The following is a 60,948-nucleotide window of genomic DNA, read 5'->3' on the forward strand; positions in this document are numbered from 1 at the left end:
TGTCTCACCACACCTGGTACAGCGCCTTAACAACTAACCCAATTTATTCAGCCCTGGACTTTTTTAAAAAAATGTTTTCTAAAAATTATTTTGAGAGAGAGAAAGAAAGAGGCATATAGAGAGACAGGGCTAGAGAGATGGCTTAGTGGTTAAGTGCTTGCCTGTGAAGCCTAAGGACCCCGGTTCAAGGTTCAATTCCCCAGGACCCATGTTAGCCAGATGCACAAGAGGGCACACGCATCTGGAATTCGTTTGCAGTGACTGGAGGGCCTCGTGCGCCCATTCTCTCTCTCTCTTTATCCGTTACTCTCAAATAAATAAATAAAAATAAACAAAAAAAATTTTAAAAAGAGAGAGAGAGAATGGGCACACAAGGGCCTTCAGCTGCTGCAAATGAATTCCAGATGCATGCACCATCATGTTTATGTGGGTCCTGGGGAAGTGAACCTGGGTCTTTTGGCTTTGCAGGCAAGTGCCTAAACCAGTAAGCCATCCCTCCAGCCCTTTTATTTTATTTCTGAGAGAGAGAATGGGCATGCCAGATTCTTTCAGCCACTGTGGATGAACTCCAGACACATGCACCTCCTTGTGTGCATGTGTGACATTGCACGCTTATGCCACTTTTGTGTCTGGCTATGCGTGAACCTAGAGATTTGAACCAGTGTTCTTAGGCTTCACAGGCAAGCACCTTAACCTCTAAGCCATCTCTCCAGCCCCCATTTTGTTTTTAAAGTGAATTTAAGAAAGGTGTGTTTTGGCTGGGTGTGGTGATGCACACCTTTCATCCCAGCACTTGGGAGGCCATATTAAGACTACATAGTAAATTCCTGGTCAACCTGAGCCAGAGTGAGACCCTACCTTGAACCCCCCCCCCAAAGGTATCTTTTAATTTTTTTCAAATATTTGGCTTTGCAGGCAAGCGCCTTAAGCAGTAAGCCATCTCTCCAGCCCATCAAATCCATTTTTTAAAATTTTTACTTATTAGAGACACAGAGAGTCAGATAGTACACCTGCACCAGAGCTTCCTGCCACTGTAAACAAACTCCAGATGCATGTGCCACACTGTGCATCTCGCTTTATGTAAGTAGTGGGTAATTAAACCCAAGCCATCAGGCTTTGCAAGCAAGCACCTATAACCACTTAGACATCTCTCCAACCCCTTCTTTTAACTATTTTATTGTTATGTTTGCAAAAGTAATTTTTGGTTCATGCCATTTATGTTCACCTATCAGACAGGCCATTGGAAACAAGCTCCTTTAACCTCTGACCCATCTCTCCAGTCCTAGAGAGGATTTTGATATGAGGTTGAAGCCATTGGGAGAAGCTAAGAAAGGTTTAGCCCCATTCAACATTGCCTACTGCTATTTCCACAGAAGCTCTTTTTGAATTTTAGTGGGAAAGAATGACTTAGTGATTAGCAATTCTTTTGTTTGTTTGCTTTTCGAGGTAGGGTCTCACTCTGGCTCAGGCTGACCTGGAATTCACTATGTAGTCTCAGTGTGGCCTCCAACTCACTTCAATCCTCCTCCTATCTCTGCATCCTGAGTGCTGGAATTAAAGGCTTGCGCCACCACGCCCAGCTTGTTTAAGCAATTCTTCATTGACCTCTCTGTCAAAGTTCTGTGGAGAACACCCCTCTCTCTGCTCAAGGGAACATGACACCTTGCTCACTTCCTTATACAGTACTGCATTCTATCCTTTATTTTCCTAGTAATACAAACAAGGGATCTCACATTCCTGCGGGGGGCTCCAAGTGGATTAAAGAGCCAGAGGCAGGGAAAATTTCCTGCCCTTTGCCTGACCCAGAGCATTAACGGACACGAGGTCACTTAATGAGGCATGATAGCCTGGTTGTTAGCCCAAAGTCCAGTCATCTAAGCATGGGTGGGGAGGTGGTTGGTGTGTGTGTGTGTGTGTGTGTGTGTGTGTGTGTGTGTGTGTAGCGGTGGGGAGCAGGACCAGAAGGTCCGCGAGTTCGAGGGCAGCCAGGGCATTAACGGACACGAGGTCACTTAGTGAGGCATGATAGCCTGGTTGTTACCCAAAGTCCAGTCATGTAAGCATGGGTGGGGAGGTGGTTGGTGTGTGTGTGTGTGTGTGTGTGTGTGTGTGTGTGTGTGTGTGTTACCCAAAGTCCAGTCATGTAAGCATGGGTGGGGAGGTGGTTGGTGTGTGTGTGTGTGTGTGTGTGTGTGTGTGTGTGTGTGTGTGTGTGTGTGTGTGTAGCGGTGGGGAGCAGGACCAGAAGGTCCGCGAGTAAACAAAGCCAAAGAACCCAGCTGGGTTCGATTCCCCACGGTCCACGCAAGCCAGCTGCACAAGATGGCGCATGCGTCTGGAGTTCGTTTGCAATGGCTGGAAGTAAAACTTACGCCGGGGGTGGTGACGCACGACTTTAATCCTAGCACTCCGGAGGCAGAGGTAGGAGGATCACCGTGAGCTCAAGGCCAGCCTAAGACTACACAGAGAATTCCAGTCAGCCCGAGCTAGCGTGAAACCCTACCTCAAAAAAAAAAAAATAATAATAACAAAACTCTTAGATTGCAAGGAAACTCGGGGCCTGATCAGTCGCCCCACAGACAAGATGAAAGCAGGTGACCTGATCAACCCCACTTCATTATGGTTCCTCTGCAAGTAGCCTCCCAACCCGGTGACCTGGTGGCACCTGCCCCGCCCATGGGCAGCGAGCGAGGCCGGTAGCGAGCCGAGCCCCAGGTGCTCTGACCGCTGGGTGAAGCTGGGGCAAGACTGAGCTCTGCCGGAACCCTCGGACACGAGGAGCCGCAGTCCGCTTTGGACTGAACTGGGGCGTGTCTTCCCGCTCGCCGGGGACACCGGCCCCTACCAGAAGCCGCTCGGTGCTCGATTGCTCCAGCCTGGCGACGGCCGACGACCCACGGCGGCTCTGCGCTCGAGGCGTCGAGCCTGGCCCACCGGCGTACGCAAGAAGAAGGAGGCCGCGGCGGTCAGCGCGGGGATGTCGAGGACCTCCCGGGCGGTGCTGGGCCTCTCGGTGCTGCTGACGGCGGCCACGGTGGCTGGCGTGCATCTGAAGCAGCGACAGGACCAGCAGGTCGGTGTCACGTGACCGTGTCTGCCGGGCGCCCGGGGCCCGAGGCCCGAGGCCGCGGCGGTCCCTGCCCGCGTGGTCCGCCCGCTCCTCCTCCCGGCTGCCCGTGCCCTGCGGCTGACCCGCCCCTGGCCGGGGCCCGCGCCTCGGGGGCGGGTCTGTCCTCTGCTCACCGCCGGGCGGCCGTGACCTGGAACGTTGAGATTTCTGCAGGCCGCTGCAGAGTGGAGGACGGGAAGGGGGGCTTCTGGGGGCGCATGCAACTAGTAGCGGACTCCCCCCACCCTTGAGGCCGAACCTTGAGGGTTCAGTGCAAAGCATTCGGAGGGCTGGGTGTAGCTTTGCGCCTGCGTGGTGTGTGTGACGTTGAGTACAATTCCAGGACCTTAATACCGGTCTTTATTTTATCCCATGGTTAAGCCCTTCTCCCATCCTCAACACACTTTTGGTGCCTTTGGCAAGATGATTTGTTGAGATTTTTTGCTTCAGTGAACTGTTTATATGGAAACCGTAGGTTCTCAAAACATCACAGCCTTGTAGATTTTGTTTTTAAATTTTAATTATTTTGGAAGGAGAGAGAGAAGACCAAGTATGGGAACGGCTGGGCCTCTCATCACTGCAAATGAACTCCAGACGCTTGTGCCACTCTGCATCTGGCTTTACTTGTGCATTAGGGAATTGAACCCTGAATGGCAGGCTTTGGTAGGAAGTGCTTCTAACCACTCTGATCCATCTCCTCAGTCCTGTTTTGTTTTTTGGAGATAGGGTCTCACTCTAGCCCAGGCTGATCTGGAACAAACTCTGTAGTCTCAGTCTGGTCTTGAGCTCACACCGTGATCCTCCTACCTAGGGCACTCCCCCTCACTTTTTTTTTTAACCCATTTATTTCTGGAACTATCTGTGGTTGACTGACAGTTTTATCTCAGTTCGTAGTTTCTCATTCAGGTTGGGCACAGTTAAGTGACCTTGATCATTGTGTGCGGGCCAGGGCACTAGGCACTGTGAGAACATAAAGTAGAGGAAACAAACACTCCAGTGTCTGTATATAATTTGCAGTGGTGTTAAATATTGCACGCAGATCCTTGTTGACCTTCCAGGTAGTTAACACTTGGATGGATGTTTGGGTTGGACCTAATTTGTCAAGGGTGGAAATAATGAACTGAATGTGTCCAGAGTAAACAGTCCTCATAATTCACTTGTCCAGGACTTCAGGTTGTGCTGGTTTTGGTATTACAGATGCAGCAGAGTAGGTGTTTGACAGTGGTGTTGACAATCTGTGATAGTTTATGGCATAAGTTTTTTTCTTTTGTTTCTTTGTTTTTGAGATAGGGTATCTCTGTAGCCCAGGCTGACCTGGAATTCACTATGTAGTCTCAGAATGGCCTCAAACTCACAGCAATCCTCCTGAGTGATTAAAGGCATGTGCCACCACCCCCAGAAGGCATAAGAGTTTTGAGGAGGGAGGTGGGATGGCTACTGATGGAGAGATTTGGGATTAAGATATAGTTTCGGGGGGGGGGGTAACTTTTGTAATAGAAATAGGAAAGAGACTTCTTCCTTGGAAGGAAAGGGAAAGATGATGATTCCAGTTAAATGAGAGAGGACAAGGATGTTCCTGTCCTGAGTGAACGGAGCCAGGGATTTGTGAAGACAGTAAGATGAGATTAGAATTTTGTCTCTTGATTCCTAGCTGTATATATGTTTCTGAGAAGTTTTTACAGTGTGACCAAGGGTTGCACCTCCATCCCAGACCAATCATACCACTTGAGTCTGGGGGCTCGGTTTATGTTGCAGTCAGTTCACATTGCTGGTAGAAATCACCCAACTAAGAGCAGCTTGTGGGAAAAAGAGGTTTATTTTGGCTTAAGGCTTGAGGGAAAGCTCCACAATGGCAGGGGGAAACAATGGTATGAGCAGAGGGTGGGCAACACCCTGTGGCCACATAAGGTGGACAACAGGAACAGGAGAGTGTGCCAAACAATGGCAAGAGGACACTGGCTATAATACCCATAAGCACGCTCCCAACAATACACTACTTCCAGGAGGCTTTAATTTCCAATTGCCATCAGCTAGGGAACCTAGCATCCAGAACACCTGAGTTTCTTGGGGGGACACCTAACTTAAACCACCACAGTTTAGCTATGTTCCCAAAGCTACACAGAAGACAATGTACAGCCAAGGTTGAGAATCACTGTTAGAGGGTGGAAAAGTGCAAGGACAGGAAGATGGGGTTATTTGGAAATTACTGGTTGACCAGAGTAACCTGTCCTACAGATCAGTATTAGGGACATGCCAGCAATGGGAGACAGAATGGCGTGGTGGATTTGTCAAGTTCAAGGAAGCAAGACATGAAAGAATGACTTATTTCGTGTCTATTCCATATGAGGCACTGTTTAGTATTTTACATATGTCATCTTTAATCCTCACAGCAACTCAGCAAAAAACAAGTACAGATGGTCCCCAACTTATAATGTTTCAACTTGAATTTTTTTAATTTTCATGATAGTAGAAAAGCAATATGGTTTGCATTCAGTAGAAACTACTTTGAATATTGAGTTTTGATATTTTCCCAGGCTGGTACAAGGGGTTCAATATTCTTGAGATGCTGACCAGAGGCCCTGACCACAGCTCCCACCCAGCCACACAATGGTGATGCTCTATTAGTAAGCTTTGTTGCTGAGCTCTTGAGCTAGGTTCGGTGTACCCAGTGCAATTTGTGACTTTGGTATTTTCAACTTACATGAGTTTGTCAGAGCATATCCCTGTGTTGAGGAACATCTGTAGTGTTTGGCAAAACAGAACTCTAGTTGGGATAGTAAGGCCTGTGGAGGTTAGTAAGGTAGTAAAAGTCACCAGAGAGGGAGGCAGGTCACTTGGAGAAAGGTAGCAAATGAGGGGATGGAGAGCAACATGAACACAGGCTCTTGTGCAAAAGGACGTGTGGGAGCAGGTGTGGAAGAAATGATCCTAGGCTATGGTCCTGGGGTAAGCAGCACAGTGACCAGAAGACCTGGGGTCAGTAGGGAATCTTGCCCCAGACCCAGGGGTTAAGAAACTTGAGGTAGGTGTGGCGACACTCTTTAAAAACCCCAGGAAGGCTGAGGCAGGAGGATCTTGAATTCAAGGCCAGCCTGAGCTATATAGTGAGACTCTGCCTCAAAAGAACCCAAAAGTTTCAGTAGGTTTGCCAGTCCAGCACTCTGAAATTTCCCAACTCCCTCCTAGTGACCTAGTGAATGCAGCAATAGGCACAGGGGAGACCCAGCACAGAGGTATTAGACAAGTCTTTAAATAGATATAATCATCTCATAAAGCTGCTGTTAAAAAGAAAAACAACCATTTGTGAGATATAAATTCTAAAATGTTCTTTATGAGCAATGGTTGAATGTTTTAAAAGTCTCTGGACAGTTACCAGGTTCACATTCTGGAATTCTGTGATTTGAGAGCTTATCAGGGTAATTACTACTGATGAAACTTTTCCCATTATTAGTAGTAGTCTTTCTTCTCTCTGTAATATAATCGATTAGAAAATAATTTCTACCTTTTCACTTGACATAATAGAAATTCTGAGTAGTTTGTTTTCTCCTTTTTTTTTTTTTTTTTTAAGCTAGGGTCCCACTCTTGGTCAGACTGACCTGGAATTCACTATGGAATCTCAGGCTGGCCCTGAACTCAGTGATCCTCCCAACTCTGCCTCCCAAGTGCTGGCTTTAAAGGCATGCACCACCATGCCCGGCTTCCCACAAAATGTGGAACGCTTCACAAATTTGGGCGTCATCCTTGCGCAGGGGCCACGCTAGTCTTCTTTGTATCATTCAAATTTTAGTATATGTGCTGCCGAAGCGAGCACTCCTAATGTTTATTACACATTTCCGATAAGAGTTCAGTTCTACTGTACTAACTCGTCAGGGTTTTAAAGTATCATTTCTTGATTAAACTTTTAAAATTTAGCAAGGGTTGTAGTGCAGTGGGTACCTGAATAGCATGCATAAAGTTCTGGGTTCAGTTCCCAGCACTGCATAAACTAGGTGTGGTGGCACATTCTTATAATCTCAGAACTCAGGAGGTAGAAACAGGATGATCAGAAATTCAAGGTTAGGGCTGGGCATGGTGGTGCATGCCTTTAATCCCAGCACTTGAGGGGCAGAGGTAGGAGGATCACCATAAGATCAAGGCCATCCTGAGACTACATAGTGAATTCTAGATCAGCCTGGACTAGAGACACTACCTCAGGAAAAAAAAAGAAGGAGAAGTTCAAGGTTAGGGCTGAGGGGAGATGGTTTAGCAGCTAAAGGCACTTGCTTGCAAAGCCTTCTAGCCACAGTTCAATTCCCCAGTACCCATGTAAAGCCACAGGTACAAGATGGTGCATGTGACTGAAGTTTGTTTCCAGAAGCATGAGGCCCTGGCACACCATACTCACACAAACCTTCTCCCCCACTCCCTATCTCTCTTTATTCCTCCCTCCTTTCCTGGCAAATAAATAAATGAATAAAATTATTAAAAAAATAAGTTCAAGGTTAACTTCAACTACATAGTTCCAGACCAGGCAAGCCTGGAATATGTGAGACCTTGTCTCAAAAAAGAAAAGAAAAGAAAACCTACATATAAACTTTTAAAATTCAACATAGTGGGGATGGAGAGATGGCTTAGCAGTTAAGGCATTTGCCTGTGAAGCCAAAGGATCCAGGTTTGATTCCCCAGGTCCCACATAAGCCAGATGCACAAGGGGCACATGCGTATGGAGTTCATTTGCGGTGGCTAGAGGCCCTGGTGTGTCCATTCTCTCTCTGTTTGTCTCTCTTCTTTCTGTCTCTCTCACTCCCTGCTTGCAAATAAATAAATAAAATATATTTAAAATTCAATATAGTGCCAGTTTCTTTTCTTTTCTTTTCTTTTTTCCTTTCATTTTTGGTTTTTCGAAGTAGGGTTTCACTCTAGTCCAGGTTGACCTGGAATTCACTATGTAGTCTCAGGGTGGCCTTGAACTCATGGTGATCCTCTTACCTGTGCCTCCCAAGTGCTGGGGTTAAAGGCATGTGCCACCACACTAGGCCTTTTTTGTTGTTGTTGTTGCTATTTCTCATTAAGTTTTCTGTTTTGAAGAATTTTTTAAAATGTAGTAAGTGGTGATTTCCATAATAACATTATTACTACCAAATTTATTTGATGGTTTCTTTTTTTTTTTTTTTTCAAGGTAGAGTCTTGCTCTAGCCCAGGCTGACCTGACCTAGAATTCACTGTGTAGCTTAGCTGGCCTTGAACTCACAGTGATCCTCCTGCCTCAGCCTCGTGAGTGCTAGAATTAAAAGTGTGCACCACTATGCCCAGCTGATGGTTTCTTTTTAAAATATTTTTACTTATTTGCAAGGAAAGAGAGAAGAGAGACAGACAAGAGAAAATAGGCGTGGCAGGACCTCCAGCCACTGCAAACAAACTGCAGGTGCTTGTGCCACTTTGTGCATCTGGTTTTACACACTGGGGAAACGAATCCAAGTTGTTAGGCTTTGCAGGCAAGGGCCTTCACCACTTCTTTTCTTTTAAATATTGTATTTATTTGCAAGCAGGAGTAGGGGAAAGCCAGGGCCTCTAGCCACTGCAAAAACAAACAAACAAACAAACAAACCTCCAGTTACATGTACTACTTTGTGTATCTGGCTTTACGTGGGTACTGGGAAATCAACCTGGGTTGTTAGGCGTTGCAGGCAAGCACCTTACCCACTGAGCTGTCTCTCCAGCCCACTGGTGGTTTCTCTTTCTCGCTTGCTCGCTCGCGCGCTCACTCGCTCGCTCTCTTTCTCTCTCGTAGGGTCTCACTAGTGTAGGCTGCCCTGGAATTCACTCTGTAGTCTCAGGCTAGCCTTGGACTCACAGTGATCCTCATAACTCGGCCTCCTGAATGCTGGGATTAAAGGCACCTAGCCAATGGTTGTTTTCTTTCTTTCTTTTTATTATTTTATTTTATTTATTTATTTATTTATTTGGTTTTTTGAAGTAGGGTCTCACTCTAGCCCAGGCTGACTTGGAATTCACTATTATTCTCAGGGTGGCCTTGAACTCATGGCAGTCCTCCTACCTCTGCCTCCCGAGTGCTGGGATTAAAGGCATGAGCCACCACGCCTGGCTTACTTTTTTTTTTTTTAATGAGAGAGAGAGAGAGGCGGGATTGGTACGCCAGGACCTCCACCTACTGCAGTCAAACTCCAGATGCTTGCACCACTTGTACACATGCACATCCTTTGGGCATACATCACTTTGTGTGTCTAGCTTATGTGGGACCTAGAGATTCTAACATGGGTTCTTAGGCTTTGCAGGCAAGCACCTTAACAGTTAAGTCAGCTCTCCAGCCTTTTTTTTTTTTTGGTTTCTTTTTTTTTTTTTAATTTTTATTTATTTATTTATTTGAGAGCGACAGACATAGGGAGAAAGGCAGATGGAGGGAGAGAGAGAGAATGGGCGTGCCAGGGCTTCCAGCCTCTGCAAACGAACTCCAGACGCGTGCGCCCCCTTGTGCATCTGGCTAACATGGGACCTGGGGAACTGAGCCTCGAACCGGGGTCCTTAGGCTTCACAGGCAAGCGCTTAACCGCTAAGCCATCTCTCCAGCCCTTTTTTGGTTTCTTTTAAAACTTGTTTGCAAGCAGAGTGAATAGATGTGATAGGGACTCTAGCCTTTGCAAATGAATTCCAGATGCATGTGCTACTTTGTGCATCTGGCTTTACATAGGTACTGGGGAACCCTGGTCATTAGGCTTTGCTAGCAAGTGCCTTAACTGCTGAGCCATCTTCCAGCCCTAAAAAAAGAAATTGTTGCCAGGCATGGTGGCGCATGCCTTTAATCCCAGCACTCAGAGGTAGGAGGAGGATTGCTGTGAGTTTAAGGCCAGTTTGGGACTATAGAGAGATTGCCAGCCAGGTCAGCCTGCACTAGAATGAGATCCTACAACAAAACACACACACACACACACACACACACACACACACACACACATACTCCCTCTCTCTCTCAACATATATATATGGATGTTTTTCCATTTATGAGAGGGGAAGAAAGGAGTGAGAATAGGCCTTTTGCCATTTTGGACAAACACCAGACTCATGAGCCACTTTGTGCATCTGACTTTACGTGAGTACTGGGTAATTGAACCTGGACCAACCCAGGCCTGCAAGCTTTGCAAGCAATTGCCTTTAACTACTGAGCAATCTCCCCAGTCCCTTGGTAGTTTTATTGTTTACATTGTACAGAAATTGGGTATTTGGAATTGCAACATTTTAATTATATTTTGGTGATGCTGTTATTTGGATTTGAGTGGCACAGGATGGGAGCCACCTGTTCAGGGTGTAACTCAAATCTGCTTATATTTTTAGAGGCTTCGAGAAGGAGTGATCAGAGACATTGAGAGGCAAAATCGGAAAAAAGAAAACATTCGTCTTTTGGGAGAACAGATTATTTTGACTGAGCAACTTGAAGCAGAAAGACAGAAGATGTTGGAAAAAGGATCTCAGAAAACATGACTTGAAATGGGTGTGAAATAGCAGTGGGGCAGTGCTGAGTGAGTGAGTTTGTGTGTATATGTATGCATGTGTGTGTTGATGGAGTGTAGCTTAGTGATCTGGAGCCCTGTTTTTTGGTCACTGTCCATTTCAACCTGATGATATAAGGACAGTGACTCTTCTATATTACTTTTGGAATCTCTTGTGACTGAATAAAGACGTGGTGAGCAGATGCTCCTCTGACGAATTCCTGTGTGATTCTGGTCTGCTCACTTGCCTGGGCTTACAGTGTTAGTGATAGGGAGCCATGGATGGTAACATCCACCTTGGCAGCCTCATCAGCCGGCATGATGATGAAGCCACCAGAACATCTACCTCGGAAGGCCTGGAGGAGGGTGAGGTGGAGGGAGAGACTCTTCTGATTGTTGAGTCAGAAGACCAGGCCTCAGTGGACTTGTCTCATGACCAAAGTGGAGATTCCCTCAACAGCGATGAAGGAGATGTGTCATGGATGGAGGAGCAGCTATCCTACTTCTGTGACAAGTGCCAGAAATGGATCCCAGCCAGTAAGGATCTTCTCAATATCTTTGATTTGTCACTTCCTGTGTGACAGTTTGTCCATCCTGTGAAGAAAAATGAATGTAAAATAGACCTAAATAAAAGGATAATTTATTATTTACTATTTAGTTGATCAAATACAAATTTATACAAAGCCCTAACCCATTTGTACTAATAAAAAGTATTGTCAACCTCCATTCCATTGTTAAGTTAGCATTCTTGATGGTAATCCAATAAAAATTAGAAGATTGGAAATCTCGTGTTACTTAAGGAATTAGCCACATTTTTCTAACAAAATTATGTTATGGATTGTGGGCCAAATTCTGTTGCCAGTGTAGGACTTAAGCTCCTAAAAACATACTGGGTTATCATTAATGTGTATTAAACTGCCATCTTCTGTTGAAGGCAGGTTAGCATCTGTAGACTGAAGGTGTTGCTCTGTCCTGAGCCAGCCTTGTTTCCCACTGTGGGCCTCCTTTACCTGCTCCTCAGAGTCAGTGTATGTATCTTGAGGTTATTTTGGCTGCCTAGCTTCCTAGCACGCTTTGCCAGCTATCATGATTCATTCCAAAATAGGATTTCCCATTAAGCCAGAGACTAGGAAAAATGTGTTCTAGAAGAATGCTTTGTGTATAAGCCAGTTCATAAATAAGTGAGATATATATGTATGCATCTTTGGTGTATATATACACATTTTTGTGAAGTAGGTTATTTTCTGGTAGGTGGAAAGTATTGTTAAAAATGGATTTAAAAAGCCAGGCGTTGTGGCGCACGCCTTTAATCCCAGCACTTGGAGGCAGAGGTAGGAGGATCACTATGAGTTTGAGGCCAACCTGAGACTACATAGTGAATTCCAGGTCAGCCTGGGCTAGAGGAGACCCTACCTTGAAAAACAAAAACAACAACAACAAAAATGGGTTTACTGTTTAAATTAATAGTTAGTAAATTAACATTTGCATAACAGACCTAAAATTGACTAGCTAGTTTTTTCTTCTGAGCTGTCTTTATTAACACAGGGTTCCATTCAGACATCTCTGGTTTTCCCTTTGTCATCATGGGGTAAATTTTACACTGCTCTTGGCAGCCAGCCGCCCCCCCCCCCCAACAACTTATTCAGCCTCTTGTCCTCACACATCAACATACATTAGCAGAGTAACTCCACAAACAGTTCTGATCCCTAGAACTGCATTATTTTTGTTTTATCTCTAGAGTATACATCTCAGCCTTATAGCTCTCCTTTATGCCGACGGGCCACTCTTTTCTTTCTTTTTTTTAAATTTTTTTTTTTTTTTTTAGGTTTTTCGAAGTAGTCTTTCACTCTAGCCCAGGCTGGCCTGGAATTCACTATGTAGTCTCAGGATGACCTTGAACTCATCCTCCTTACCACTGTCTCCCAAGTGCTGTGCCACCACACCCAGCCAGGCCACTTTCTAATTCTCTCCGGCCCCAGTAGACCGCTGTATATGCCCTTGCATTGCCTCGTGGTGTATAGCACATTGCATTCCTGTGGTTGTCATGTTCCACACAGCATCAGTATCCCCTGGGAATTTTAATGTAGCGGTGCAGGCCCATCACAGAGACTGACAGTTCACCTGGGGCTGGCCTGGTCATAGTTAGGAAAGTGGAAATCAGCCTTTGCATGGTTCTGCTGTGCCTTGGGAATGCTGAACCGCTGTGTCTCTGTGATTACCTACGTTCCCTGAGCTCTCAGATTTGTAGACCTCCAGAGCAGGCGCCCTGTTGTCTGCCTTGGACCGCGAACATCCGGTTCCTAGCCCCATGCCTGGCAGGCAGTGGAAGCTCAGCTCGGGTTTTTCTTTTTTTTTTTTTTTTTCTCTGAGGTAGGGTCTCACTCTAGCCCAGGCTGACCTGGAATTCACTGTGTAGTCTCAGGGTGGCTTTGAACTCTGAGCGATCCTCTCACCTCTCCCTCCCAAGTGCTGGGATCAAATGTGTGCGCTTTCTGAAAGAATGTTGGAGGGAGACCTGCCGGGAGGATCAGGAATGTTACAGCTGGGAATTCCAGTTAGAGCGATCATACCTGCTCTTCCAGAACCTTTCTCCCAAAAGTTAAGTAGCCACACTCTAGGAGGGACATCAGGAGAAGAAAATCTTTTTTCTCTCTTTCCCACTCCCATCCTGCTATTGTAGATTGGCTAGAAAAAAAGAAAAATTCAGCATGGGAAACTTGGAAATCTAGTTCATCAACTAATTAGCCCTTTGGTTTGCTGCTCTAGATAACCCAAGATGTGACTTTTTGTTTTTCTCCTAGGCCAGCTGAGGGAACAGCTCAGTTACCTTAAGGGCGATAACTTTTTTAGGTTTACTTGTTCGGATTGCTCGGCAGATGGCAAGGAGCAGTACGAGAGGCTGAAGCTGACGTGGCAACAAGTGAGTCCAAAACTTCTCTAGGAGTTGCTGGGTTGGGTAACCTGAAAGTGGTGGAATGATTATCAGAGTGAGGAACTTAGCATTAGTGGGGGTGGGGGTGAGGAGGTACTTTGTATTTCAGTGAAAACTTGATATAAAATATATGGAAAGAGGAATTTTTTTTTTTTTTTTTTTTTTTTTTGGTTTTTCGAGGTAGGGTCTCGCTGTAGCCCTGGCTGACCTGGAATTCACTATGTAGTCTCAGGGTGGCCTGGAACTCACAGCGGTCCTTCTACCTTTGCCTCCCAAGTGCTGGGATTACAGGTGTGGTCCACCACACCCAGCCTAAAAGAAAGAGGAATTCTTAAAACAGCCCTCCTAATTTAGCGAATTAAATCCTTGATTCTTGAAAATCCAACACAGCCAGGCTTGGTGGCACATGCCTTTAATTCCAGCACTAGTGAGGTAGAGGTAGGAGGATCACTGAGTTTTAGGCCAGCCTGAGACTACAGAGAGAATTCCAGCTCATCCTGGCCTAGAGCAACAAAATACCTTGGCCTACCTTGACAAAAATAAAAACAAAGAAAAAAAGAAGAAAATCTAACACAATTTCATTTATATGTAACACCAAGTTCTGACTTAATTGAAAATGGAAGTCTTATTTTTCTGGCAGCCATTTTATTTTAGGAAAATAAAACCAGAAAATGGCTACACTGGAAATGGATTTGTAAGTAGTGTGACTAGACTGCAAAAACCAACATAGCCCACTTTCTGCTTTTGAATTTAGAGATTTTTTTTTTTCTTTCTCATGTTGATGAATACTTAATGTCATCTACTTTTTTTTTTTTCCTGAGGTAGGGTCTCTCTAGCTCAGCCTGACCTGGAATTCACTATGTAGTCTCAGGGTGACCTTGAACTCACAGTGATCCTTCTACCTCTGCCTCCTAAGTGCTGGGATTAAAGGCGTGCACCACCACACCCAACCTAAATTAGCATAATTTTTAGACCATGCTGACCTGGAATTTACTATGTCGTCTCAGGGTAGCCTCAAACTCATGGCGATCCTCTTACCTCTGCCTCCCGAGGGCTGGGTATTAAAGGTGTGTGCCTCCATGCCTGGCTAAATTAACATTCTTGATGGTAACCCAATAAAAACTAGAAAATTGGCCGGGCGTGGTGGGGCATGCCTTTAATCCCAGCCCTTGGGAAGGCAGAGATGGAAGGATCACAGTGAGTTTGAGGCCACCCTGACACTACACAGTGAATTCCAGGTCAGCCTGGACTAGAGTGAGACTTTACCTCTACCATGCCTGGCTTGGTTTTTTGTTTTTCTTTTGGTCTTTTTGGATTAATGTGTTTGTGTGCATGTATGTTTCAGGGTCTCTTGCCATTGCAAAGAATACCTGTCCAGTTTTATGTGGGTGGCTGGGGAATCAAACCTGGACTGCCAGGCTTTCTAAGCAAGTGCCTTTAACCACTGAGTCATTTCTCCAGCACCCAGCTGTTTTTTATTTATCGGTACTTGTGATACTGAAGATCAAACCATGGCTTTGCATATACTAAGCAAGTTTTCTGCCATCGAACTACAGTCCAAGCCCTCTGTACTTTTTGTTTCTTAAATTACTATTATTTTTAAAAAGTATTTTTGTTTTATTTATTTGCAAGCAGAGAAAGAGAGAGAAGAGAGACAGAAAGAGAATGGGCGTGCTAGGGCCTCCAGCCATTGCAGATGAACTCCAAATGCATGCACCACTGTGCATCTGGCTTTACGTGGGTACTGAAGACTTGAACCTAGATCATTAGGACTTGGAGGCAAGATCCGTAACCTCTGAGCCATCTCTCCAGCCTTAAGTTACTTATTTATTCAACACATACTGTGTGCCAGAGTGAACACTACATTCGCTATTCTAGACCTGGAGATTGCTTTAGAAAACTAGGCAGCTAAAACCACCGCCCTAGGCTACTGCCATTCCATACTTGTGTTAGATGACAAACACATAAACATGGTAATTGCCCACTGAGTCTTTTGAGTGAGGGGCAAGATCTTAGATTGTACTGTTTTGGCCACTTAGGGAGATTGTTATGAAGAGTACTTGTAGTAGCAGCCTGTGACTGTTACCTTAATCACCATTACTTTATTAGGACGTCTCATGAAATCTGTCAGTAGTGAATTTAGAGTGTCTTTTTTGACTTGCCAAAAATACATAAGTAGGAAATGAAGGAAATTTGAATTGAGGATACGTCTCATGAATTATATAATTGGTCTAGTTTTGAGCGGGCATGGTGGCTAACACCTATAATCAAGCAGTTGTTCAAGGCCAGCCTAGACTACATAGTGAGTTTCTGGTCAGTCTTGTCTAGAGTGAAACTTTGCCACACCTTCCCCCAAAGGCCTTTTTTCCTCAGGGTAAATAGCATAGTATATGTAAGCCAGGCCATGTTAGCAGTAAGAGTTGGAAATTAACAGGCAGATTTGTGTTTGGCCTGCAAATAGCTTCTCATCAAAGCTATAAAATGGAAAAAAGCAAATATAATTGCTTTTTATGAATGTGTTAGTCATTTTCAAGAATTTCAAGAATTAGGTTTTTTGTTTGTTTGTTTGTTTGTTTGTTTTTCGAGGCAGGGTCGTACTCTAGCCCAGGCTGACCTGGGATTCACTATGTAGTCTCAGGGTGGCCTCGAACTCATAGTGATCCTTCTACCTCTGCCTCTCAAGTACTGGGATTAAAGGCGTGTACTACCACACCTGGCTAGAAAAGCTAGTTTTTTTTTTAAATTTTTTTTGTTCTTTTTTTTTTTTTTGGTTTTCTGAGGTAGGGTCTCACTGTAGCCCAGGCTGACCTGGAATTCACTATGGAGTCTCAGGATGGCCTCGAACTCACAGCGATCCTCCTACCTCTGCCTCCCGAGTGCTGGGATTAAAGGCGTGCGCCACCACGCCCGGCTTGTTCATTTTTTATTTATTTATTTGAGAGTGACAGACACAGGGAGAAAGACAGATAGAGGGAGAGAGGATGGGCGTGCCAGGGCTTCCAGCCACTGCAAACGAACTCCAGACGCGTGCGCCCCCTTGTGCATCTGGCTAACGTGGGACCTGGGGAACTGAGCCTCGAACCGGGGTCCTTAGGCTTCACAGGCAAGCGCTTAACCGCTAAGCCATCTCTCCGGCCCAAGCTAGTTTTGATTATATTAATCAATATATAGTGTTAGCCTAGTTTGCAATTTAATTGCATAGGCATCACTTGAGAAGCATTTTTTTCTGCCTTTTTAAAATTTATTTGAGAGAGAGAAAGAAGCAGATAAAGAGAGAGAATGGGTATGTCAGGGCCTCCAGCCACAGCAGATGAACTCCAGACACGTGCCACTTTGTGCATCTGGATTACGTGAGTTCTGGGGAATTGAACCTGGGTCCTTAGATTTCACAGGCAAGCGCCTTAACCACTAAGTCATCTCTCCTCTTTTTTCTGCTTTCAACAAATATATTTATACTTTATTTGGCCCCGGCAGAGCGAATGAATAGGTATACCAGGGTCTCTTGCTCCTGCAAAGGAACTCCAGGTGCATGCACCACTTTATGCACCTGGTTTTGTGTGAGTGCTGGGTAATTGAACCTAGGCCACCAGGCTCTCAAGCAAGCACCTTTAACCACTGAGCAATCTCTCTGCCCTTTTTTTTTTTAGCTTCTAAATGATGTATTGTTCCTCAGTAGGAAAAGTGATAACATATAACAGTCACCTGATTCTTGCAGTCTCCTGGCCAGTGTTCATAGTTGCATCTGAAAAAGCTCTTCTTTCATAATGTAACTGAAAACCAATCAGCTGGTCCTAAATAACACCAGTGGTGATCCAGATACTCAGAACATTAGGCTTTGAATTATCAGTCTATTTATTTTTATTTATTTGCAAGCAGAGGGTGATAGAAAGAAGACAGATGGCGAGCACTTCTAGGTGTTGTACTTGAACTCCAGATGCATGTGCCACATTGTGCATCTGGCTTTACATGGGTTCTGGGGAATTAAACAAGGGTCGTTACTTTTGCAGGCAAGCACCTTGACTGCTGATCATCTCTCCAGCCCTATCAGTCATTTTAAATCTTAAACTTTTTATTGTATTGGCTGATTTGTTGAAGTAGTAAGGAAAATTGCCAACACAGCATTTTCTTTCTTTTTTTTTTTTGTTTTCTTTTTCTCTATTATTTTTATTTTGTTTTATTTTATTTGAGTGATAGAGAGAGGGGGGGCCATGCCAGGATCTTTAGCCACTGTAAACAAACGCCAGATGCATGCGCCACCTTGTGCATCAGGCTTATGTGGGTCCTGGGGAATAGATCCTGGGTCCTTTGGCTTTGCAGGCAAGCACCTTAACCACTTAACCATCTCTGTTTTTCTTTTTGATTTTTCCAAGATAGGGTCTCATTCTAGCCCAAGCTGCTCTGGAATTCATTCTATAGTCTCAGGCTGGTCTTGAATTCATGGCAATCCTCCTACCTCAGCTTCCCAAGTGCTGGGATTAAAGGTATGCACCACCATGCCCAGCCACACAGCATTTTCTTTGTATTATCAAATACCACCATTAGAGCTGGAGATAGGGCTTAATGGTTAAGGCATTTGCCTGCATAGCCTAGGGACTCAGGTTTAATTTCCCAGTACCCACATAAGCCAGATGCCCAAGGTGGTGCATACATCTGGAGTTCATTTGCAATGGCTAGAGGCCCTGGCACACCATTCTCTCTATATATCTGCCTCTTTCTCTCAAATAATTAAATAAAAGTAAAATATTAACAACAACAAAAAACTACCCATAAAGTGGTCTGGTGTCTGGAATGTAAGGCTCCTTCCCCTTTATTTCCCTTGTTTGTTTCTTCCTCTTCTTCCTGGGTGACTCTTGGGAAGGACAGTTGGGCACATAGGAAGAGCACTCTTCAACATTTGGGGAGAATGGAGACAGTTGCACATTCTTGTCCTAGGAGACTGTTCTCTAAGACCAGTTTCCTTATGGCTGTGAAAGCAGCAACTCACCTGACACTCATTCTTTTAGATCATATATTCTGGAAAAGAAGGAAAAACTGAGTTTGGTTATAGTTTGTCCAGTAAATATTAAATGATAACAGAGAAAAAGCTATTTTCAAGTAAATATGTGAATTTTAACTTACAATTCATAAAATTTAAATATACTGAAAATTATTAGGAATAAAATAACATATTGGCCATTGAGGTTAGCAACAAATACATGGTTCTAAGTACTTCAGGAGCTTAAGAGTGTACAGAGCTAATTCTGTAGTTAAATCAGCTATTGAACAATGACTGTTTCTTAAATTGTGGTAAGAGACACAGAACATAAGATCTGCTACTCTCCAGAATTCACTTCAGTGGCGTTATGCACATTCACACATTACCATCACTATCCAAGTTCAGAACTTGGTCTTCTTAAGCCGAAACTTCATAATTCAATATTCAGTGACTTCCCTTGAATATTCTTTCATTTATTTATTTAATTTGAGAGAGAGAGAAAGATGCAGAGAGATAGAGAATGGGTGCGCCAGGGCCTCCAGGCGCTACAAACGAACTCCAGATGCATGTGCCACCTTGTGCATCTGGTCCTAGAGAATCGAACCCAAATCCTTTGGCTTTACAGACAAGTGCCTTAACCACTAAGCTATCTCTCCAGCCCTTCCCATGAGTCGTAACTGTTGAAAAGAAGTCATTTGTTGGCTAATGATTACTTCATGAACAAATAAGTAGAAGACATTTGAGAAATTGTTACTGGGGTTAATTGCACAGTGAAGACATGACTACATGGGAAATTGGAACTCAGTGAAGCAAAGTTACTGGCCAATTACATGGTGTGCCACAGGTGTCCCACCTTTTGACAATGCAACCTGATGTCATCTATGAATGTGTTGAGCCACATAGCTGTGCTACAGGTTACTGGTTGGGTATACCTGTAGATACAGCTCATCTCATAGCTTCATTGGGGATTTAAGGTGGTGAACACAGATGTTGGTGGCATTAATTGCACCTTAAAAAAATTCTTTTTGTGTGTGGTTTTTCGAGGTAGGGTCTCCAGCCGGCCTTGAACTCGCAGTGATCCTTTTACCTCTGCCTTCTGAGTGCTGGGATCAAAGGCATGTGCCATCACATCCTGCTTAATTGCACCTTAATAGACTTATAGTAGCTGCAAGGAAACTTCTGAAAAGAAGAATTATTTAAGAATTCGTTTCTACATTCTTTGTTTTCAGTTTCTTTGATCCACTGTATGTTACAATTTTTATGAGGTACAAAATGTGTTTTTTTTTCTGAGCTTAGCACTTAAATAAAGTGCTTGCCTGCGAAGCTTGAGGACCTAGGTTCGATTTTCCAGAAGCCATGTAAGCCAGATGCACATGGTGGTGCATATGTCTAGAGTTTATTTGCAGTGGCTAGAGACCCTAGTGAGTCCTTTTTTTCCCCCTGCCTCCCTCCCTCCCTCCCTCTCTCATAAATAAATAAATAAATAAAAATAAACATGAGCTGGGTGTGGTGGCATACACCTTTAATCCCAGCACTCTGGAGGCAGAGATAGGAGGATTGCTGTGAATTCGAGGCCACCCTGAGACTCCATAGTGAATTCCAGGTCAGCCTGGACTAGAGTGAGACCCTACCTCAGAAAACCAATAAAATGAAATAAAAATAAAATAAAATAAACATGATTTTTTCATTTACATAAAATTATATATATCTATATATAGATGCAAAGAATTGTCTGAAAGCATAGTCACTGAAGTGTTGGAAGTGGTTAATTTCTTTTTCCTTGTTATTTGTTGTATTTTTTGTCTTTCAAGGTAAAGGTTCACTCCAGGTTAGGCTGACCTGGAATTCACTATGGAGTTTCAGGGTGGTTTCAAATTCATGGTGATTCTCCTACCTCTGCCTCCCAAGTGATGGGATTACAGGCGTGCGCTACCATGCATGGCTTTTTTTTCTTTTTGTGGCAAGCCCAATAGACTGTCCCCCCTTTTTATGCAAGAGAGAGACAGGGAGTTGGCATACCAGGGCCTCTAGCCACTGTAATTGAACACCAGACACGTGTACCCCTTTGTGCACATGTGTGACATTGTATGCTTGCATCACTGCATCTGGCTTATGTGGGACCTGAAGTATTGAACGTGAGTCCTTAGCCTTTGCCGGCAAGTGCCTTTACTGCTACATCATCTCACCAGCCCTGGTGGGTTTTTTTGTTTTGTTTTGTTTTGTTTTGTTTTGTTTTGGTTTGGTTTTTTGTTTTGTTTTGTTTGTTTGTTTTTCAACGTAGGGTCTCACTCTAGCCCAGGCTAACCTGGAATTCACTATTTAGTCTCAGGCTTGCCTCAAACTAACAGTGATCCCACTGCTGGGATCAAAGGCGTGTGCCACCACACCCAGCTCAGCACTTTTTTTTTTAAATGAAATTTTTATTTTTTACTTTTTTTTGAGGTAAGGTCTCATTCTGGCCCAGGCTGACCTGGAATTCACTCTGTAGTCTCAGGATGGTCTTGAACTCATGGCAATCTTCCTACCTCTGCCTACCAAGTGCTGGGATTAAAGGCATATGCCACCACACCCAGCTAATTTTATTTGTTTTTATTTGAGAGAGAGAGAAGCAGAGAGATAGAAAGTATGGGCATGCCAGAGCCTCAGCCACTGCAATTGAACTCCAGACACATGTACCCCCTTGTGCATCGGTCCTGGGGAATTGAACCTGGTTCCTTTGGCTTTGTAGGCAAGCATCTTAACTGCTAAGCCATCTCTCTAGCCACTTTTTTTTTTCATTTTTGTTCTTTAAGACATAGTCTTGGGATGGAGAGATGGCTCAGTGGTTAAGGCACTTGCCTGCAAAGCCTAAGGACTGGAGTTCAATTCCCCAGTACCCACATAAAGCCAGATGCACAAGGTGGCACGTGTCTGGAGTTTGTTTGCAGTGGCTAAATGACCTGGCATACCTATTCTCTCTTTCTCTCTCTTCCTCTTTCTCAAATAGATAAAATATATTTAAAAAAAAAAAAAAAAAGATGAGTGTCTCACTATGTAGCCCAAGCCAACTCTGAATTCACAATCCCCCTGCCACGGCCTCCTGATTATGATTGCGCATATACTCCCACACACACCAAAAGTGTTTTTTCTTTTTTCAAGGTAGGGTCTCACTCTAGCCCAGGCTGACCTGGAATTCACTCTGTAGTCTTAGGCCAGCCTTAAATTTACAGCATCCTACTGTGTCTGCCTCTGCCTCCCAAGTGCTGGGATTAAAGGATTTACACCACTACAGTCTGCAGCTGATGGTAGATTTCAAATGATTTTCATTTCCTTCTTTGCTCTTTTCTCTGTTATTAAAGTCTTTTACAAAGGTATATGTTATTTTATTTCTGGAAAATACTTTTTTTTTTTTTTTGCTGTGGGCCAGCTCTGAGATTCTGAATATTTTTTTGCCCTGTAAAAAACTTAGAAAAGCATATATTCAGAAATAATTTACAAAGTATTTGATCAAGGGTAGCATTCTTAGTCAGAAATGCTGTCTGGAGTCAGAAGACCTGGTAGCCTACTGCTGGCTAGCAGGTGACCCTTAATGTAGAGAGTGGTATGCTTGTGACAGTGCCCCCTCATCACAGTTACAGCCTCCAGATTAGCCACAGCCCAGCCCTGCATATGTACATATAAAGGACTGCTAAGCAGGGTAGTAGTATCTCACAAAAGCAAAACAGGAAGTAAGATTCCAGGTCCCGAATATTTCATTCCTACTCAGTGTAAGACAGAACAGCCCTTTCACCCTCCTCATGCTGACATCCTGGATGCTTTCATCTGTTTCAGGTTGTCATGTTAGCAATGTACAACTTGTCTCTGGAAGGAAGTGGACGTCAAGGTTATTTCCGGTGGAAAGAAGATATCTGTGCTTTCATTGAGAAGCATTGGACATTTTTACTAGGAAATAGGTAAGTGATTTTAACAATCTTAGGTGTCAAGGAAGCTGTAAGGAACAAAAAGTATATGACCCTAAGGTCAGCCCAGTAGAAATTGAGGATTTACAAATAATTTTTTTGAGGTAGGGTCTCATGCTATCCCAGGCTGATCTGTCACTCACTCTGTAGTTCCAGGTTGGCCTCGAACTCACAGCAGTTCTCCTGAGTGCTGAGATTAAAAGTGTGTACCACCATGTCAGGCTACAAAATTTTTTGAATTACAGAATTTTTTTTTTTTTGAGGTAGGTAGGGTCTCGCTTTAGCCCAGGCTAACCTAGAATTCACTCTATAGTCTCAGAATGACCTCAAACTCACAGTGAGCCTCCTGCCTCCTGAGTGCTGGGATTAAAGGCATGCACCACCATGCCTGGCTCTGGCTTACTTTTTTAAGTTAAATGAAAAAGTGTTTGGTAAATAAGAACTTAGGTTGAGATGAGTGGGAAGTGACTTAGAAAGCTTAAAGAAAGGTGAGAATGTGGGAGAGGCATTTGGGACTCAGGCTGGGGTGGAAGGCAGATAGTGCTTGTACCCACTGTGTCAGCTCCCCATACCGTAATGGGGTAACCAAGATGGTATGTCTGGGGAGACTGGAGCAGACACGGCCCTCTCCATCCGTGAGATGAACTATTTGCTAGGGCCATGATTACATTGTGTCATCAGATGTCTGAGCTTGAAGTTATGCCACCGCCAAGGTAGGTCTCACTCTAACCCAGGCTGACCTGGAATTCACTAAGTAGTCTCAGGGTGGCCTCGAACTCACAGTCCTGCTGGGATTAAAGGTGTGCACAACCACACCTGCTTATTTTTCTCTCTTGAGACTGCTTAATTCCTATGTAGAAACAACATAAGGGGCAGGGAGATGGCTTAGTGGGTAAGAGCACTTGCTTCCCAAGCATGAGGACCTGAATTTGATTCCTAGAACCTTCATCAAAAGCTGGGTATAGCCGGGCGTGGTTGCGCACGCCTTTAATCCCAGCACTCGGGAGGCAGAGGTAGGAGGATTGCTGTGAGTTCCAGGCCACCCTGAGACTCCATAGTGAATTCCAGGTCAGCCTGGGCTAGAGTGAGACCCTACCTTGAAAAAAAAAAAAAGCTGGGTATAGTCCTACATGCTTGTAACCCCAGTTGAGTGGGACAGAGACTGGAGAATCCCTGGGGCTCCCTAGTCAACCAGTCTAACCAAAAACAGCAAATTCTGGGTTCAGTGAAAGATTCTATCTCAGGGAAATGAGGTAGCAATGAGTCAGAAAAGCAGCAGAGGACCCCATCATTTTCCTCTGGCCTCTGCATGTGTCCACACACAGTTCTTGCATCTGCACATACATGTGAACACACCACACATGCTACAGAAACAAATCAAAAATAAATAAAAGCAACATTTAAACTATAAAACTCTAAAATCATGATTGTTTAGAGTGGTTTATGTTTAATTATTTCATTTAATTCTCATAGCTCCTCTGTGAGGTAATCTGTTATCCTGGTTTCACAGACGAAGACACTGAGGCAACCATAGGGCAGGAGAGCCAGGACTTGAAGCCAGGCAGGTTTCAGAACTGCTCTCTTCATACCTGTACTCTGTTCCTTCAACCAGTGGAGGTGCCATGTAGCAGGCCTGCCAGGAATCGGAGTTAGTATACATAGAATGTGTCTTGTGTGTGACCATCATGTTGAAGTATCAATTTTCCCACTCCTTAGGAAAAAGACTTCGACGTGGTGGAGCACAGTAGCCGGTTGCCTCAGCGTGGGAAGTCCTATGTATTTCCGCTCAGGTGCTCAGGAATTTGGAGAGCCTGGATGGTGGAAACTTGTTCATAACAGGCCCCCAACGATGAAACCCGAGGGGGAGAAGCTATCTGCCTCCACTTTGAAAGTGAAAGGTACTGTTGTGAGAACAGCACAGAGGTTAGGTCTGTTAGCTGGGGAAACCTCCTGCTTTCCTTACCTCAGCCATTAGTCTATCTGGAGCTTCTCCTCCAGACAACTTCATGATTACAGAGGGTTTTTGGTATATTCTACATAAATTCTACATATAACACAGGCAGGGTTTCACGCTAGCCCACGCTCACTTGGAACTCATTCTGTAGCTCCAAGTTGGCCTTGAACTCAATGTGATCTTCCTACCTCAACCTCCCAAGTGCTGGGATTAAAGGCATGCACCACCATACCCAGCATATGATTTTTGTTTGTTTATAATTTTTTTTTTTTTTTTTTTTTGGTATTTGAGAGAGTGATAGTGAGTATGGGCATACCAGGGCATTCTACCTCTGCAGATGAACTCCAAACACATGTGCTACTTTGTGCACCTGGCTTTATATGGGTACTGGGGAATTGAACCCTGACCATCAAGTCTTGCAAGCAAGTTCCTTTTTAAAAGTGTGATTTGAGAGAGAGAGAAAGAATGGGAGTGCTAGGGCCTTTGTCCACTGCAGACAAACTCCAGATGCATGTGTCATCTTATGCATCTGGCTTATGTGGTTCCTGGGGCATTGACCCTGGGTTCTTTGGCTTTGCATGTAAGTACCTTAACTGCTAAACCGTCTCTCCTAGCCCTGGTCTTTGTTTTTTTTTTTTGTTTGTTTTGTTTTTTTTGTTTGTTTTTGGTTTGGTTTTTACAAAGTAGGGTCTCACTCTAGTCCAGACTGACCTAGAATTCACTGTGTTGTCTCAAGCTGGCCTTCAACTCATAGTGAGCCTCCTACCTCAGCCTCCCAAATGCTGGGATTAAAGGCATGTACCACTACGTCTGGCTGAGTTTTATTTATTTTTATTTTTTGTTTTTTTGAGGTAGGGTCTCGCAGTAGCTTAGGCTGACGTGGAATTAACTGTGTAGTCTCAGGGTGGCCTTGAACTCATGCCATTCCTCCTACCTCTGCCTCTCTAGTGCTGTAATTAAAGGTGTGTGCCACCATGCCTGGCTTTTATTTTTTAAATTTTTTAATCTAAAATTTTTTTTCAAAGTTTACAAATTTTAAGAAATGTAACTGGGCCGGGCATGGTGGTGCATGCCTTTAATCCCAGCGCTTGGGAGGCAGAGGTAGGAAGATCACCGTGAGTTCAAGGCCACCCTGAGACTCCATAGTGAATTCCAGGTCAGCCTGGAACAGAGTGAGACCTTACCTCGAAAAAAAAAAAAAAAGTATCAGACAATGCTTAGTATCATTGCTTGCTTATTTATTTGTTTCCTTATTTATTTTGGGGGGCTGAGGATTGACCTGAGGGTGTTTTTTTTGTTGTTGTTGTTATTTTTATTTATTTGAGAGCAACAAACAGAAAGAAAGAGGCAAATAGAGAGAGAGAATGGGAGAGCCAGGGCCTCCAGCCACTGCAGACGAACTCCAGACATGTATGCCCCTTGTGCATCTGGCTAACATGGGTTCTGGGGAATTGAGCCTCGAACCTGGGTCCTTAGGCTTCACAGGCAAGCGCTTAACCGCTAAGCCATCTCTCCAGCCCTTGTTTGTTATTTTGAGGTAGGATCTCACTCTAGCTCAGGCTGGCCTGGAATTCACAGCAATCCTCCTACCTTTGCCCCCGAGTGCTTAGATTAAAGGTGTGTGCCACCACACCCAGCTCTACCTCTCTCTCATTATGGAGGGGGGAAGCATAACCAGGCCTGGTAGCACATACTTGAATCCCAGCACTAGAGACTGAGGAAGAAGGACTGAGTTCTAACAAGTCTTGAACTGTAGTGAGCACCGATCTCAAATGACATAGCATAAAGATGTTGGAATATTTCTTACTTTCCACCTTGGGATACCTTGGATGCCTTTCAGTTGCAATACATATAGGTCTACACTGTTTTACTTCATTGATTTCACTAGATGACTATATGATAATGTATCAGTAAATTCTCCCTTTATGACTGTTCTGCTTGTTTCTGCCTCTCTCCCTCCTTTTTGTTTGTGACAGAGTGTCATGAAGGCCAGGCTAGTTTTTTGGGGGCGGAGGGGGGCTCAAGGTAGGATCTTACTCTAGCTCAGGCTGACCTGGAATTCACTATGTAGTCTCAGGCTGGCCTTAAACTCATGGTGATCCTCCTACCACTGTCTCCCCATTGCTGGGATTAAAGGTGTATGCCACCACGCCTGGCTCTAGGCTAGTTTTAATTATAGCTGAAACTGTCTTTGAACTCCTGGTCTTCCTGCCTCTACTTCTCAAGAACTGGGATGCCACCATGCCTTGAAGAGTCTCCTTATTTACCTCAGGCTGGCCTTGAATTCAGATCCTCTTGCCTTCACTTCCCAAGTGTCGGGATTATAGGTGTGTACCATTATGCTTAGCTTCTGCCTTTTTTCTTGTTCTATTTTAAACATTGTTATAATTTTTCAAATTTGTGCCTATGTGCCAATTTGGTAAATTCCTAAAAATTATGTTGCTGAATTAAAGGACCTATTCAAATTTTCAGTAATATTGCCAAATTTTTCTCCAGAGTACTAGTAAGATTTATGTCCTACAAAAATGTCATGAATATTTACCAACCACAGTAGTAAAGATAGTAGTGGTAGTATATAGGGTCTCACTCTAGTCCAGCTGACCTGAAATTCACTATGTAGTCTCAGGGTGGCCTTGAACTCAGGGTGATCCTTCTATCTTTGCCTCCCAAGTGCTGGGACTAAAGGCATGCATCACTGGATCTTACTCTGTAGTCCAGGCGGGTTTTACTTGATATCCTCCTGCCTCAGCTTCTCAGTGCTAGGTCTATAAGGTGTGTATTATTACACCCAGGTAAAACTTTTTGTTTGTTTGTTTTTCGAGGTAAGTCTCACTCTAGCCCAGGCTGACTTGGAACTCACTCTAAGACTCAGGCTGGCCTCAAAATGATGGTGATCCTCTTCCCTCAGCTTTCTGAGTGCTGGGATTAAAGGCCTAGCCCAGGTAAAACTTTCTTTTTAAAAAAATTTTTTTTTTAATTTACTTATTTGAGAGAGAGAGAAAGAGAAAGAAATGTCTGCACCAGGGCTTCTAGACACTATAAATGGACTCCAGATGCATGTGCCACCTTGTATCTGACTCTATATGGGTACTGGGGAATGAAACCCAGGTCCTTAGGCTTTGTAGTTAAGTGCCTTAATAGCTGAGCCATTTCTCCAGCCCATTTGGTAAAACTTTTCCTTTTTAAGATATGTAAGGATTTTGGTTTGGGCATTCACTGAATATTTCTCTATACTGAACATGATACTAGCCAGGTGTAGTGGCACATGCCTTTAATCCCACCACTTGGGAGGCAGAGGTAGGTGGATTGCTGTGAGTTCAACGCCACTCTCTGGGAGACTACATAGTAAGTTCCAGGTCAGCCTGGACTCCTGCCTCGAAAAACCAAAACCAAATAAAAAAAAGAATGGAACATGATACTAGGCTCATAATAGTGAATAATAACAGAAAGTAAATTGAATAGTTGTCCTAAAGTTAGATATTTATTATTTTTTTGGCAGCCTCAAAACCAACATTGGATCCTATCATTACTGTGGAGGGCCTTAGAAAACGGGCAAGTCGGAATCCTGTGGAATCTGCGATGGAATTGAAAGAAAAAAGATCTCGAACGCAGGAAGCAAAAGACATCCGAAGAGCCCAGAAGGAAGCAGCTGGCTTTCTGGACAGAAGTACATCTTCCACCCCTGTAAAGTTCTTGAGCCGAAGCCGGAGGCCGGATGTAGTTCTTGAGAAAGGAGAAGTAATTGACTTTTCATCCTTGAGCTCCTCTGACCGCACCCCCCTAACAAGCCCATCTCCTTCTCCCTCCCTGGATTTCTCTGCCCCTGGCACACCCGCCTCCCATTCTGCCACGCCTAGCTTACTTTCTGAAGCAGATCTGATTCCAGACGTGATGCCACCACAAGCCTTGTTTCATGGTAAGACTCACCTTGGGGATGGGCCTTGTGTTCCACACTCCTCCTTTGCTGGGTCTTGATGACAGTGCTTTCTGCTCTGCACAGATGATGATGAGATGGAAGGTGATGGCGTCATAGACCCAGGGATGGAGTATGTTCCACCGCCGGCTGGATCAGTAGCCTCTGGGCTGGTTGGGGGCAGAAAGAAAGTCCGAGCTCCTGAGCAGATAAAACAGGAGGTGGAGAGCGAGGAGGAAAAGCCAGACAGGCTGGATGGAGACAGTGAAGACACTGATTCTAACACCTCTGTGCACACGAGGGCTCGGGAGAAGAGGAAGCCTCCCCTGGAGAAGGACTCAAAGCCCAAAACACCCCGGTACATGCCCGTGAGCATCTATGAGGAGAAGCTGCTGCTCAAGAGGCTGGAGGCCTGCCCAGGTGCCGTGGCCATGACTCCAGAAGCCCGCAGGCTAAAGAGGAAACTGATAGTCAGGCAAGCAAAAAGGGATCGGGGATTGCCACTCTTTGACTTGGATGAGGTTGTGAATGCTGCTCTTCTATTAGTCGACGGGATTTATGGAGCCAAAGAAGGAGGAGCTTCCAGGCTCCCAGCTGGACAAGCCACATACCGGACCACCTGTCAGGACTTCAGGATCCTAGACCGATACCAGGTGATGTGAGTGTGTGCTCTGAAGCTGTGGGAGGCAAGCAGGGCAGGCAGCATCAAGCAGTAAACTCTGTCAGAGTGTGACATTTGAAGTCATGAGTCCTACAGAAACTGGAAATAGAAGGAACATATCTCAGCGTAACAAAGGCTATTTATGACAAATCTACAGCCAACATAATACTAAATGGGGAGAAATTTGAAGCTATTCCATTGAAATCAGGAACAAGACTAGGGTGCCCACTGTCTCTACTCTTATTTAATATAGTACTGAAATCATGAGTTATTTTAGGAGAAGAAAAGCAAAAGGGAAAAATGCAAAATATGTTGGATTTTATATTTCAAAATGTTTTATTATAAATACACTTTAAGGACTGGAGAGATGGCTTAGCAGTTAAAGTGCTTGCCTGCAAAGTCAAAAGACCCAGGTTCAGTTCCCCAGAACCCATGTAAACCAGAATCACAGTAGCCCTGGCCGGCCCATTCTCTCTCTCTTTCAAATAAATAAATATTTTTTTTAATTTTTATTTATTTATTTGAGAGTGACAGACACAGAGAAAAAGACAGATAGAGGGAGAGAGAGAATGGGCGCGCCAGGGCTTCCAGCCTCTGCAAACGAACTCCAGACGTGTGCGCCCCCTTGTGCATCTGGCTAACGTGGGACCTGGGGAACCGAGCCTCGAACCGGGGTCCTTAGGCTTCACAGGCAAGCGCTTAGCCGCTAAGCCATCTCTCCAGCCCTAAATAAATATTTTTTTAAAAAATAAACGATGCTGGGTGTGGTGATACACGCCTTTAATCCCAGCACTCGGGAGACAGAGGTAGAAGGATTGCCATGAGTTCAAGGCCAGCCTGAGACTATATAGTGAATTACAGGTCAGCCTGAACTAGAGGGACCCTACCTCAAAAAAACAAAATAAATAAATAAATAAACACCCTTTAATCATGTGAGGCTTCCTTCCCATTGCTAGTCAAGCCGTCTCTTTTAGTCCCAATTGAAGAGGAATCTGGTCCTGTCCATCAGCTGATTTTCACAGGGTTAACCCATGTTGACAGGGCTGGTTCTCACCTAACGCTGGTTTGGGTTTGGGCAGGTAGTTTGTCCTTTTGTTTTGTTTTGAGACAGAATCTTGTCTGATAGCCAAGACTGGCCTCAAATTTGTGCCCCTCTAACTTCTGCCTCTCAGGTGCCAGGTATGTGGTATCTCTTGCCATGCCTGGCTAAAATGTGGTCTTCTGAGGTTAGTTAAGTGCATAAGATATCTTTCTTTAACTCTTGCATTTAAATGATAGTATATAAAATTGTGACTTTTGGGGCTGGAGGGACAGGCCTGTGAAGCCTAAGGACCCAGGTTTGATTCTCCAGGACCCATGTAAAGCCAGATGCACAGGGTGGTGCATGCATCTGGAGTTCATGTCCAGCAGCTGGAGTCCCTGGTGCACCCATTCTCTCTATATATACTTGCCTCTTTCTCTCTGGCACAATTTTTTTTTTTCCCCCAAGGTAGGGTCTCACTCTAGCTTAGGCTGACCTGGATTTCACTGTGTTGTCTCAGTGTGGCCTCGAACTCACAGCAATCCTCCTACCTCTGTCTCCCAAGTGTTAGGATTAAAGGTGTGTACTACCACACCTTTAATTTCAGTATCTTTATCCTGTCTCAGTTTTGTTCTGATGCTTGCTGTATTTTTTCAAAGGAGAAGGGCAAAAGCCTGGTGCCTAGCAGTGACCCTCTTGGTGTGTAGTAAAGTAGGGGGCTTTGGACTAACTCTTGTTCTCTCTTTTTCCCATAGTCAGGCAGCCTCACCACTCAAGGGACTACATTTTTCAGTTGGGCTGTGGAATGCTCAGGGCTGTCCACATCAGTGCCTCCCCCTTCTCAGGAAGGGTCCAGCATCACCCTGACCTTACTCTTCAGTAAACATTTTCCTGGTAAAGTTAATTGGCAGTGCCTGGGTACAGGGGTACAGGGCCCTGTTCTGTTCTTACTGCCTCATTGGTTCCCACCACCGTTGACATCCCTGGGCTTTCCCCAAATCTGTGTTCATATCTGTGGCCACTCCCAGGTTGTGTTGGGATGGGACCCAGCAGCCCACCTGATGAGCAAATGTAACACTGTCCGTACTTTAAAAGAGGTTTTTAAGCTTTTTAAGTTTTTCTTTAACTTTTACTTATTTATTTGAGAGAGAGAGAGAAAGAGGCAGATAGAATGGTTGCACCAGGGCCTCCAACTGCTGCAAACAAACTCCAGATGCATGCACCACCTTGTTTATCTGGCTTACATGGGTCCTGGGGAATCGAACCTGTGTCCTTGGCTTTGCAGGCATGCGCCTTAACCACTAAGCCACCTCTGCAGCCCTTATTTGACTTCTGACAGTTTTTTTCCCCATCACTTTTCCATTCAACAAATAAATATAAGCTGAATGACTAATTATGCTAAACATTATTCTAGGCAGAGAAAACACTGTTAATACTGAGTATGTCCCTGTGCTAAGGAGATGGCAGTGACTAGCTTACTGGGTCCCTGTCTCCCAACCCAGGGCCAGTGCTGGGGGGATGGGCAGAAGGAGTACACTGTGTTCCTAGGAGGTAAGGTAGACTGTCAGTGGAGATAATCCTTGAGTTTAGTTCTGATTGACAAGGAAATGCCAGAAGGAAAAAAGGCTCACTAGACGGCCAGACATGGGCCCTAAGGCAGGAGAACCACTGGTGGCTATGGTTGGAACATTGTGGTCGCACAGAAATAGAGTGTTGGGAGATGAAGCCACAGAGGTGGCAGGATCACTTCCTGCAGGATCCTGTAAGTCACAGTGAGGAGCCCAGTAGGAATTGTGAACAAGGAAGAATCTAGCCAGTGTGTGGAGAATGGATGATACAGGAAAAAGCAGCAGCAGAGACCAGTAGGTGGTGGCGGTGGTCCAGGCAGAGTGCAGGGTGGCTTAGAGGAGAGTGAAGTGGTGGAGATGGGAGGAACCCCATATCATCCATGAGGTTCCCCAGGACTCACCTGGAGACTAAGCACACGGGAGATGATTTTGTGAACTACTGGGTCAGTGGTTGGTGATTAGTAGGCTTGGGTTATGTAACTTTTCCTTACTATGGATATCCTTTCCATAGTATGCCTAGTAAGATGGTAAACAGGGATCATCCTTAGAAGTTGACTTAGGGAACACAGCTTGCTTGACTGCACATACACTCAAAACCAGTCTCAGGCTGAATTGGTTGACTCTCTGTCTTCCAATCTTGGATATATCCTGGAACATATTGAATAGAAATGGGCATGTTGAGCTGGAGAGATGGCTTAGCGGTTAAGCGCTTGCCTGTGAAGCCTAAGGACCTCAGTTTGAGGCTTGGCTCCCCAGGATCCACGTAAGCCAGATGCACAAGGGGGCGCATGCATCTGGAGTTCGTTTGCAGTGGCTGGAGGCCCTGGCACTTGCTCGCTCTCTCTCTTTCTCTCTCTCTCTCCCTCCCTCTTTCTCTCTCTGTCTGTCACTCTCAAATAAATAAATAAAATATTTAAAAAAAAAAAAAAAAGAAATGGGCATGTTACCAAGGGGATACTAAAGGGAGTAACTTATTCCATGGTTTGAAGTGGGGTTTTCATGTAGCTTGATGTAAGTGAGGGTCTTAGATTGCCAAGTGCATTATTAGGAAAGGGGAATGTGTTTTGTTCAAGCCAAGTAGAGCTCCTCGTTGTTAGCTGGTCTGCCTCAAGCTGACTGGTTCCTATAGTTCAGATGCTAAAGTCAGGGTCACTCCTGTGGCTAGCTGCACTCTTGAAGGAGTTGGATTGAGACCGACTGGCCAGGATACCGCTCTTCTTCCAGGTCCTATGTTTATGGGGCATCTAGTCATTCACTGGTCTAGTTGGGAGGTTGAGAAGCTGCCAGTTGTCTTGAGACCTGGGCTCAGCAGGGCCAGAATGTTATTTCTGCCACTCTCTGATCGGTTAGAGTCACAGACCCACCCAGATATAGGATGTTGGGTAGATGCTACCTTCACTGTGAGGAGCGCTTGTACTCCCAATGATGGGAGGATTGTTAGTGGCCATGTGTAGAAACTACATGCCTTGGCTTTGAATGTTACTTTGAAATGTGCTTGAAGCCTTGGAAAAATTCCAAGGTTAGCCTTTGAAAACTTGCAATTACAAGGGAAGAAATCTTGCTCTTCTTTCAACAAAGATATTTTCTAGGCTAACAGCAAACTGATTCTACAAAAACAACTCAAGCTTCTAAGTTTCATCCAGCCTTTTGCATACCATTTTATAAATGTGCCTTTTAATCTTCCATTGGAGTGCTTTGCCATGAAACCCTAATTGCATGTGTTCTGTTACAACATGACTGAGGCCTCTGTGCGGCACTCATTGAAGAACAGCACACCTCCAGCGGCTCTGTGGGTTCAAAGGCAAATGTGAAACCTACCAGTTCTGTTAGGATACCTGCCTAAAACAACTAGTCTTTAACAAGTCTCTGACACAGCCTCTCTAGTACTGAGATTTGGTGTGGGATTGGTAATCTACATCTCTCACATTTTGATCATATTTATTCATTGAAAAGGCAGATAAAGTTAAAAAAAAAATAACTGTGTAGGCCCCAGTGGTTCTTAGGATAACAGCATGGTCATATAATAATATACCCCACATATGTTTTATTTGTTTGTTTGTTTTTCATAATAGGGTCTCTGTAGCTTAGGCTGACCTGGAATTCCCTATGTAGTCTCAGGATGACCTCAAATTCACTATAAACCTCCTACCTCTGCCTCCCTAGTGCTGGGATTAAAGGCATGTGCCACCACACCCGGCTTTATTTTTGTTTCTGAATCTATTTTTAGACAAAGGTGCCTATGATATTTGCATTGAAATGTGAGTTTTCCAAATGAGTAATTCAAAAAATACTATATCAAAAAATATCATTGTGTATGGAAGTTAGCCAAGCCCGACTGTTTTATTTTTATACAACTGTTTCTTTCCCATAGACTGCCTTGCCATCCAGGAAAGGATTTCGGCATCAGACCACCAAGTTTTTGTATCGCTTGGTAGGATCAGAAGATATGGCTGTGGACCAAAGTATTATTAGTCCTTACACTTCTCGGATCTTGAAGCCTTATATCAGGTACATAGAGAGCAAACCTGAAGTTGAGGGTGTCAGGAGGGGTGATGTTTGTGGCTTCTATCCCCATTCTGCTGGGTGGGTAAAACCCAACACCAAGGAAGCCCTGGCAGGGTGCCCTGCACTCTTCACTTGGCTCAGCTACACCTTTCAGACAAGGTAGTACTTGAGAGAGGTCGAAAAGCAAGAATGCGTTCACTAACAGATTTCTTGATCATTATAATAGTCATTATTTTAGTTTAAATATTTGAATTATAGATACATGTTATAGTCTAAGAACCAAAAAGAAAAGAGAAAGATGTCTCAGTTGAGCTAGTATCTGCACTTGCTGGGACACTTTTTTTTTTTTTCCCCTGAGGTAGGATCTCACTCTGGCTCAGGCTGACCTGGAATTAAGTATGTAGTCTCGGGGTCGTCTTGAATTCACAGTGATCCTCCTACTTCTGCCTCCTGTGTGCTGGGATTTAAAGCATGTGCCACCATACCTGGCTTTTTTTCATTTTTTATTTTGCATTCATGAGTTTCTAATTGTTGTCCAGGCAATGAAATGGAATCTGAGCCTCCTCGTGAGGCCACTACTGGTGTCTGACAGTGTGGTTGAGAATACGCAGCATCTTCATTATGGCACACTTGCTCTGCAGCTCCGTCGTCACCCTCATCCTCCCTGCTGAGCACTAGGCTTCCAGGAAAACATGTGAAAGGGCCATTTGCAGGCCTGCTGCAGTCTCGCCAGCTCTGGTGCTCCCAGAGTTAGGTGCTCCCTCCTCTGACTTCATTTCTGCTGAAGATGGCATCTTGTGTTCGTGAACTCCTGGGGGGAGTCTGTATGCTGTATCTGTTTCCTCACTTTGCCCCATAAGGCTCCCCAGTGCCTGGTATGGTCCCTAAAGTGGATGGAGGGGTTTGGCTTCATGAATGTTAAGAGAATAAGTTATCTTTTCATATTTCATTCCAGGAAAGCATTAGAGTTATAAACAAGCTAGCTATTAGGTGAAGTGATGCAAGTTAGTGTTAAGGTTCAAGGAGATAAAGTATATGTGTATCAAATAGCTAGCAACTGTGGGTATTTTTCTTGACTTGAATTTGTTTATTTTCTGTGGTGCTGGAGGCGTGATTATGAGACAAAACCACCCAAACTACAGCTCCTGTCACAGATTCGTTCCCACCTGCACAGGAGTGACCCTCACTGGACAGCTGAGCCTGACGCGCCTCTCGATTACTGCTATGTCCGACCAAATCACATCCCAACGATCAACTCTATGTGTCAGGAGTTTTTCTGGCCTGGTATGTTCCTACTTCCAAACCAGGCAGATCAATTTTCTGTATAGTTCAGCCTAGAAGTACTTAATTAGTGTATGCCGTGTGACCCTAAACTCTTGACTCGTCAGTCTGTTTCTACTAACAGAAATATTAAAACTAAATTCCTCTCACTTTCCTAAGATCAAAGAAGAAGCCAGCAATTAAAGTAATAAACAGTGTTTTTGTTTGTTTTTCTTCCCTGTTTGTTTCTGCTTCCAGAATAAAAGATTCATCCTGTTTTGCTTCTGCCTATGTTTAGATACCAGGTAATGTCTATCAGAGATGCATAGACCGGTAGCTTGGGCATGTGTGGACACTTTTGTTTTTGGCTTAGTAATTCTTTACGCTTTGTTCATTTAGGTGTTCCTTAGAAGTGTTATTACAGCCAAAAGATGTCTTTAAAAATCCAAATCCCCCAATCATAGACTTTTGAGAACAAGGGTAAACTCAGGATGAGCTGTCATTTCATCAGCCTTAACAACATTGTCTCCAAAGACCAAAGCTATCAATTAGAGGGATGCAGTTTCATTGTTAAATATAAACATGTTCTCTGTGGACCTGCTTTGAAATCCAAGGGACATAATCCATGTCTTCCAGATGTTGGGGAAGATTTCATCAAGATTAGAGGCTTTATACCTGATAATCATGGAACAGCACACGTGGAACATAGTGCACGTGGTCACCCTACTGGGGTGGCATTGGGGCTGAACAGCTGCTGATCCTGCCCTTATATTAGGTGCCCTCCACACATTATGTACAGCATCAGTTTTCCTTTCACTTTATCATGCAAGTTAGCTTTCATGGAAAGAGCTTGTGAGTGTCGATGGGGCTGGGTAAAGAACAAGACTACGCACCTTTACAGACTTCTGCCCTCCTCTGTCAGGGCTCAGTCTGTGCTCTCACCTTACACATTGCAGAAGTCACACCCTGAGACATTTAAATGTGCCAAGTCTCACACATGGTAGAGGAGGCTGAGTTAAAGCCAGGTGTGTCCATTCTGAACCTGAGTGTTTTCTGCTACCCAACCTGTCCTATTTCCCTTCTCTTAACATATGTACTTAGAAAACACTATGTTAATTTTGATATTTTCTGAAATTCATTTTTCTGATCTGAACGTGTGCTATCTATGGTAATGTCTTTGCCTCAATTTGGGTTTTTTTTTTGTTTTTTTTTTTTTAGCTTGCAGGTGTAGCTATAAGTACAGACTGAACAGCTTGGTACTTATTAATTCCAAAAGGCCTGCCATTTGAGTCTCTCTGCTTGGCTCTTTTCTTTAGGCATTGACCTGTCTGAGTGCTTGCAGTATCCAGACTTCAGTGTCGTCGTTCTTTATAAGAAAGTCATCATTGCCTTTGGCTTCATGGTTCCTGATGTGAAGTACAATGAAGCATACATTTCATTCCTCTTGGTCCATCCTGAGTGGAGAAGAGCAGGGATTGCAACTTTCATGATCTACCATCTGATTCAGGCAAGTTCTCTCTGCTCAGGCGAACCTAAGTCATGGTTTACCCTTCAGGGCTGCCCTGAAAGACTGAGCGGAACCTGCCCACCACAGCCCAGTGGTGGTGCCTAGAGACATGTAAAAAGAAGCCATTGTCCCTGCTTGTGAGACTGTAGAGCACACAAACCAAGTTCTAGCCTTAAAAAAAGAGTACTGTTTAGACCCGAAAACATGACAATAAATAAAACAATAAAATGCCAAATGTGAGACTGTGATGCATGTGCATTGTCCATATTGATAACTACTACTTCTTTTAGAGTAAGTCTTCACAGCTCTGAGGAGTGAGAACACCTTACTTAAGCATTTATTAACATCTTACCACACTGTATCAGTAAGTAATAGAGTCGATTATTTCTGTTTTTGTTTGTTGTTTTAAGATATTTAATCTATATATTAGAGAGAGACAGATAGAGAATGGGCACACTAGGGCCTCCAGATGTGCATGTGCCATCTTGTGCATCTGGCTTATGTGGGTACTGGGGAATTGAACCTTGGGCTTTGCAGGCAAGTGCTGTAACTACTAAGCCATCTCTCCAGCCCCCAGTCTGTGATTTCTGATTGTTTGTTTGTTTATTTACTTTTTTGTTTTTATTTTTCGAGATAGGATCCTATTCAAACCCAGGCTGAACTGGAATTTACTATGTAATCTCAAGCTGGCCTCGAACTCACAGCAATCCTCCTACCTCTGCCTCCCAAGTGCTGGGATTAAAGATGTGCACCGGGATTGTTTTTCAATTTTTTTTTCTAATTTATGAGAGAGACAATGGGTGCTCCATTGAACCCTAGGCCAGCTAGTATTGCAAGCAAGCACCTTTAACCACTGAGCCATCTCTCCAGCCCATACTTATTTTTATTATTTATTTGCAAGTAGAGAAAGAGAAAGAATGAGAGCAGGTGTACCAGGGCTCCAGCCTCTTCAAACAAACTCCAAACACATGCACCACTTTTTTCATTTAGCTTTTGGTACTGGGGAATTAAAACCAGGTTGTTAGGTTTTGCAGACAAGCCCCTTAACTGCTAAGCCAGCTCTTTAGTTGCCTGATCAATTTTTTTTTGTTGTTTGTTTTTTCAAGGTAGGGTCTCATTCTAGCCCAGGCTGACCTGGAATTTACTATGTAGTCTCAGGGTGTTCTCAAACTGACAGTGATCCTCCTATCTCTGCCTCCCAAGTGCTGGGATTAAAGGTGTGCACCCCTGATTGTTTTTAATTTGGCTCTTTGTAACCTGCTGAGACTCTTTTAAGACTTGATTTTAATGTGAATTCATCCTTTGATGTGTCTGTTTCATCTTTGAAGAAAATAAACCATAAATTTCTATATAAAAATAAATAGGGATTAGATGATGGCTTAGTAGTTAAAGGCACTTGCTTATAAAGCCTGATGGCCCAGGTTTGATTCCCCAGTACCCACATAAAGCCAGACACACAAAATAGTACATGTGTCTTGAGTTTGTTTGCAGTGGCAGGAGGCCCTGGCATGTCCATTCTTTCTCTCAGATAGCAAGGATCTCTCCCCAGCAAGGATTTGTTGTGGTGGTTTTCTTTTCTTTCCTTTTTTTTCTTTGAGACTGGGTCTTAGTATGTAGCATGCCTAGCCTAAAACGTAGTGTACTACCCAGGCTGGCCTTGAATCCACCACAGTCCTGCTATAGCTTCCCAGGTGCTGGGGTTACAGGCATGAATCCCCAGGCTTGGCAAGGATTTCTTCTCCCCCTCCCCCCCAAAGTAGGGTCTTGCAATAGCCCAGGCTGACCTGGACTTTACCATGTAGTCTCAGAGTAGCCTTGAACTCCTCCTATCTCTGCCTCCCAAGTGCTGGGATTAGTGCGCCACCACACCTGACAAGAGTCTGTTTTGTTTTGTTTCCAGAAAAGGTTTCCGTATGTAGCCTAGGCTGACCTCAAACTTAGATCCTCCCACCTTGGCTTTCTGAGTGCTGGAATTATAGGAATATCCAGAGAAAGAATCTTCTTAAAGATAAAATCTTTTCTAATGTTTGACAAAACTTGCCCTTTTAATTTCATTGAAATTCACTTAATAATTCCTGTGGGCAGGAGCCTAGAAATCCATCTTCCTAGAAATCCCTATCTACTCAGTTGGAGACTGTGTCAGTCACTCCCTAGTGATTGCACGTGCTGTCTGCCTTGGTTGGTTCAGCTGAGACTGGCTGTTATACCCGCTGCATCCCCTTCTCTGCCTCAGCTTGCCAGCAGACTGGATCTCCTTTCTCTGTGTTCATCTTGTTCTGCCAGCAGAGTGCTTGCAGGACTTCATGACCTTTCTGTTATCAGTATGGGCCTGGGACAGGGCAGGGATGGTAGCTGAGTGATCAGGGTTGGTTCTGCCCATGGGGAGGCCAGATGTGGAGGCAGTCCTTGCTGAGTGTTTGCTTAGTTCATCTTTGTATGTGATCACTTTTCTTCCCAGGCTGCCAACACAAGCTCAGTCAGTAGTACAAGGCGATTGCTGTGGTTAAAGGATGTGTATTTATCTGAAACCATTAACATCATCCCACAGCACTGCTTGCACGCTCACACGTTCTCGTCCCTGCCATGGAATGGTGTTCTCTTGTCCCAAAAATGAGTTTGGAGGCACAGTGTAAACTCGGCAGAGGAAAGGAAGCTGTCTGGGGCAGGTCCTTCTTCATAATTCTCACACAGAAGCCTTGGCAGCCACAGAGCACAGACCTTGTCAAGTGCAGCATTTCGATGCCTTCCTCATTAAACAAGTCACTGGGTACCTTATACTGTGTGGCTGATTAAGGAATCTTAAGAATGTGTCTTGTTTTCATAGAAACACTACTATTTCCCCTAAGGTAGGCCAGTACTAATATAGAAATCTCAATTCTGGGAAGGATATTCTGTCAGATTTGAAGGGATCTAAGATGGATTTAGGGAATTCAGAAGTCTGTACAAGATCCTCAGACTTGATAACTAAAATTTTAATATTTCCTGTCTGTGTATATAAATTATTACCTTTTCTAGCATTTCTAAGTAGGGCAATCTTACATGTTTCTTTTTTTCAGTACAGGGTCTCATTCTAGCCCAGGCTGATGTGAAAGTCACTGTGTAGTCCCAAGTTGGATTTGAACTCACAGTAATCTTCATATCTCAGCTCCCAAGTGCTGAGGCTAAAGATGTGCACTACCATGCTGGTGTTTATCTTTTTTAAAAACTTTGTTTATGCTGAGCATAAGGTTGCACACCTTTAATCCCAATACTTGGGAGGGTGAGGTAAGAGAATTGTTGTGAGTTCAAGTCTACCCTGAGACTACAGGGTGAATTCTAGGTCAGCTTGGGCTAGATCAAGACCCTACCTTGAAAAAAATTTATTAACGTGTATGTGTGTGTGGTTGATTGGCACACTAGGGCCTCTAGTTCCTGCAAACAAATACCAGATGCTTGTGCCACTTTTGGCATATGGATTTATGTGGGTGACTTGGGAATTAAACTCAGACCTACAGGCTTTGCAAGCAAGTACTTAAACCATTGAGCCACCTTCCCAGTCCCTCTTATAAGTTTTTTGTTTGTTTTGTTTTGGTTTTTGGTTTTTCGAGGTAGGGTCTCACTGTAGCCCAGTAATCCCCCTACCTGTGCCTCCCAAGTGCTAGGATTAAAGGCGTGTGCCACCACGCCTGGCTCTTACAAGTTTTGAACATGGAGTAGTAGCCATCAGGTTGTTTATGAAAGCAGAACTACTTTTATCCTCTATTTCTTCAGGGTCATCATAGTATTGGTACCGGTATATATGACATTTAAGTGTAGTTGAATTGTAAACTGGGTAATAAAGTTGGTGATAAAATATGTCTGTGAACCCCAGCTTCTGGGGAAAGAGTCCTTTTGCATACCAGCAATCTCGGATCTTGGTGTTGCTCTCAGGTCAGCAGCAGAATGCTCAGGATTCCAGCTGTTGCGAGGTATTGCAGTACCTTGACCCCAGTCCCTGATTTCCCTGTTTCCAACCTTCAGAAGAGTCTCTTCACCCCTCATCCTCCCACCAGCACTCTGGATTCACCTTGTGTTCTTCCCTTTTTTGCAGACCTGCATGGGCAAAGATGTGACCCTTCACGTCTCAGCAAGCAACCCCGCCATGCTGCTGTACCAGAAGTTTGGCTTCAAGACTGAAGAGTATGTTTTAGATTTTTACGATAAGTATTACCCCTTGGAGAGCACAGAGTGTAAACATGCATTCTTCCTGAGGCTCCGGCGCTGAGGTGAAGCCAGCTCGTCCCAGGTGAGCCGGCCTTCAGAGCCGTGCAGGCAGTGATCGTTCACGGGCCCAGCAGGGTGAGCAGAGCCGTGCATGGTAGAGCGTATGGTGAGCAGCCCTTTCTGGAGCGGCCTCTGACCAGTATCCTCGACTCAACCATCAACCAAAACTGAATGATGCTGCTGTCGTCTTTCCACCTGGCTGTTGACAGTAGAGCTTCTAAACCCATGTACTTGGTGAGAGAGAACCTGTGGGTCTTGTGTCAGCATCTAAGAAATGTAAGAGCCATTAAGAGTCACAGTGCCTACATGGCCCTCTGCTGTTCTGGGATAAGAGACTGTTCTCAGCCTGAATGCACGAAGGCTTAGGGGACACCAGAGTCTTATTGTCTCCTTTACTGACTTGAGTCCCAGTCAGGAAGAATAAACTGTGTCTGTCTCCACATGTTGCTGTGCTTTTTTTACCTGGTTTACCTGCACCATGGCTTGGCAGCAGAGAGCTAGTAGGATGCAGTAAATCACTTTCCTTGGCCCTTCTCGTGCCTGGATGAGAGTGGAGGAGTGGGGTGATGTGGGGAGAACTGGCCATTGCAGGTGTTGGAGATAGACCACCAGTCAGAAAGTTTTAGATATTCTCAACAAACACCATTCCTTGTAACAACCCATGACCAGGCTTCAACTCATTCAGTTTGCTGTTAGCCCCTCTTTGATTAGGAGCTTAGCTCTGCCTTTCTATAGGTGGCCTTGAGAATCCAGAGGAGTGCTCAGTAGTACGCTGTCATGTACATTGACAGGTTTGCCTCAGGCTGTGTGGAGCACTGTTCAACTCCTGTGCTCTGGGGCTGTGCTTGCAGCCAGCTGTAATCCCTGTGTTCACGGAGAAGCCAGTCTGCAAGTTGTTCTGTTACCTGAGCAGCTCCATTCCATTTATATGAGAATATGTCTTGTGTTTTCTTCCCCTCCTTCCTTCCAAGAGCTTTCTACATTTTAAAGGTCTTTGTTGACAAAACTGATTGTCTGCCGCATGTAAAACTGAGGAAGCCACATTTCCCAATGTAAACCAGCTCTAGCTGGCTTAGGCGTGAAGCGCCTGTGTTAACACACGGAATACCTCGGGCAACTGTCTGCGTGACTTCCTGAGCTTGGAAGACGGCAACTGCTTTGATTAACTTTGGTTTTCTGTTTGTTTTAATGCTTTTTACTTACTTACAAGGAGAGAAAGAGAATATGAATGAGAAACAGGGGAGTGGGTATGCCAGGGCTTCTTGCCACTAGAAATAAATTCCAAATGTATGTGCCACTTTGTGCATCTGGCTTTATGTGGATACTGGGAAACTGAACCTGGGCTGTCAGATTTCGCAATCAAGTGCCTTTCACTGCTGAGCCATCTTTCCAGTCTGCTTTTTTTTTTTTTTTTTTTTTTGTTGTTGTTGTTGTTGATGGTGGTATTGTTTTGAGGCAGGGTCTTACTCTAGGCCAGACCGATCTGGAACTCTGTAGCCCAGACTGGTCTCTTAACTTATCCTACCTCTGGCTTTTGAGTGTGGGCGTGAGCCACCATGACCAGCTTTATTTTACCTTTTTCTTAAATACAGTTTAAAAATATATATTTTTAGGGCCGGGTGTGGTGGTGCACGCCTTTAATCCCAGCACTCGGGAGGCAGAGGTAGGAGGATTGCTATGAGTTCAAGGCCACCCTGAGATGACAGAGTTAATTCCAGGTCAGCCTGGACCAGACTGAGACCCTACCTCAAAAAGCAAAAAATATATATATATATATATATATATATATATATATATATATATATATATGGGGTTGGAGGGATAGCTTAGCAGTTAAGGCGCTTGCCTGCAAAGCCAAAGGACCCAGGTTCGATTCCCCAGGGCCCACGTAAGCCAGCTGCACGAGGGGGCATATGCATCTGGAGTTTGTCTGCAGTGGCTAGAGGCCCTGGCACACCCATTCATTCTCTTTATCTCTCTCTCTCTGCCTATTTCTGTATCTCTCTTTCAAATAAATGGATAAAAATAAAATATTTAAAAATATTTTTAACATTTATTTATTTTTAAGATTTTTATTAGCATTTTCCGTGGTTATAAAAAAAAATCCCATGGTAATTCCCTCCCTCCCCTCCCCCCACTTTCCCCTTTGAAATTCCATTCTCCATCATATTACCTCCCCATTTCAATCATTATACTTACATATATACAATATCAACCTATTAAGTACCCTCCTCCCTTCCTTTCTCTTCCTTTTATGTCTCCTTTTTAAAAATATTTTTATTTATTTGCAAGCAGAAAGAGAATGCATGCCAGGGCATGTAGCCACTGCAGACAAACTCCAGATGCGTGTGCCACTATGTGCATCCAGCTTTATGTTGGTATTGGGGAGTTGAACCCAGGTCATTAGGTTTCTCAGGCAAGTGCCTTAATCACTGAGCCATCTCTCCAGCCCCTAATTTTTAGTTTGTTAATTTGACAGAGTAAGAAAATATGAATTGTCACACCAGGGCCTCTTGCCTCTGCAAATGAACTCCAGGTGCATGTGCCACTTTGTGCATCTGGCTTTACATGAGTACTAGAGAATTGAACCCTGGGCCATTGAGCTTTCAAGCAAGTACATGTAACACTGAACCATCTCTCCAGCCCTACTTTTATTTTTTTAACCTACTCACCTTTCTCTTCTATGAATTGCCACTGTGTCTTTCTCTGCATTTTTTTTTTTTCTGATTTAAAAAAAGGGCCCTTGTGTGCCCATTGTCTATCTGCACCTTGTGCATCTGGCTTATGTGGGCCCTGGGGAATCGAGCCTGGGTCCTTATGCTTCGCAGGCAAGTGCCTTAACTGCTAAGTCATCTCGCCAGCCCTTATTTATGTGTTTTTTGTTTGTTTGTTTTGGATTTTTGAGGTTGGGTCTCACTCTAGCTCAGGCTGACCTGGAATTCACTATGCAGTGTCAAAATGGCCTTGAACTCTGCCTCCCCAAGTGTTGGGATTAAAGGTGTATGCCACCACACCCAGCTTTTATTTGATTTTTTATTAATATTTTATTTATTTATTTATTTTATTGAGAGAAAGGATAGAAAGAGAGAATGGGCATACCAGGGCTTCTAGCCATTGCAAAGGAATTCCAGACACATGTTCCCACTTGTACATCTGGCTTATGTGGGTCCTGGGGAATCAAACTGGAGTCCTTAGGCTTCTCAGGGAAACACCTTAACCACTAAGCCATTTCCCCAGCCTTTTACTTGACTTTTTGAAGCAGTCTCACGGTAGTTTAGGCTGTCCTGAAACTCACTCTGTAGCCCAGGCTCACCTCAAATTCATGACAGTCCTACCTCAGCCTCCTGAGTGTTAGGATTAAAAAGGTTTGTGCCACCTCGCTGGGCAGTTTTAGGATTTTGCCACCACAAACTAGATAACTGAAAGCATCCTTGCAGATATAGCTTGTTATATTTGTTCCAAATCCATGAGTCACTTGTAAAATAAGAATTCTTGGGGTGGGTCGGTTTGGAGCAGGGTCTAACAATGTAGCCCAGGCTGCCTTTAAGTGAGAAGTCGAGATTCTTTTGTGTCAACCTTTCCAGTACTGTTATTACAAGCATGTGCTACCAGGGCTGAGCTGAAATAAGAATTTCAGTTCGAACCACGAAGCTCAATAAAACCTTCAGAACCTATTAAGATCTAAGCTGTTTCCTGGTGGGTCTAAGAGAGGTCTCCAGAGGCAACTGCTCTCGTCTCATGTCCACTTGCATGCAAGTTCATCCTTCTCTGGAGAGGCTGCACCACCCCCAGAAAGCTGGGCACACCAACCTCCTCTTCAAGTATGAAGACTGTCTACTGTCATGACAGGTGAGTCCAACTATTACATATGGCCACCAGAATGCAGTTTTAGCTTTTTTATTTTCTTTTTCTTTTTTTTTTTAATTATTTTTATTTATTTGAGAGTGACAAACAAAGAGAGAAAGAGGGAGACAGAGAGAGAGAATGCGCAGGCCTCCAGCCACTGCAAACAAACTCCAGATGTGTGCGCCCTCTTATGCATCTGACTAATGTGGGACCTGGGGAATCAAGCCTCGAACCGAGGTCCTCAGGCTTCACAGGCAAGCACTTAACTGCTAAGCCATCTCTCCAGCCCTTTATTTTGTTTTTCTTTCATGAGGGCCCACTGATTGTATATACAACTTTTAAAAGGTTTTGCTAGAAATTTTATGCAGGACCTAGACTTCTATAAGTAGAGCAACATATTCCACAGCAGCTGATTGGATGTTCAAGTTGAGTTAGTTTCTAACACAGTTTATTTGGGTGGTGTGGTGGTTTGATTCAGGTGTCCCCCATAAACCTAGGTGTTCTGAATGCTAGCTCTCCAGCTGATGGAGATTTGGGAATTAATGCCTCCTGGAGGGAGTGTATTGTTGGGGGCGGGCTTATGGGCTTTATAGCCAGTTTCCCCATGCCAGTGTTTGGCACACCCTTCTGTTGCTGTGGTCCACCTTAAGTTGGCCAGGGGGTGATGTCCACCCTCTGCTCATGCCATCGTTTTCCCCTGCCATTGTGGAGCTTCCCCTCAAGCCTGTAAGCCAAAATAAATCTCTTTTTCCCAGAAGCTGCTCTTGGTTAGGTGATTTCTAACAGCAATGTGAACCGGACTGCAACAGTAAAGTGGTACCGAGGAGTGGGGTTGCTGCTAGACACCTGACTGTGTGGCTTTGGCCTTTTGGAGCTGATTCTCAAGAGGAATGTGGAAGGATTTGAAACCTTGGCCTAAGAGATGCCTTGCAGTGCTGTAAGTACAGCTTGATGGACTGTTCTGGTCTGAGCTGCAAGACCTGAATGCAGTAAGAACTATGGACTGTGAGGTTTGGCTTATGAGGGTGAGAAAAAGCTTTGCCTGGACTGGGCTAGCAGTTTATGTGAGAAGCTTGCTCTTGTGCCCATGTCCTGAGAAGTTGTGCAGGGTTGCTTTGCATAGAAATGAACTGGTGTGAGCAGTGGGAGATGGCACAGAAAGAAAAATCTTTGGGTGAACTGCTAACCTTTGAGACTGGGCCAGCTGACGTGTGCTGGGGCAACAAGAAGAATGTAGACACTTTTGAAGGGGCCTGAGTGCTCAAGGAGTGTCCTGTTCTTCAAAGTCTGCTTTATTCCCCCCTGGATTAACAAATTGGCACCCTACCTGGTATCGTGGAGTATAAGAAATGCTGGAAAGAGGGTCATTGAGTTTGCAACACGGTCTTGTGTTTTGGAAATGGCCATGGGCAGTGTGAAGCGGGTTTACTGGTTGCCTGCATAGAGACCCCATGGGGCCATGAGGATGAACCGTGGCTTGCAGTGGAGACCCAGCGGAGATGCCGGGACCATGAGATGGCAGCCGAGGAGCTGCCGGCCCCGATGAAGTGTCCCAGGACTGTGAGTAGCCTAGCTGGAGGGGCGGAATTGGAATGCCAGAGACTTGTTGCTGGTTAGAATTAACCGACTTGAAGATTTGTCACTGGCTAGAGTTGCTGGACTTGAAGCTACAGAGTTTGATATTTGCCCTGGTTGTTTAAATCTTGTATTGGTTGAATGTTTCTTTGCTATGCCCAATGCCATCTTTTGCAGTGTGAATATTAATCTGTGCCAGTATGGGTTTTTTGAGGTTATATTTTGGTATTATGGCTCAGTTAAAAGATCTTGAACTATGGGGATGTATGATCATCATTGAGATTGATAAAAACTATGGGGACTCTTAAAATGAGATGAATGCATTGTATTTTACATCATGTATGGATATCAGTTTATGGGGGCCAGGGGCGGAATGTGGTGGTTTGATTCAGGTGTCCCCCATAAACTTGGGTATTCTGAATGCTAGGTTCCCAGCTGATGGAGATTTGGGAATTAATGCCTCCTGGAGGGACTGTATTGTTGGGGGCGGGCTTAAGGGCTTTATAGCCAGTTTCCCCATGCCAGTGTTTGGCACACCCTCCTGTTGCTGTGGTCCATCTTATGTTGGCCAGGGGGTGATGTCCACCCTCTGCTCATGCCATTGTTTTCCCCTGCCATCGTGAAGCTTCCCCTCAAGCCTGTGAGCCAAAATAAACCTCTTTTTCCCAGAAGCTACTCTTGGTTGGGTGATTTCTACCAGCAATGCGAACCGGACTGCAACAGGTGGAATCCGTTTTGATATACACATTGTACACAATGCCTCACATCAAAAATATTAAACATTTGTCCTAGCCATCAGCGAAATGCAGATTAAAACTACATTGAGATTCATCTCCTATCTGAATGGCTACCATCATGAAAACAAATGACCATAAATGCTGGCAAAGATGTGGGAAAAGAGGAACCCTTCTACACTGTTGGGAGGAATGCAATCTGGTCCAGCCATTGTGGAAATCAGTGTAGAGGTTCCTGAGACAGCTAAAAATAGATTTACCATATGACCCAGCTATACCACTCCTAGGCAAATATCCTAAGGATTCGTTTCACTGCCTTACAGATACTTGCTCAACCATGTTTATTGCCACTTTATTCACAATAGCTAGGAAATGGTACCAGCATAGATATCCCTCAACTCATGAGTGGATGATAAAGATATGGCAGATTACACAATGGAGTTCTACTCAGCGGTAAAGAAACATGAAATTTGCAGGAAAATGGATGGATCTGGAAAGGATGATACTTAGTGAGGTAACCCAGGCCCAGAAAGCCAAACATGACATGTTCTCTTATATGTGGATCCTAGCCACAAATAGTTGGACTTCTATGTGAGTAGGAATAAAACACAGTAGCACAGGCCAGTAAGCTAGGAAGGGGATAGAAAGGGAATGCAAATGGAGGGAGGGGGGACTTAATAGGATGGGATTGTATATATGTAATAGGAGTGAAAGGCCTAAGGGGAAGACTGAGTAAAGGAAAGGTGGAGGGAGGGCTCATCAAAGTCTTAAGAGGATATAAATAAAGCATATGGAAACCTACTTTTTAGGACAATGGAACACTCAGGAGCTGCAGATTGTTGCTAGAAGATTTTCAGTGCCAGGGATGGGATACCTTCCAGTGAGTTGTTGGTCTGGGAGGTCCCTGATGCCCCCAAAACATTATAGGCCATTGCTGAGGCTCTTGGTTTCTCACCAGGAATAGATGGTTAAGACCCTATTTCTGAAGACTCCACATACTTGGGCTCCAAGGCCATTGGGAAATCCTGCTGGAACTGAGCTGATAACCTCCTCTATGTAGACCAGCTAACAGAAAGCTGAAAGACACCATTCTGCATGCAGTTCAATGGGAGAAACAGAAATCACCAGTGAAGATAATCAACAGTGGACACTGCAAGCCTTATATTTGGCCAGCCAGGCCAAATGAGCCAATGGGTGCAATAGTGGCATGTCTGTCATGGTGGAAACCAACTGCCTTCTAATTGGACTGGAGGCCCACTCCATGAGAGGGAATACATCCCTGATACTGAAAACTTAAAACGGGTAGTCATGAGCCCTTGGGGTCTAACATCTGCTGCTGTCTGGCATACTGTGCATATATACTGTGCTTATTAAATTGCCCAGTAAGCACTTCTGTTAATGGTCACATCCTTATATTAATGCTACTGTCACTTTTGGTAGAGAATCCTCTTTTCTGATGGCAGTGACCTTGGGACGACTCAGAAGGTATCATGGTGCTAGAAGTGACCAGAGAGCTAAGTACTGCAATATCTCTATCATACCTTCCAAGGCTCAGGGTCTATTGCAAAAGAGGTGGTGGAGGGCTGGAGAGATGGCTTAGCGGTTAAGCGCTTGCCTGTGAAGCCTAAGGACCCCGGTTCGAGGCTCGGTTCCCCAGGTCCCATGTTAGCCAGATGCACAAGGGGGCGCACGCGTCTGGAGTTCGTTTGCAGAGGCTGGAAGCCCTGGCGCGCCCATTCTCTCTCTCTCCCTCTATCTGTCTTTCTGTGTCTGTCACTCTCAAATAAATAAATAAATAAAATTATAAAAAAAAAAAAAGAGGTGGTGGAAAGAATATAAAAGCCAAAGGAAGGGTAGGACTCCTTACAACGTGCTTCCCCCAGACACAAAACGGCCTGGATATCCATGACCTCACAGTGCCTGACACTACCTACACAAGACCATCATAAGAGGAGGAAAAGATCATGAATAATAATATAAAATAAAATAAATAAAAGAGAATCCGATTGAGATGGTGAGGGGATATGAGGGTGAATGGAGTTTCAAAGGGGAAAGTGGGGGGGAGGGTATTACCATGGGATTTTTTTATAATCATGGAAGTTGTTAATAAAAATTTGAAAAAAAAATTATTTGGACCAGAGAGATAGCTAGCAGTTAAGGTGCTTGCCCGCAAAGCCAAAGAAGCCCAGGTTCAATTCCCTGAGACCCATGCAAGCTAGATGTATAAGGGAGCACATGTGTCTGGAGTTTGTTTGCCCATTCTCTGCGTCTCTCAAATAAATAAATAAAGTAAAGCAAAAAAAAAAAAATTATCATGAAAAATAAATAAAATATTTTTTAAAAAAATGTTTAGAATGGGCTGCAGAGATGGCTTAGTGGTTAAGGCATTTGCCTGCAAAGTCAAAGGATCCTAGTTCGATCCTCCAAGACCCACATAAGCCAGATGCACAAGGGGATGCATGCATCTGGAGTTCGTTTGTATTCTCCCCCCCTGCTTCTTTCTCTCTCTCAAATAAATAAATATAAAATGTAATTTTAAAAAACAGTCTAGGAGCCAGGCATGGTGGCACATGCTTTTAATCCCAGCACTCAGGAGGCAGAGGTAGGAGGATTGCCATGAGTTCGAGGCCAGCCTGAGACTACATAGTGAATTCCAGGTCAGCCTGAGCTAGAGCAAGACCCTACCTTGAAAAACCATAAAAAATGGGGGGATAGTCGGGTGTGGGGGTACACACCTTTAATCCCAGCACTCGGGAGGCAGAGGTAGGAGCATCACTGTGAGTTCAAGGCCACCCTGAGTGTATGTAGTGAATTCCGGGTCAGCTTGGGCTAGAGTGAGACCCTACCTCAAACCCCCCCAAAAAAGGGAGGGGGTTAGGCAGGCATAGTGGTGCCCACCTTAAATCTGAGCATTTGGGAGGCAGAGGTAGGAGGACCACTTGAGTTCAAGGCCACCCTGAGACTGTAGTGAATTCTAGACCCTCCCTTGAAAAAACAAAACAAAAAAAAAAAGGTGTGGGGCAGGGGGAGACTGGATAGATGGTTAGGGCGCTTGCCTACAAAGCCAAAGGGCCCAGGTTCAGTTCCCTATGAGCTGCATTAGCCAGACGCACAAGAGGATGCATGCATCTGGAACTCGTTTCCAGCAGCTGGAGGCCCTGGCATGTCCCTTCTTTCTCATTTTCTCTCTTTCTCTGCCTCTTTCTTTATCTCTCTTTCTCTCTCTCAAATAAATAAATAAAAATAATTTTTAAAAATAGTTCTGCATAAAACCCTCCAAAACCTTCATGGTATAAACTTCTATTTTTTCAATATTTTTATTTATTTAATTGCAAGCAGAGAGAGAGATAGAAAAGAGACAGAGAATGGGCATGCCAGGGCAACAGTTGCTGCAAATTAACTCCAGATGTATGCACCATTCTGTGTATCTGGCTTTATGTGGATACTGGGGAATTGAACCATGGTCATTAGGCTTTGCAGGCAAGTGCCTTAACCACTGAGTCATCTCTCCAGTCTGACAACTTCTATTTGCTTATGATTGTGTAATTTAGGCTGAGCTCAATTGGGCAGTCCTGGTTTCAGCTCCCTCATGTTTCTATGGTCAACTATAGGTTAGCTGGTCACCTCAGCTCTTGGATGTTGACTGTTGATGGAGTTTTTTGTTTTTTTCTTTTTTTTCCTCAATTTTTATTAACGTTTTCCATGATTATAAAAAATATCCCATGGTAATACCCTTCCCATCCCCTTCCCCCCTTTGAAATTCCATTCTCCATCATGGTTTTTTGGTTTTTCGAGGTAGGGTCTATTTTTATTTTTTTGATGTAAGGTTTTGCTCTAGCCCAGGAATTCACTATGAATCTAGCCCAGGTCATAGTGACCTGGAAATCGCTATTAGTGTCACAGCAGCCTCGAGCTCACAGTGATCCTCCTACCTCTGTCTCCCAAGTGCTGGGCTTAAAGGCATGCGCCATTGTGCCCATATCTTGATGGAGTTTGTTTTTTTTTTTTTAATTTTTTTTTTGTTGTTGTTGTTCATTTTTTATTTATTTATTTGAGAGCTACAGACATAGGGAGAAAGGCAGATGGAGGGAGAGAGAGAGAATGGGTGCGCCAGGGCTTCCAGCCACTGCAAACGAACTCCAGATGCGTGTGCCCCCTTGTGCATCTGGCTAACGTGGGACCTGGGGAACCGAGCCTCGAACCGGGTGCTTAGGCTTCACAGGCAAGCGCTTAACCGCTAAGCCATCTCTCCAGCCCTTGATGGAGTTTTTGATCTATGTAGTTTCTTGTTCTCCAACAGGCTAGCTTGGGCTTACTATATATAGGGAAGTAACATGAGGCTTGAGAGTGCAGACAGATGGAAAAGAAGATAAAGAGAATGGGTGCCAAGGTGTGGGTATCCACATCTAAATTGGCCTATTTGATACATTTTTTTAAAAAAAAATTATTTGTGTGTGTGCATCCTCTTACCACTCCAATCAAATGAAAATCTATGTTGGGTGGCTGGAGAATTGAACCACAGGCTGGCAGGCTTTGCAAACAAGCGCCTTTAACCGCTGAGCCATATCCCCAGCCTATTTTGACAAATTCTATGCCAGAACAAGACACAAGGTCAGCACAGATTCCTGGGGTTGGAAGCCTGACTTCACATCTTGAAGGAGCTGAAAACTGCATTGTAAAGAAGATGGATCCAAAGAGGAGCAAAGATTTATGGCCCTGTAGTAGACAGCTTCAGGTTGCTGAGATATACTTCTAAACCAGGCACAGTTATGGAGGAAGTGATATTTACTGAAGCTTACAGATCCAAAGGAAGTTCCATAATGGCGGCAGAAATTGGCCCCCTCTTAAAGGACCAAGCAGAGAGAGAGAGAGAAGCCCAAAGCCCCCCCCCCAAAAAAAAAGCCACACTACACACAAGCACACTTAGGAATTACAGGCAGAACTCAGGCACTTTGCTTATCTTTAGACTGGAATTTAGAATCCACTACCACACCTTAGGGCTGGACCCAAAGATCCCCCCAGTGACACCTCCTCCAGCCAGGTGGCTGAAGATCCAAAGTACAAACTAATAAAACACTGAATCTACTGGGGGCCATCAATTCAAACTACCACAGGCCCACTTTGTCATTTACCTCCCTTATTTAGAGAGGTCAGGAGAGGAAGAAACTGAGCCAGTGTTTTGTCACTTCCTGGGGAGATATAAACAGACGCCTGTTCACCCAGACAGGACACCAACAACAGCAGTCCAAAGAGGCAAATCTAGCTTGAACCAGTGAGTTTACTGAAGCTGCAAAAGTGTGAGTGAGGCAAGGGTTACTCGCTTGGCTACTTGGGCAGTTCCTTCACAACTTGCAAGCAGCTCTCTCTGCTGGTTGGTGGTTCTCCTCTCCAGCAGTTGTGACTGATTGTATTCATTTACTGGTTACTGTGACCAAATACCTGACAGGAAGCAGCTTGAGGAAGGAAAGAGTTTATTTCAGTTATGGCTGGAGGCGATGCTTTCCATCGTGGCAGGAAGGTCTGGAAGTAGGAATGGGAGGCTGGCTGTTCACATTCACAGGAAGCAGAAAGCAACAAGAAGTGGGGCCTACTCCCTGAGACCCACTTGGTATAATAAGAATCCACCTCCTGAAGATTCTGCAAACCTTTGAAACAGTGCCACTAGCTGGGAACCAAACTCAAAAGAACCTATGGGAGACATTTTACATTCAAATGACAGCCTACTTATATAACCTTGGTGGGGAGGGAGTGGGGCTTGTGAATTTTGTAAACTTCAGGAGCTTCCTGAGACTTGGGGTTTATCCAGCCTCCCTCCTGGACAGAATGCTGAAGAAAAGCTACACAATCTTCCTATACCTTCCTCTGTTTTGTTTTCTTTTTTTAATTTTTTTGTTTATTTTTATTTATTTATTTGAGAGTGACAGAGAGAGAGAGAGAGAGAGGCAGATAGAGAAAGAGAGAGAATGGGCATGCCAGGGCTTCCAGCCACTAAAAATGCACTCCAGATGTGTGCGCCCCCTTGTGCATCTGGCTAATGTGGGTCCTGGGGAATCAAGCCTTGAACCCGGGTCCTTAGTCTTCATAGACAAGTGCTTAACCGCTAAGCCATCTCTCCAGCCCTTTCCTCTGGTTCTTATATTCTTTCTGTTCCCTCTTCTGCAGTGTTTCCAGAGCCTTGGATGGAGCAATATACATAATTGATTATTTTCCTTCATCTGGGGCTGTTATTGGGCCATCATGCCACACAGCAACAGTCACTTAGTCACAGGCATTCACAGCACACCTCCCATTGCAAAAAGAAGTCTCCCTCCATGCAAAGGCTGATGGTGGTCTTTGCGTGTAAACACAAATGTTCAGAAGGCAGTTTGGCAGGCATAGCACATTTTTTTTGTGTGTGAGTTTTTACTTTATTTTATTTTAGTTTTTAAGGTAGAGCCTCACTGTAGCTCAGGCTAACCTGGAATTCACTCTGTAGTCTCAGGGTGGTCTTGAACTTATGGCGATCTTTCCTACCTCTGCCTCCCAAGTGCTGGGATTAAAGATGTACGCCACCATGACTGGCATTTTTTTTTTTTTTTTAGGTAGGGTTTTGCTCTAGCCCAGGCTAACCTGGAATTCACTCAGGGCAGCCTTGAACAGTAATCCTCTACCTCTGCCTGGTGTATACATCATTTATTTAACAGAACAATAGCAGTTGCTTCCTTACTAGGGCCTGGGACCTTTCCTGCCATGGGTTATAGAACCAGATATGAGTTTCCTCCTATGGAGTGGGCCTTAAAGCCTATTGGAATGCAGTTGGTTACGCTATATCAATTATGTCACTATTGCACCTACAGGCATGTCTTGCTTGGTATGTTGGTACTGTAATACACAAAAATGAACAGAGCCAGCTGTGATGCATGCCTTTAATTCCAGCACTTGGGAGGCAGAGGTAAGAGGATTGCTATGAGTTCGAGGCCACCCTGACAACTACATAGTGAACTCCAGGTCAGCCTGGGCTAGAGTGAAACCCCACCTTAAAAAGTAACAACAACAACAAAAAATAAATAAACAGGACCATGGGGGCTGGAGAGATGGCTTGGTGGTTAAGGCACTTGCCTGCAAAGCCAAAGGACCCACTTCAACTCTCCAGGACCTGTAAGCCAGGTGCACAAGGGGATGCACGCATCTCGAGCTGGTTTGCAGTTGCTGGAGGCCCTGGCATGCCCATTCTCTCTCTCTCTCTCTCTCTCTGTCTCCTCCATGATGGAGCCTCATTTAGGTTGTCTCCCATCTCAGTAACTCTACTGTAGAAACTCCCTCACAGACATTCCCAGATGTCTAAACGATACTTGATCCTGTCAGGTTGACAATATTAACCATCAAGCCGGGTGTGGTGGTGCACACACCTTTAATCCCAGCACTCTGGAGGCAGAGAGGTAGGAGGATCACCATGAGTTTGAGGCCACCCTGAGACTACATAGTGAATTCCAAGTCAGCCTGGACTAGAGTGAAACCCTACCTCGAAAAGCAAAAAAAAAAAAATTAGCCCTCAATGCACCTTTACGTGTTTCTAGTTAATTTAATTAGCCCTTCCCTGCAGGGCTGCAGCACTTTCAGGTGGGACTGGGTCTTCTCTCCTCTGTGCACCCAGCCCTTACCACTAGCACAAGGCAGAGCTGGTGCACAGTGGGTGTTCATCCAGAGAGCCCAACTAGTCACTTTAGCACTGGGTGTGGGAAACAGCATGAACCACCTCTATTATAAGACCTTGGAGCAAGTGCCCAACATTTTTGCTTTTTGAGGTAGGGTCTCACTGTGGACCAGGCCGACCTGGAACTCACTATGTAGTCTCAGGGTGGCCTCGAACTCATGGCGATCCTCCTACCTCTGGTGGGATTAAAGGAGTATACCACCATGTCCAGCCCAAACTCTTTTTTTTTTTAAGAGATCTCTGTTTTATTTATTTATTTGAGAGACAGAGAAGGAAAGAGGGAGAAAGAGGGTGCACCAGGGCTTCTAGCCACTGCTATGGAACTCCAGACGCAGGTACCATCTTATACATCTGGCTTACATGGGTACCGGGGAATCGAATCTGTGTCCCTTAGGCTTCTCAGGCAAGTGCCTTAACCACTAAGTCATCTTTCTAGCCAGTGCCCCCCACGCCCTCATCCTCCTACCTCCCACCACCTCCCTACCCCCACACACAACTTCTTTTTACTCAAACCAAAGAGAACAATATACAGGACAGCATTTAGGGTCGTTGTGATAATTAACTCATTGATTAGCACATATATGTGAAATATAGTGGTACTGTTAAATGTTCCTTAGATGGAGATCTAAGAGGGGCTGAGGAGATGATTTACCAGGTAAGCGTATTTGCTGCACAAACATGAAGGCTTGAGACTCTCCCAAGTTCAATTTTCCAGCATCCACTTAAAATTCTGGGCATGGCCATGAGCACCTGTGATCCAGTCACAGCGCACGGAGGCTAGAGAATGGCCAAGGCTCTTTGACCACAACAACTCAGCTCCAGATGTTTGCGTCAAAGGAACATGCAGATAAGCCATCGAGGAAGACACCCAATGTTCTCCTCTAGCTTCCACACACTTGCATGGGGCATGTACATCTGCCACACCCATGCATCGCTCACACTTCACAGCATATACTTTACATGCTCCAGAGATAAAGACAGGCCGGAAAGCTGGCTCAGCTGTTAAAAGTGCTTTCTTGCAAAGCCTTCTGGCCTGGGTTTACTTCCCCAGTGCCCATCTAAAGTCGGATGCACAAAACGACTCATGGGTCTGCAGTTTGTTTGCAGTGGCAGAAGGTCCTTGTGCGCCCACACTCACTCTTTCTCACTTGCAAACTCTCTCTAATAAATTAATAAAGTATTTTTAAAACAATGAAGACGTGAAATATATATTTTTGTGCTTTAGTAGCTAAGGGTAGGGCTTCAGCTCTCTTCAACTAGAGAGTCAGAGGTCTGTAGACCATAGCTTGCCTTTCACCTATTTTTGTGAATGCCATTTTATTGGAATATGCATTCTTTGATGTCCTTCATATTACAACGGCAGAGTTGAGTGGTTGCAAGACAGATCATATGGACCACAGAGCCTAAAGTGTTTGCAATGGGACCCTCTTTTGAGCAAGTTTTCTGATCCCCACCCTGTTCTGTAAATGCTCTGCTAACTAAGGTATGTTGTAGCTTTAATGCAAACTTACCTGAGAGGGAGAAACAGTCTCTGTGGATGTTGTATGCCTGACTACTCTCTGGGTGAAAGCCTCACGAGTCCGAGTCCCAGGGGTGTCCTTGACCTTCACTGTGGCCTTTGAGAGGGTCCTGTGGGCTCAGCTTTTGGTGGTTCTTTGTTGGGAGAGGAAGAGCTTGAACTTGTGATCTCTAAGAATGAGACACGTAAGAGGAGAGCAGAAAAGCCCTTAGAGAACTCATGGCCACACAGAGAGAGGCTGGGTGCTCCCTCTCTGCCAGGCTGGGCACAAATAGCCCTGTTTGAAGTGAGTTATTAAGTGCTGGCCTTTGGGCTAAGCTCTAACAAGCCCACTACCTCAACTAGAACCTTCCTTCAAGCTTGCTACTGAAGGCGCCAAATACATGATAATGAGATTCAATTACAATGTAAATGTAAGGCTGCTTTTAGCAGGCCATAGTTTCCTGGGGCATTGCCCAGGCATCGCTGTTATTCTTGGGAATGGACCAAAAGAAATGGAAATATTAGGCTGGAGACGTGGCTTAGCAGTTAAAAGCACTTGCTTGCAAAGCCTGACGGCCCCAGTTCAATTCCCCCATACTCCAAGAAAGCCAGATGTGCAACGTGGTACGTGTACCTGGAGTGTTTGAGTAGCAAGAGAATCTGGTGCATCCACTCTCATTCCCTCTCTCTCTCCTTTGCTCTGTCTTTTCCTCTTACTCTCTCTGCTTGCAAATAAAAATTTAAAATATTCAAAAAAGAAATAAGAATATTGATGAGTGCAGTGTAAGAAAATATATAAACTTATTGGAACCACTTATAAGACATTGAAGCAAAAGAATAAGATTTAGAAGTGCGTAGGTTGCAACTATGTGGGAAAATACTGTGTGTGCGTGTGTGTGTGTGTGTGTGTGTGTGTGTGTGTGTGTGTGTAAGCATATATGCAGAATAATACTGTCCCCCTAAAGTGTTCACATGCTAATTCCTAGACCTTGTGAATGTGCATGTCATATAGATGACAAGGGGAGTGAGGGGCGTCACCCCGACCTGGAGATGAGAGGTTGGAGGATTGTCTAGAAGGCACTTTAAGTGGTCTCTTGATGAGTGATACTGCAAAAGTATCTGTCCACGATGGTTGGCTGTATAGAGGAAGAGAGCCAGAGGCCCAGGAACACGGTTGTAAGGAAGAAAGAGACAGAATCTATTAACACAGTCTTCCTTGTCAGTGAGCCCCACCCAGGCTTCTGTCCTGCCAAACCGAAAGATAGTTTATGTTGTGTCAAGCCTTAGGTTTGTGTTGTTGAGTTTGTGTTATGTTAGGCCATTACATTTGTATTGCTTAGGCCACAATAAAGAGACATTCTTATTGATCTAAGAATTGCAAGGGCTGAAAAAAGAAAACAAGAAAAAGAAATGAAAATGCAGTGGTTAAAGGTGCTTGCTTGCAAAGCCTGATGGGCCAGGTTCACTTTCCCAGCACCCACACAAAGCCAAGATGCACAAACTGGCGCACGCATCTGGAGTTCATTTGCCGTGAGAAGAAGCAGTGGCATGCCCACTCCCTTTTTCTCTCTCTCTTCTTGCAAATAAATGTTTCTTTTAAAGAAATGTACAATCAAGTGTTTTCCTTAGGCAACTACTCCCTAGGGAACCAGCCTTATTATTATTTAAATTTTTATCTTTAATTTATTTTTGAAATTTCTTACACGTATATGATGCATTTTCATTCTATTTACCCCATCACCCTCTCTTATCCCCTCCCCATTCCTGCTAAACCCCTTCTTCTTCCCAATTAGTCCTCTTCCCACTTTTTTATTTTATTTTATTTCATCTTACTATTTTATTTTATTTATTTATGAGCCACTGAATTAAATTAAATTAAATTAGGGTTGCTTGGATGAGCATGACTGGGGGTTGTTTACTGGAGTGTGGGGAACTTACCAGTGAAGAGCATGACTCCCTCTACCCAGAAACCACTAAATGCTCCTCTGGGAGGGGGAGGGGAAGGGGGAAGGGGAGGGACGAGGGGAAGGAGGGGGAGGAGGAGGAGGAAGAGGAGGAGAAGAATAAGAAGGAGGAGGAAAATTTACAATGTAGAACCCAATGGGAAGGTCTCCTTCCCCATTTGGATCCCTCACTTCTTTCCTTCTCTGGAGTCCACTGACCTTGCTTTGCTTCACTAAATAAACTTCTGCTAAACTGCCTTTCAGCTCTCTTTCCTTTGAGCTATGAGCACTTTATCCACTGAGACATCTCCCCACCCGTGAATTCTTTCCTTTGGGAACTGAGGAAAAATGTTTACCCATTAACAGACTGAGGAGGGCATCTCCCCCACAAGACTGATGTTTATTTTATTATTATTATTATTTTGGCTTTTCAAGGTAGGGTCTCACTCTAGCCCAGGCTGACCTGGAATCTACTATGGAGTTTCAGGCTGGCCTCGAACTCACAGTGATCCTCCTACCCTGGCCTCCTGAGTGCTAGGATTAAAAGATTGTGCCACTACACCCAATCAAAATTAATAATTTCTAATGATGTCTTTTTTGTTGTTGTTTTGTTTTTGGTTTGTTTTTGTTTTCTTCAAGGTAGAGTCTCGCTCTAAGCCAAGCTGACCTGGAATTCACTTTGTAGTCTCAGGCTGGCCTTAAACTCATAATGAGCCTCCTAGAATGAGACCCTATCTCAACACACACACACACACACACACACACACACACACACACACACACACACACAGAATGTGGAGATGGGGAGATGATTCAGTGGTTAAAGGTGGGTACTTGCTTGAAAAGCTTAACAGCCTGGGTTCAATTCCCTAGTACTCAAGTAAAGCCAGACACACAAAGTGGCACATATGCCTGGAGTTTGTAGTGGCAAGAGGCACTGGTACCCCAATACTCTCTCTCTCTCTCCCTTCCCCACCTCAAATTAATAAATAAATAAAAATAGGACTGGAGAGATGGCTTAGCAGTTAAGGCACTTGCCTGTGAAGCCTAAGGACCCAGGTTTGATTACCCAGTACCCACATAAGCCAGATGCACAAGGTGGCACATGCATCTGGAGTTCATTTGCAATGGCTGTAGGCCCTGGTATGCCCATTCTCTCTCTTTGCCTCTTTCTTTCTCCCTGTGTCTCTCAAATAAATAAATAAAATATTTTTAAAAACATTAAAAAAGGGCTGGAGAGATGGCTTAGCGGTTAAGCGCTTGCCTGTGAAGCCTAAGGACCCCGGTTTGAGGCTCGGTTCCCCAGGTCCCACGTTAGCCAGATGCACAAGGGGGCGCACGCGTCTGGAGTTCGTTTGCAGAGGCTGGAAGCCCTGGCGCGCCCATTCTCTCTCTCTCCCTCTATCTGTCTTTCTCTCTATGTCTGTCACTCTCAAATAAATAAATAAAAAATTAAAAAAAAAAACATTAAAAAATATAAGGCAAAGAATACAAGAAAAGGAAAGTGGAAGAACAAAAACCAGTTGAGAGCTGGGGAGATTGCTCAGCCATTAAGGCTCCTGCCTACAAAGCCTAAGGACAAGAGTGAGATTCCCTAGTACCTACAAAAGTCCAGATGCACAAGGGGTGCATGTGTCTGGAGTTTGCTTTCAGTGGCTGGAAACCCTGGGCGCCCATTCTCTCTGTCTGTCTCTCTTCTCTGTATCTCTCTCTGCTTGCAAATAAAGAAATAAATAATATTCTAAAAGCAGTTGAAATAAATTAAAAACAAATAGCAAAATGACAATTGCAGCCTAATTCTATCAGTAAGTACATCAAATGTTAATGAACTAAATACTTGAGTTAAAGGGCAGAGGTCATCAGATCAGTATAAAGACAAGACTCTACTACTTCATCCTGTTTACTAGAGATTCTAAACTTTGCCACACCTTTAATCCCAGCACTTGGGAGGCAGAGGTAGGAGGCTCTGTGAGTTTGAGACCAGCCCAAAGTCCAGGTCAGCCTGAGCTAGAGAGAGACCCTGCCTCAAGAAAAAAAAAGAGCGAGCGAGAGAGAGAGAGAGATTCTAAGTTTTACTGGCCCACATGGTTTGATTGTCTTGCCAGGAAAGGGTATCCTAGAATTGCCAGGTCTTGGCAATTTACTGACAAATAATCAAAACTGAGCAAATTTCTCTCAAAATAGTGGGACTCAAGAGAAGGGACACAGACCTTATCTCTAATAGGGAAGAGTTGAATGTTATGTAATCACTTAAAAAAACATGAAAGGGGCTTGAGGAGATGGCTCAGTGTTTAAAGCTCCTTGCTTGCAAAGCCTGCCAACCTGGATTCCATTACCCCACACCCACGTAAAGGCCAATGCACAGAGTGGCCCTCATGTCTGGACTTTGTTCATAGTAGCAAGAGGCTATATTCTCTTTCTCTCAAATAAATAAATAAAATATATTGTTTTAAGATGATGCTGGGGCTGAAGAGATGGTTTAGGAGTTAAGGTGTTTGCCTCTGAAGCCTAATGACTGATGCTCAGCTCTCCAGGTCCCACATAAAACAGACCAGTGACACAGGCATACAAGGTCACACATGCCCAC

General features: G+C 44.4%; 2 protein-coding genes and 1 non-coding gene across 5 annotated transcripts; 2 read left to right on the plus strand and 1 right to left on the minus strand.

The window, feature by feature from the left end:
• The first annotated feature begins 2,935 nt into the window (after positions 1-2,935).
• Positions 2,936-10,811, plus strand: LOC101599708 (protein PET117 homolog, mitochondrial). Its single transcript, XM_004668733.2, has 2 exons — positions 2,936-3,073; positions 10,439-10,811. The coding sequence occupies exons 1-2, from the start codon at positions 2,978-2,980 to the stop codon at positions 10,583-10,585; spliced, it is 243 nt and encodes an 80-aa protein (XP_004668790.1). The 5' UTR covers positions 2,936-2,977; the 3' UTR covers positions 10,586-10,811.
• Positions 6,814-6,920, minus strand: LOC123463105. The gene has a single exon (XR_006638717.1). It is a non-coding gene; the product is annotated as a U6 spliceosomal RNA (small nuclear RNA).
• A 59-nt stretch (positions 10,812-10,870) lies between the features above and the next one.
• Kat14 (lysine acetyltransferase 14) lies at positions 10,871-41,509 on the plus strand. Of its 3 annotated transcripts, none has more exons than XM_045156861.1 (10): positions 10,871-11,130; positions 13,395-13,513; positions 22,311-22,432; positions 24,155-24,336; positions 27,892-28,308; positions 28,393-28,958; positions 33,927-34,063; positions 35,166-35,344; positions 36,637-36,827; positions 40,897-41,509. In XM_045156861.1, the coding sequence occupies exons 1-10, from the start codon at positions 10,872-10,874 to the stop codon at positions 41,068-41,070; spliced, it is 2,346 nt and encodes a 781-aa protein (XP_045012796.1). In that variant the 5' UTR covers position 10,871; the 3' UTR covers positions 41,071-41,509. The 3 variants fall into 3 exon arrangements, with proteins under 3 accessions (XP_045012796.1, XP_004668789.1, XP_045012797.1); XM_004668732.3 differs by having other exon boundaries at positions 35,169-35,344; XM_045156862.1 differs by having other exon boundaries at positions 35,235-35,344.
• Positions 41,510-60,948: the final 19,439 nt, after the last annotated feature.

This window comes from Jaculus jaculus, chromosome 8, assembly GCF_020740685.1.
Source record: "Jaculus jaculus isolate mJacJac1 chromosome 8, mJacJac1.mat.Y.cur, whole genome shotgun sequence".
Classification (NCBI taxonomy): domain Eukaryota; kingdom Metazoa; phylum Chordata; class Mammalia; order Rodentia; family Dipodidae; genus Jaculus; species Jaculus jaculus.

What these genes read in the sequence shown, in the direction of transcription:
- LOC101599708 (XM_004668733.2), top strand. Translation starts at nt 2,978, where the DNA reads ATGTCGAGGACCTCCCGGGCGGTGCTGGGCCTCTCGGTGCTGCTGACG. An exon ending in AGCAGCGACAGGACCAGCAG is followed by an intron (nt 3,074 to 10,438) that starts GTCGGTGTCACG and finishes TTATATTTTTAG; the next exon opens with AGGCTTCGAGAAGGAGTGAT.
- Kat14 (XM_045156861.1), top strand. Translation starts at nt 10,872, where the DNA reads ATGGATGGTAACATCCACCTTGGCAGCCTCATCAGCCGGCATGATGAT. An exon ending in CCAGAAATGGATCCCAGCCA is followed by an intron (nt 11,131 to 13,394) that starts GTAAGGATCTTC and finishes TTTTTCTCCTAG; the next exon opens with GCCAGCTGAGGGAACAGCTC. An exon ending in GGATCCTAGACCGATACCAG is followed by an intron (nt 28,959 to 33,926) that starts GTGATGTGAGTG and finishes TCTTTCCCATAG; the next exon opens with ACTGCCTTGCCATCCAGGAA.